General features: G+C 39.6%; 2 protein-coding genes and 2 pseudogenes across 2 annotated transcripts; all 4 read right to left on the bottom strand.

The window, feature by feature from the left end:
- Window positions 1-11,140: 11,140 nt before the first annotated feature.
- LOC131255217 (cellulose synthase-like protein E6) lies at window positions 11,141-13,677 on the bottom strand (annotated as a pseudogene).
- Window positions 13,678-25,615: 11,938 nt separating this feature from the next.
- Window positions 25,616-42,018, bottom strand: LOC131255818 (cellulose synthase-like protein E6; annotated as a pseudogene).
- A 5,720-nt stretch (window positions 42,019-47,738) lies between these two features.
- On the bottom strand, window positions 47,739-51,167 carry LOC131255820 (cellulose synthase-like protein E1). The gene is made up of 4 exons (XM_058256696.1): window positions 50,752-51,167; window positions 50,304-50,653; window positions 48,464-48,928; window positions 47,739-47,905 (listed from the first exon to the last, which is right to left on the bottom strand). The coding sequence occupies exons 1-4, from the start codon at window positions 50,972-50,974 to the stop codon at window positions 47,825-47,827; spliced, it is 1,119 nt and encodes a 372-aa protein (XP_058112679.1). The 5' UTR covers window positions 50,975-51,167; the 3' UTR covers window positions 47,739-47,824.
- Window positions 51,168-55,584: 4,417 nt separating this feature from the next.
- On the bottom strand, window positions 55,585-56,818 carry LOC131255821 (uncharacterized). The gene has a single exon (XM_058256697.1). It carries the CDS (start codon window positions 56,793-56,795, stop codon window positions 55,830-55,832), a length of 966 nt encoding a protein of 321 aa, XP_058112680.1. The 5' UTR covers window positions 56,796-56,818; the 3' UTR covers window positions 55,585-55,829.
- Window positions 56,819-71,755: the final 14,937 nt, after the last annotated feature.

The following is a 71,755-nucleotide window of genomic DNA, read 5'->3' as shown; positions in this document are numbered from 1 at the left end:
CGTCCAGCTTGATGGATGGCTTGGATATAACACATACCTCATGATCAGACCCTCAGAACTTATTGATGTCAATACAGCAGCTATACAGCTGCTGTAAGGTACCTAGCCAATACGCTTCCATGGTAGGTGGGTCCCACATTGTGTGGGCCACACGTGCCATCAAGGTGGGCCCACATTTTGCATCAAGCTGATATTTGTATTTTTCCTTCATCCAAGTTCGTCCGGGTAGTCTGTTAGACGCCATAGACGGGACGACGTAGATCATACATCACGGTGGGGTCCACAACACATGGGGGGGGGGGGAGAGAGAGAGAGAGAGAGAGATGGCAACAGAGGGCCGAGGAGGGTTTCCGCCACTATGAGCCCTCCCTAGGTGGGCCATATAAATACAATACATACATCAAAATGAGTCCCAAATCATGTGGGCCCTAAATCAACGGTGGAGATCCCTTTCCACCAAAAGATGCAAGGTCTAGATGACCTTTCCATAAATAGAAAAATAAACATCATGATGGGGTCCGTGGAGAATGGCCCCATCATGGGATGATCATATGAATCATGGTGGCCCAACAGCCACACCTTGGGTCCAAAGTGAGATCCATACCATCAATCGGTAGGCCCCACTTGGCCCATCATCAAAACATAAATCTATTCCTACAAAACACCCACCGATTGCTAATCTTCTAGGCTCCTTAGAATGCTAAGCTTCTCGGTTACAACTTTGATGGAGGATGATGAAGATTGAAAGGGTAAGATAAGAGATGAGGGGGTAGGAAGTGGGCCACACTTGGCTCTCTTGGAAGAGCTTGGATGTCCTTTGCTTGGGATGGTAGAGAGAATGAAAGGGAGAGAGGTTGTGATAGGATAAAAAGGGTGGTGTGTTGTAAGAAAGTGATGGGTTGTTGTAAGAAGGGGATGGGTGAAGAGAGAGAGAGAGAGAGAGAGAGAGAGAGTTGACTTTGGGGATGGTTTATGTAAGAGAGGGATGGGTAGAGTGATGGGTTGTACTTGACTAGTACTTGATTAATTGATGTGATGAATGGTAGAGATTCTCTCAGAATTCGCAACGCGCGGCATTTTCTTGAGATATGCGCAGGCCCACATCTCTTAGACTGGATATCGCGTCGGTGTGCAAGACGCGACGTTGGAACCGCGGTGACGACACGGTCGCTAGGATATAGGTTTCAAGTTGAGTCGACTCAGATCTATAGGATGTGACTTAAGGTCACGGGTAAATGCTGGCTACAGGTTGCAGGTCTCCGAAATTCGACGGGAAAGATCATGAGAGTCTAAGGAACGGTACAGACTAGGATACGGGCCTTATACCGCGTCGTATGAGTCATTCAATGATACAATGTGCACCACAAATAAAACCTTACGTGTCAACACTGTTATCTCAGCCCTTCAAGGGAAGGCTATGAGAAAGCTTAATTGCGATATGGGGATTTATTCTGATGCATTGTTTACAGGGGGTAGGAATTCTGAATAAGGTATGGGTTCTTTAAGCTCTAGATCCAAATCAAATAGCAAGGGCAAAGGAAAGGTAAAGTACTGGAATTATGGGATGGAAGGACATGTGAAGCAGGATTGTACTAATCCTAAATCTAAGAGAAGATTCTGAGACTTTGTACAGGGAAGCCAATGCTGCCACGTCCGATGGATCAAGTGGATGTAATGGTGATGTTTTATTTGTGTCTATGATCAGACAGTCATACGATGATTGTAAGGATGAGTGGATTCTAGATACATGAGTGTCTTTTCACATGACTCCTTATTGGAGTTGGTTCACCAGTTAAAGAGAGTGCGATAGTAGATAGGTGTTTATGGGTAATAGAATTGCCTGTAATGTTGTGGTTGTTGGTTTGGTGCGCATCAAGATGTTTGATGGGGTGGAGCGTACCTTGACTGATGTAAGACACATTCCTGATTTGAAGAAGAATCTGATTTCTCTTGGTGTACTTAAGGCAATGGGCTATAAGGTCACAGGTATTGATGGTGCTCTTAAGGTATCTAAGGAGGAACGAGTAATCATGAAAGTACAATGACTCGGTAATATGAACAGGTTGTTTGGGAGCACTTCAAAAGGTTGAGCTGCAATGGTCGTAGCGGATTTCACCTCTGCACATGTTTGGCATGCTGGGCATGGCCATATGAGTGCAGGAAGGGCAGAAAAGTTGAGACGCGCGGACAAGGATACAGAGCAGGTGGAGCAGCCACTTGTGAGAAGAATCACATGGTATAATCGCAGGATATTAGCAAGGTACATGGACGACTCCAATATCGTAGGGGATTCATCTTTATTAAGATGGCTCTAGGTGAGCCTGGTGCTGAGAAGTGGAAGGTGACTATGAGCGATGTGATGGACTCATTGTATGAGATCGACATATGGGAACTGGTGGAGCTTTCAGTAAGTCAGGAAGCAGTTGGATGCAGGTGAATCTTCAAGAGGATACAACATAGATATAGAGTGAGGTTGATAATGAAGGGTTATGCTCAAAGAGAAGGTATCGGCTTCTCAGAGATATTCGCGCCGACGGTATAGCACGTGGCTATTAGATCCGTGATTGACGTCGGTTGGCTAATGTGATCTTGAGCTAGAAGAATGGATGTGGAGTCTGCACTTCCCCAAGGGAAATTAGAAGAGCAGATCTACATGAAGCAACCAGAGCGGTTAGAAGTTTAAAGAGGTTGAGAAAAAGACTTTGTAAGAGGTCGTGATATGACCTGTCGCTTAGGCAAGTGGTTTGATTCCTTCGTGGTGAGTCAGGAACTGTATATTGATGACATATAGATTGTCAATTATGACATGTCTGAAATCAATGAACTGAAGACTCAGTTAAGTGGGACATTCAGAATGAAGGATCAGGGGCTGCAAAGATGGTTCTCAGCATTGAGACTGGAAGAGGAGTTGGCTTTGGTTATCTCAGGAAGAATACCTTGGGTAGGTATTAATCAAGTATATGATGGACCAGGCAAAGCCAGAGATCGTTCTCTACGCGTCTCTCCTCAAAGTTTTCCTAAGGACATATCCCAAAACATATGAGGAAAAATAGGATATATCTTATGAGCCATATTCGAATGCGGTTGGCAGTATATGTCATGTTCTATATTAGACCGGTTATTTCACAGGCTATCAATGTTGTGAGCAAATACCTCGACAAACAATATTAGGTAGCGGTGAGATGGTAAGAAAACTACTTCTTTACTTTTGAGAAGATAAGAACAAAGTTGGTTAAGTATGTGGATTCAGATTACGCAGGCAGTGTGGATTCTAGAAGGTTGACTTTAGGTTACTCGTTTGTACTAGCGGGTGGAGATATTAGTTGGATGTTCATGTTATCCGACGGGTGCTTGAGGAAGGAGGTGTAACACTGGAGAAGATTTACACCGGCGAGAATCTGGAAGACGTGATCACCAAGGTTGTTCCTGTAGAGAAGTTCAAGTTCTGTGCAACCTCTCTGGGCTTGACGATGGCGTAAAAGAAGGACGGTGTATACACAAGAAGCTATGATGTGATGCAAAGATTAGAGAAGAGGTCAAGAAGCTACACAGTTGAAGATTGAAGACATGGTGGAGATTGTTGTCGGATGTCTTAAATTTTGGATTGCTCGACCAATCAAGGGCAGCTCGACTCGAAGTCTAGCGTATTTTTTCTTTTAGCTGTCTGGGCCACTCGACTAGTCGAGGGTCAGGCTTGACCAGTCGAGGGTGCCCTTCGACCAGTTGAGGCCCTGACTCGACTAGTCAAGGGTTACGCAGATTCTCCGCAGATTCTGTGCGGACTGTGTAAATTTGAGGCGGTTTCGCAGAGGTGCGGAAGGGGAGTTTCCTAAATTATAAATAAGAGTCCCTAGGGCTATTCTAGGGCATGTTAAGGCTTTCTAAAGGGGTTTCAAGGGTTCCTAAAATGGTTTTAGTGTATCTAAAGGGTGTAGCAAGGGTGAGATTCAAGGTTGATCGAATCGGGTAAGTCTTCTCTCTTTGTAATTTCTATTTTCATAGTGGAATTTTGTCACTTTGTGCCGTGATTTTTTTCCGCAAGGGTTTTCCACGTTAAATCTTTGTATTCTCTTGTATTTGCTTTGTGCTCTTGGATTGCTATCCTAAATCTAGATTTGTGTGATTCTGCAGCACAAATCCCAACACTGTTGGAAATCTTGGGATACATTTAATGGGTGGAACCGGAAAGAACTCTGACATTGAACGAATATAACCATCAAAATCTAAGTCTGCAAGTTGCAGATAACATTGGTAAATGGAACACAAGCATGTAAGAATCACATATTTGAAACATTTTGCGAAGAGTGACGAAACTAGCCATCAGCCCACTACTAGTTTCTCCCTTTCGGATAAGGCCCCACAGAATTTTGGAAAAGATAGGATCTGACAGTGTACCAAGTTTTAGGTTAAAAATAAGGCATCACATATTTCATGCATGTTCGATACGTTTGGGTTGTGTGGAACGAGAGAATACATTCATGGCTTGTAAATGCCTAGATTCCAGGACACTCTGGATGACTATTATGGAATTCTTTCTAGAGCATTCTAAAATGAGTAGTATACATAGTCAATGGGATCGCATGACATGACACGCTCCTCAATCTGAAAGCTTCAGAGATTAATCCTTTAACATTGCAAGAAGATCCATAGCAAAATCGCAATGAATGTAAATTCCCGTCCGTCCCATCCATTGAATCGGTGGGCATAAAACTGATAATTTATAAAGAACTAGTGACTGAGATGAAATTTGATTAATTAATTTCCATACACTGGGCACACATGAGATCAGCCAATCAATGTGATCTCTGGGCTAATATTGCGTGATTTCTATCTAGCGGGGGGTCCATGATGTGAGCCGTTTTACATGTATAGCTGACATCGTTGCATGGCAAGCTCTTGACAAAGGCACACTTCCTCTAAAAATGTACATGAACAAACGTCTAAGGTACTTATGGCCGTAAGATGCCCACCAACCAATAAGGATAACTCAACTGCATTCTCTAAGCTGTTACACTGCAAGCATCCATGGTAACGGCACATTTGGGTGCTTGCCCTCCAAAAGGGCTTTTGAGGCTTAAACCACCTTTAAGCCAAACTGGGGTGGGTGGTTTTGCATGCACTTTGTAAACCCCCATTTTCACTACTACCATTCCATAATTCCCTTGCGTGTTAGAGAAAACCATGCCAATTCAACCACTGCTGAATTGCTGCTTTTAAAATAATAATAATAATAATAATAAAATTAATAAAAGGGGTTTTTAACCACCACCGTTAGTCAGCCCACCAATGACAATGACAATCTCACTGCTCCATGCCATTGGCTTAATACCATTCAACGCCTGGGGAGGCATAGCAGAGCCCTATGCTCATCAATTTGCTTGAACCAAGCATCGACTTTCAAATCCAGATTGAAGGGGGTGAGGGTGGGGCGTATAGGAGTCGGCCATGGCCTCAAAAATGACACAACACAATGAAAGAGAAGCTCACCTATTTAAAAATTGTGCTTTGATGGAAGATGACACTGGATGGAAAATGACGTTCAATGGAAGATTGTGCATCAATGGAAGATGATGCTCGATGAAAGAGGGAAAAGAGGCAATGCGCTTGACGGAAATGACGCTCGAAGATGATTTCTCGATGGAAGATGAAGCCCGATAAGAAGAAATGATGCTCGATGGAAATCCTCTCTTAGATATGATAATAACTTGAAATCTGAATTCTTTGAGTTTTCCATTATTTATATCACAATCTATATTAACAGTCATACATGCATGGGACCATTTTTTGGATGGTTAAAATTGTATTATATAATAAAATGTATTAATATTTACCATTTACAACGAGACCGATTATTTGGATGGTCTAGATAACTCTAAATCTTTATCACTATTGTTATGAATGAGTCACCATTATTTTAAATCAAATACAAAACTCACATTCTTTCACTGTAAATTAAAAATGTTAAATTGAGCTTTGGAACTAGTATGGCTCTATGGGTCCCACCATGATCGATTTGTTTCATCCATGTCATCCATCCATTTCTCAACATCATTTTATCATCGATCCCAAAAAAGAGCCTAAACTAAATCTTGGGTGGACCACACAATGAGAAAACAATAGTGATTGGACATCCACTAATAAAAACCCTGGCTTCACCAATGGATTATTGGGTTTCAATTATGGCTAAAATCCGTAGCTGTAGCCGACGGCTAAAATCCGTCAGGAAAACCTTCTAAGGGCCATCGGCTTTGCCCTTTTTATTTTGTAGTGGTTTTTATGACCTAATCAAGCCCTAAATGATATGTAAAAAGGGATGAATAGAATGGATGAAACACATACATCATGGTGAGGCCCACATAGCACCGACCACCAGCCACTGAGATGGTGGTAAGGAGAACAACAAATCTGTTTCCCTCCCTGCTACCATCCCAGTGGCTGGTGGTCATTGCTCAGGACCCTACCCATGACTCATACACTAAATGTACATAAATCCACCCATCATATAGTTATTAAGAGGAACAATTACATGTATTATAGATAATAATCATATTAACATTCATACACTTGAATATTTCCACTTTACTTATTAACACTTTATCCTAATAGTATCATTCATAAAATAAACTATCAAAACTATTATAAGTCCACCCATTTAATACTTTATTAAACTAAAATAACCAACCTCCATCTAACAAGATTATGCCTATAAACATAATTCAAATCAAACCACTAGCAGTTATCATAAATGGAAACTAAAACTCCCAGAATCAATTGCATAATCAGTTCATCCGTTTAATGTACCAAGCTCGTCTTCCGCCAAATAAAACCAATATTGGTCTTAAGTTTTATTCACCAACTCGGCCTCATTTTCTAACACCTGATTAGATCGTCCTGCATTGTCCGTCTCTATACGATTTTTAGTCCACAACTTTAACTGGCTAGGCTAGTGAGTGAACCCAACGTAGTTCATACGTAGCACAATATAACTAAAATATATAGTATGTATGTAGTGTGAGGATGAACGCAGAAATGTCATGAGGTGTATGTCAAGTGGGATGATCATCCACATGCTTAGGTTGGATATAACCCAAAAACTGCACCCTTCAGACATCCATCGTAGGTAGGCATGAGTAACCTATACCTATTAGACATCCACCTAAGTAGGCATGTGTAATCATATATCTACTTTTCCACTATTGTGGGCATCTGGTAATGAATCTACCAGGTGTAACCATCTATGGAGATCCTCTAGGAACCCAATCATAAAGTGTGCATGCAGTCATAATCAATGCATGTAATGCATGCTCAATGACTATACATCAGCATGTATAGTTCATCGATATAACTCTCTCTCTCTCTCTCTCTCTCTCTCTCTCTCTCTTTCTCTCTCTCTGAGAGGGAACAACAAATTTCAGAACATCAATTATTTATATGTTTGCATGTTCAATATCATAAATCATTATAAGGATTATACTAACATAAGTGATATAACATGGTAACCATATCAATTTAAACAATCACAACCATCAATTCATCTATCTTCATCATACAAATATAAGACACATTGGGATTCACTCACCTATTTATGGTAGGATTGAATCCTTCAAATAATTGAACGTATTGGAAACTATACTCTAAGTCCCAATTAGGATAATTTAACATACCACAATTTAATCATATTATTCCAACAAGTGGGGTCTACCTTTAATCCAAGCAATATGACCTAACATTAATTTTTAAATTTAAATTTGAAAAATAATAGGGACTATCGATCAATACAGTCGATCGATTGAGATAGTCTGAGAGCCCGCAATCGATCTTTTGATCGCTTTACCATGGATCAATAAAATTCAATTTTAATTCTCAAAGTCTATAAACACTTTTGGCCATTCTCGATAGATCGAACCTTACTTGTCGATTGATTAAACTTGGTTAGATTAAATCAATTTGCTCCCTGGACAAAAATAGTCAACTTCGATCGATTGAACTTGACCGATCGAGATCACTCAAGACCATCCTCGATTAATCAAACCTTGATTTCGATCAATCAATATGGGTTATGATTTATTGCTCAAAGTCTCTAAACAAAAATTAGTCCCCTCGATTGATCAAACCCTCTGATCGATCGTTCAAAGCTGAACAATTTCATTATGTTATATGACTCATTTTTCAATAAATTTTAAGGTTTTTCTACTTTTTCTTTAGTTGTAACACCCATTTTTTTGTTAAAATTAAATTTAAAATTTTTAAATTGAATTTAAAGTGAGAGAGAGAGATCCGTCAATCTCATCTCATCTCTCCTCTTGTCTCTCCTTATCTCAACTCTTCCCCTTATCCTGTAATCTCCCAAAAAGTCTTCTCTCTTAAAGATGGAACGTATGTGAGACTGAGGTTTCTACTAAGACTTAAAGAACCAAAGAAAGAAAATCGTAGAAAAAAAAAAGAAACGAGAGAGAAAGTGCGAGAGGATTTTGGAATTCGCATATTCAGGTTAGTACAATGATCTTCTATTTGTTTTCTTTCTGCAATAGTTTAATTGATGGATTAGATCAATCAGGTATCTATTATGTACGTCTAACTCATCCATGTGGAAAGATACACTGATATATATGGCTTTAGGACTGATGTGCGAAAGGTAGGATTTTTTCTTAATGAACAATGATTGATACGATCTGTATAGTTCACGGATTTTCTAAGACTTAATTACGAAATGATTTCGACAATCAGACCTATTCGATACCTCAATGGACGGTGTTGATCATATAATTATCAAGGTTCTTCATTAATTTAAGGAAATTGAATTAATACCGAATGTATAATTCTCTGCACAAGCTACAACTTGGCATAGAGAATTATATGACGTAATTTGAAACATGTGATTAAATCATCGTAGTTCATCAAATTCCTAAGAACAAAATTAATTAAAATTTTAAATTTTAAACTGATCGGACGATTGGATGGGCCACATCAATCTGAAGTAATGGTAGATAATGATGTGGCTTGTATAATCCCCATTTTAGACGATCACTACTATTGTATATTGTACTTCAACTATTAGCCCTATATTTATGAATTTTTGTTCTCTATCTTGCTTTGGATCCGATAAGTTGAATTGCACTACTCTGATTATTCGTGTGTGGAATGAATGTGAATCTAAATGAGGTCATATGTACATTTTCATTTGCCTCACACCTAGGAACTCGGGACTAGAGTCTCTGTACTCGAGCGCCGATTTTTGGGGCGACAAATTGTACACAGGATTGGGGAGGAAGATGAGAAGGGGATCGAATCTCAAGACGAGACTGCACTTGCAACAAGATGAATGTAAAGGATGTTTTAAATTATTTATAATATGTTGGAAGTTGTGTATACACATATGAAGAAATGCAATGAGTTTTATTCCAATTTTTTTGTATTATTCTTTTGTTAAAACATATTTCATTATTGTGTTTCTTTATATTCCATTTTGTAATTTTTATTTGATTCTTAACTGTGCCACCATACTATTATTTTATTTTTCAAAAAATGGTGTGTATGTATGTCATCATCTGAGCCATTGGTCGATGTTTGAGACTACGGTTCCATAGTTCACTGCCCTACGTCCAACAAAATGAAGAAACAATGTCATTTGTGTGGGCAAATTTTTTATTACAAAAGGAGGTCCAACTTCTTTTTAAGGCACTTCTCTATTTAAATAAGAAAATTTTCACCCCATCCAAACCTTTAAAAACTACTAAGGAAGAAGAAGTGAAATTAGAAGCATTGGACGAAGCGAATTTAAAGCTAGCCATAAAATGTAATCTAAAAGAGGCTACTAAATAACAACAATATCCTCTAAGATAATATGATGCCAAAGTTGGATCGAGCACGAGCAAGAAGAAGTGTCACAAACTATCTAAGTTTATCTACAATCTTGGTGCATTCTATAGAGATTTAGGTACTGAGTATAAATTTGCTCACAAATAAAGTTTAAAAAATCTAATTCAATCTATACAAGATTACAATGAAAAACTCCATCCACCTTCTTATTTAAAAGTGGTGAACCGGTACCTGTACGAAGATTTAGATAGTAGCTCAAGTGAAAGTGATGGATATTAGGTTGATGTTGTGACTTGAACACAGTAAAGTTTGCAATATTATCAATGTTTCATTTTTAAGTCATCTTTTATTTTCAATTCTACATACATGATGTTGATCAATTGATGAATTGAGTTTTATCTTTTATGCATTAATTGGATTTTATGTACAAACTCAAAAGCTCCGTCTTGAACTGGGCTCGAGCTTGCTGGATTTGTGACCAAACGGAGCTGAGCTGGCCTACTCGGCTCGAGTACCAAGTCAAGCCGGACTCCAGTTCAGGTATTCTGCTAGTCGAGCTGAGCCAAGTTGTCCCAGGCTCGATTTGATTCAGCTCAGCGTCCAACTCTATCTGTTACCTTCAGTTGGGACTCAGATTGTGTAGTGTAGCACATAAAAATGATATGGGTATTATGTGCTACTAAAAAAGCTTTTGTGGGCCTCACTATGATGGCTGTATTTTATCCACGCATTTTTACGGCTCATATTAAGGCATGAGCCCAAAAGCGAGGCCTATGAAGTAGCAACTGAACACCTACCAATAAAAACTTCCTAGGGCCCCCCATAATGTTTATTTTCCATCCAACCTACTGATAAGATCACGGAGACATGGATGAAGAGAAAATACAGATATCAGTTTCATTCAAAACTTTTATAGCTCCTAAGAAGGTTTTTTTAATGGTGGGCATCCAATCACCACTGTTTCCTGTGGTGTGATCCATCTGAGATATGGTTCTGCCTCAATTTGGCCATAGTGGATCTAAAACAAGAGTCCCTTCCATTACATTTTTTTCCTATATAAACAGTCTGATCATCTTCCCCCCGATATTTCTGGGGCATAGTACTCCATAAGCAGCGGGATTCAATATATATGCCAATGACCTGGATTCCAGGAGCATGAGCTGCACTTCCAATAATTGAAAATTTGCTACCATATGAATGTGCTACACGATGAGATATTTGAATAATGGGCACACGACATGAAAGCCATGGCTTTGGTGTCTGCATCATAACATTGCTGAATGTTATATACGTACGTGACGCATGGTGTCTGCATCAAAATATTGCTGAATGTTATATATGTGACCCGGCCATGCTCGAATGCATTGGTATTAGACAAGCCAGCACAACCAAACAAGTAGATGTAAATGCAACTGAGGTGGGCAGGCGGCCGATGTCCTTGCGCAAGAGCCCTTGATGGATGGGCCAGTTGATGATAACCAACACCCCACATAGAACAAACTGGAACACCAATGCCTCCACATCTCCAACTTCATCACCCATGGCTACTCTCTTGATTGCACCAACTAGACACAAGAAGTTCAACATTGCCAATGTGGCTAGGACAGTGAACATGGGAGAAGTGGACCCAAACTCCATGATCTCCTGATCATACCTCTTGGCCACCTCATCGTCGGTTGCCTTGGCCGTGATCGCGAATGCTGACTTAGCAAGCCCTGATAACTGGAGTGCTGCGTCGATGTTGGTGAACAGGTACGATGCCATCCTTTTGTAGAGCCAAATCCGTTGTCGGTTCCACCATGACTCGACTGCCTCTCCCAACCATAGCCCCTCACCTAGGCTGTATGTGTGCTTTGCAACGGTCACATATGCAAAGGGTACGAACCATGGGCTTGAGATCTGAAGGGATATGGAAAATTTCAACATGAACATCACATTCAATCATTGTTTAACTCGACCTGATGTCTAGCTGGGTCGGGCTCACTTGACAACTTGGACGACTCTCTACTTGACTCAACTTGATATTAATAATTAAATTAATTAATATTATTTATAAATAATTTATATATCAATCAGATATAAAAATAACGGAAGGATATGCAAACACATGATGCTTGGCTTCTTGATTAGAGCTGTTTCTCCTTCGCCTGAGGTCTTGGATTCGAAATCCTTCTCTTGAGTTAAGTCAGTGAGTTGACTCGATGAGTAACACCGTGTCAAGGTAGACTCAGGCTTACAACTGAGTTTCACGATGATTAGGCTTGAAAAGTACCAATGCTAGCCCATATCTATATTCGAGTATATTTCGCTTGAAGAACCTTAAAAGGAACATTTCCCATATGTGCATATATGTAATGGAGACAAGCCAAATGGGTATTAAAAAATAATAATAATAATAAATAAATAAATAAATAAATAAATAAAAAGAAGAAGTAAAAAAACTGGAAATGCTAGAACTTCAGAAAACGAGAAGTTCAGGTTTAATATGGCTTGGAGTCAAAAGATAGAAAAAAAATGGCTCTATGATGCATGCATGTGTATTATGTATGAATAAGTTTCAAATAGATAATTTCAATTAAAAATTAAAATCTCTATGTGCATAATATATAATGTATATAAAAAGTCGAATGTTGCTCTGTTTAAAATAGAATTTCTTTTCCCTATCTTTTGAAATATATGGAGTTTTAAATGTTTGATCAATTGAGAGAGAGAGAGAGAGAGAGAGAGAGAGAGAGAGAGAGAGAGCCATACCCTTGGGAACAAGGAAAGGGCAAGGGATGGTATTGCAACATAACATAATGTTGGGAAGGCATTGAGAGCCCATGCATTGTAAATAGCATAGCTCATTTAAAGTCCTAGCTTTATCTTGCCATTTCCTTTTATGAAGGAACAATGCTTGGTGAATATTTGAAGGTGTCCTTCTGCCCATCTCTTGTGTTGCACCAACGATTGTAATAAGGTTGTAGGAGCAACCCCCGAGAATGCTTTCCTTGTTGGGTTGAGATACATCGATTTCCACCCCCTACATTGAATTGCCATGCCTGTTATCACATCTTCTGCTGGACACCCATACATCACTCCCATCTGCATATTTCAGGTACATGAAAGTTCATATGAGAGAGAGAGAGAGAGAGAGAGAGAGAGAGACCTCTTTTCCCCACTGAGTATTCTCTTCACAGGTGCAACTTGCATGATCTTTTGCTCTCTCCTCCAACTCCATTCCACTTCCCTTTGCTCGCCCTTCCATTCCTTTTTTCCAGTCCTTTATTCCTCACCATACTTCTTCCCACATAGACTCTCCCTCCTAAAAAAGCATCCGGTCCCAATGTACGGTGACCCTTCATAACCATCCATACCATGAAATTCCGCCTACATTAATTGCCATGCACATTGAAAGATCCATTATTTTGAAGGTCATGACCATGTATTTGGTGGGCCATTACCCAAATGCAAGATGATCTAATTATTGGTCCACAAAATAGATTGTTTACTCAATGTCCGATCACTTCGATTTTGGTCATGGCAAACCTACATTGGCCCACCATAGAACTTTAATGGGCAATCTGTGACACTTACCCCTTGAACTACCTTGTAGGAATTAGCATAAATATCATTCTTGGAGAAATTATCGAAGCTCTGAGGAAATTGTACGTAGGGAATTTCATGACCCTTCTCTTCATCCATGAAAAAACACATTGCATCTCTCACCGATTCTGCATTGTTTGAGTACATGTCGCAGTCTACGGTGAGGATGATTGGCCTGTTGCTTATGACTGATGACACCCGAATCTGCAATTTCAATCATGATCTTCTGCATGCGAACACTCATGCTCGCGTGAGGTTTACATTCACTTCCATACACACATGAATGTTTCTTCAGGTGGGCCCCACAGCATGGATGGCCTTCAATAAAATTAGGTTGATTAATTCATCAGGTAGGCCAACTATATTGTAAAATAACCATGAGTGGTTTAAGAAATCTTTGCCCATGATACATTGACGGGCGTGCTTTGTCTGCTTGATGAATGAACCAGATTGGTCTCTAGGCCAAGCAATTTACACGGTGAGCCCCACATTATGCATGGATCTGTTGTCCTGAATATGATACAGTCCGTCCAGCAGAGTACAATTGTCTGGCGATTCAGCAAAACTCTCATGTATGTATGCCCAAGATGCCTAATGTCTATCTGCACAATAGGTGGCAACGGGCTAGGTAGGACGGTAGCTTGGCCCTTGTCCATTAATCATTGAGCTTGGGCTTCTAAATGGGCCTTTAAAACCCAATTGATTGGTGGATGATACCCGAGCCCTGGTTTTGCAATGATTTCTATTCAGATCCAACCCATGCCAGAGAAAATACCCATTTGGGCTTGTACCAAAGGTCCAACTACTAAATGGGCTGGGCCCAGATCTGCTTTCAACCCAACTCTTAATCGGGTGTGGCTCACGCTGACGTTTGACCCGGCCTGTTTGCACCCTTCGTCTGCACGTGTCTCTACATACGTGTCTCTACATACTACCCGGCCTGTCGCATGATTTATGTATTTTGGCGGGCCCACCACATGATTCGTGCAAGGAAAACATGAAAACTCAGCGCGACTTAAAACTCAGGCTAGTTTTCTCGATAACCCGCAAGGATGGTGCATGATTGGTGTATTTCTGCAGGCCCAGATGAGAAATGATAAGGCGATCCGTACAAGGAAACATGAAAACTCAACTAGACTCAAAACCCAGTCCGAGTCCAGTCGAAAACTAGGAAATTTTTCTTCATAGGACCATATATAGCTCAAAAGGATGGCACATGATTGGTGTATTTGGTGGGCCCATTGCTTGAGATGAGAAATTGCTGAGGTGATTTGTACAAGGAAAACATTTCTGAATCGAGTAAAAATACTCAGGCAAGTTTTCTTGATTTTCCTGGTGTGTGTGTGTGTGTGTGTAAAATCTAAGTTTTTTTTCTTGTATTATTTAATATTTAAAGAGAACGTCTTGGGTCCAACGGTTGGACCACAATTTACTGTCCTTCGGGCCAACTTTCAACCAATTAAGTGCAATGCAGCATCCAACCCATCCAATAGGTTAGTCTCACAACGGGAATTACCTTGTGGAAAACTTAGCCATATCCGCTCATCCAGTAGACCATAATTGTATTTTTGTATTTATCAATGGGTAGTCATAGTGTTGTGAGGTATGGCCCACCTGATTAGTAGATAGGCCTATTTCTTTCACTAGGTTATCCACATGGTGGGGCCTACCTATTGGAAAGGTTGGATTTCTCTTGCACTTAACATGTTGGAAGTTATGTTGTGATTTTTATTTTTGAATAAAAAATAAATTTCAAAATAAAAGTTATTTTTAGAAAGTAAATAAATATATTAATTATTTAAACTTTCCATAAATAGTGTGGATAGCTAGTCGGTAAGAGAAGGGGTTTTTGCTTATGCAACCAGGGTTCAAATCTCCTTCGCACCGTCCGCGCACGCACGCGCGTGGCATGGGCTGTAGGGCTGCTTGGGCGCTTTTTGGCGCTTTATTAGGCCCACGTTCGCATCATCGCAAGGAGCAATAAGAGCCTTAGTCTTTTTGGCACATGGTTCAATTTTTTGGGCCATAGTACCCTGATGTTTTATTACCTTTTTAGCTAATTGAGAGTAATTATTACATGATTGTACATGTGGCACCTACGCCATGTGTCGCTTATGTGGATACAGTTTTTCCTGTTGGAATAACTGCTCCTGTCTGAATGGGTACAGAAATAACTGCCATATGACATAGAGTCATATTCTTTCATGGAAAGACAATAATTTGCTGTGGATGGGTATGGATTTCTTGAAGAGGCTCTTAAGCACCTCTTCAGGAAGAAATCCATGACCCTTCAGTTGATATAAATCCTGGATACTATAATTCAGAAAAATAGACACTCTTAATCCTTGATATTATACCATCTTTTGTGCAATTACTCTCGATCTAATCTCTTGCTGAATATTTTCTGGACGTCTTAAGGCATATCGGTGTCAAAACTAGAGACCTGTTCAACACTTAAATGTGCAAATTTTCGTGTTGAAAAACGGATTAAGAGTTCATTGTATCCTGAAGATAATTTGCAGATTTCCTTCGTTTGCACTTACTGGAATTTTCAGAAAAAGGGCAGCAAATCTGTCTTGAGAAATCAACTATTCAAGTCGAGCCTTGAACCCGATAGATCTGATCGTTTTCTTCTATCCTCATCCTCCGTTGTGTATTGAATTTTCTAACATTCAAGACAGATTTAACTCTAGTCACAATGGAGGCAATTCATTCCATTCAAGTTATGAACCAAGACTTTGTACGACTGGATCGTTTCGACGGTCAATTCTTCTCAAGATGGCAGCAGAAGATGCTTTTCTTTCTGACAACTCTGAAGTTATCTTACATCCTAGATGATAATCTGCCTTCTCTGATCGAGCCAAAAGACGATGACTCAGAACAAGTGAAGGCAGAACGAAAGAAAAGGAAGGAAGACGATTTTCTATGCAAATGTCATATCTTAAACGCCCTCTCTAATTCCATCTATAACTCATACCGTAAAATATCCTCTGCTAAAGATCTGTGGACAAAATTAGATGAAAAATATAAAACTGAAGAGATCAGTACTCAAAAATTTCTGATCGACAATTATGTCCACTTCAAGTTTAAAAATGATCAGCCAATTCTCTCCCAAGTAACCGAACTACAGAACTTGGTTGATGAATTGAAGATTGGTGGTATAGATCTTCCTGAAGAATTCATCGGTGTAGTAATTGCAAAATTACCCTCATCATGGTTTGATTGTAAAAAGAAACTAAAACATGATGAGAGGAAATATAATCTTGAAGGGCTTCAATGACATCTTCGTATAGAAGAAGAGTCCAGAAACCGAGACAAGAAAGAAAGTGCTTCGGAAAATCATTCCAAAGCAAATATAGTAGAAGATGACAAGCCAAAATCTCAAAACTCCAAATCTATTCCCCCAAAGAAAGATACAGAGTTTAAGAAAAAGGACAAGTGTCACTTCTGCAATAAGCCTGGACACTATATAAAGGAATGTCGACACAGGAAGAAACAACTGAAAGCTCAGGCTAACATGGCAGAAGACCAACTTGTAGCGATGGTTACTGAAGTTAACACAGTAATATCCGATGGTGGATGGTGGCTAGATACTGGTGCAACCATTCATATATCGAAGGACCGAAACATCTTCAAGACCTATGAAGGTATAACAACTGGACAAGGAGTGAAGATGGGTAATAACATTCGTGCGAACGTTGTTAGAAAAGGAACAGTAGAGCTTCAGTTTACATCAGGCAAAAGACTGACACTAACAAATGTATTGCATGTACCTGACATGTCTAAAAATCTAGTGTCAGGCGATCTTCTCAATAAGAGAGGATTCAAAATAGTGATTGAGTCTGATAAGTTGGTTATTACCAAGAATGGTATATTTGTTGGCAAAGGATATTCATGTAATAGTATGATTAAACTAAATATTAATAATAATAATGATGTTTTCGTTTATATAGTGGATTCAGTATCTTTATGGCATGCTAGACTAGGTCATGTTAATTATCATTCAATGAAAAGAATGATGATCCTGGGACTTATACCAAAATATGAAATACAACAAGAAGGGAAATGTGATGTATGTGCCCATTCTAAAATAACCAGAAAACCATTTAGAATTGGCATGAGAAAATCACAACCCTTAAAGTTAATTCATTCCAATATCTGTGATTTAAATAATACCTTAACTCGTGGAGGAAAAAGGTATTTTATCATATTTATCAATGACTTCACTAGATTTTTCTATGTATACTTGATAAAATCTAAAGATGAAGCCTTTGAAAAGTTTAAGTTTTATAAGGCCGAAGTGAAAAATCAGTTGAATATAAAGATTAAAGCCCTCAGAAGTGATAGAGGGGGTGAATACTCTTCTAATGAATTCAACGAATTCTGTGAATCAAATGGTATAATCCATGAATTTACGGCACCTTACACACCTTAGCAAAATGGCCTAGCGGAACGCAAAAATAGGACATTAGTTGAGATGATCAACTGTATGATATTAAATTCTGGATTACCACTGAATTTGTGGGGGGAAGCATTGTTAACAGCAAACCGTATTCTAAATGTTATCCCACACAAGAAATTAGATATCTCCCCATATGAATTATGGAAAAAGAAGAAACCATATCTTCATTACTTCAAAGTATGGGGAAGTATAACAGAAGTTAGGATTATTGATTCTAAGAGAGTAAAGTTAGGTCCTAGAGGAATCAGGTGTGCTTTTGTGGGTTATGGGATTCATAGTCCCGTATATAGATTCCTAGTTCTAGAACAAACTTCTTTTGCTGATAAAAACATGATTATAGAGTCTAGGGATGCTATATTTTTTGAAAATACAGTATACAAAGACTATATGAATAATCATACAAAAAGGCATGTTGATGAAAATATAATAGAACCAATGAACGAAGAGCCTAACAACTTTCATGATAAATCTAATGCTCATCCAGAAGGAAATGAACCAAGGAGATCGAAAAGGGCAAGAAAAGAAACATCTTTTGTCCCAGATTTCTATATGTTCGTTATAGAAGGCGATAGAAATGAAATACGCAAGGAAATTACTCTACCACTAAGTATTGAAAGTGATTCATCAATGCTTAGTGAAGCTCTCTCATCTCCTGATGCACAGTTTTGAAGGGAAGCCATAGACGATGAAATGGATTCCATAGTCTCAAATAACACTTGGTGTTTGGCCGATCTTCCACCAGGTTCAAAGCCTATAGGATGTAAGTGGATTTTTAAAAGAAAGTTCAATCCTGATGGAACCATAAATAAGTTTAAAGCTCAATTCGTAACTAAAGGATTTAGACAAAAGGAAGATATCGATTTTTTCGATACATATGCTCTTGTTACTCGAATATCTACCATTAGAACTTTAATTGCTCTTGTAGCAATTCACCACCTAGTAATCCATCAAATGGATGTCAAAACGGCATTCTTAAATGGTGATCTAGATAACGAAGTTTATATAGAACAATCTGAAGGGTTTGTTCAACTCGGGCAAGAGAAGAAAGTGTATAAACTAGTCAAATCTCTCTATGGGCTCAAGCAAGCTCCTAAGCAATGGCATGAGAAGTTTGATCAAGTAGTACAATCTAATGGTTTTAGAGTAAACCAAGTAGATAACTGCATATATATTAAAGGTCAAATCATTATCTGCCTATACGTAGATGATATGCTAATATTTGGACAAAATGAGGACAGTGTGAAAGAAACTAAAAAGTTTCTAAGTACCAACTTCGATATGAAGGATATGGGCAAAGCCAATATAATATTAGGTATTAAGATTTATAATCTTAATGATGGAATAGCCTTAACACAATCTCATTACCTAGAGAAAGTGTTAAAGAAGTTTAATCATTATGATAGTAAACCGGTTTCTACCTCATTTGATCCAAGTATTAAATTGGTTAAAAATACTGGTAGATGTAAAGCACAACAAGAATATGCAAGTGTTATTGGGAGTTTAATATATGCAATGAATTGCACTAGACCCAATATAGCATTCACAGTAGGAATGCTAAGCAGGTATACCAGCAATCCAGGACAAGTACACTGGAATGCGATTTCGAGAGTTTTAAAGTATCTAAGAGGAACCATAGACTATGGACTACATTATAAATCATATCCCGCTGTACTTGAAGGCTACAGCGATGTAAGCTGGAATGCAGATAGCATAAAATCTAAATCTACAAGTGGCTGGATATTCACTCTTGGAGGAGGAGCAATATCATGGGCATCTAAGAAACAAACGTGCATATTTCACTCTACAATGGAAAGTGAGTTTATTGCACTTAGTGCTACTTGTAAAGAAGGTGAATGGCTAAGATACCTACTGTTAGAAATCCCGTATTGGCCAAAACCTACTTCTGTCATTTCTATCTTTTGTGATAGTTAGGCTACTCTTTGTCGTGCAATGAGTAAGACTTATAATGGTAAGTCCAGAAATGTAGGTCTAAGGTATAACTTTGTTAAAGAATTGCTCAGAGATGGAGTAATCACAGTGGAATATGTTAAATTCATCCTAAACTTAGCAAATCCCTTAACAAAAGGTTTATCAAGAGATCAAATAAGAAGAACCGCTAAATGAATGAGACTAAGATCCATAAAAATATAACTTTCACTCTTGATGACAACCCTATCTATGTTTTGAAATATAGGCTAGGTTCAAAGGGACAAACAAGTCAAGTATGTGACTGAAATATACACTAGAAAAAGAAAATTTGAGCCTCATTCCTAAAAGTCTAGTGTTTGGTTTCTGCATTTCATTAGAGGCTGAGTACTAACTCTTAATAGATCTATAAGCAGACTTTGCTGAGATGAAGCAGAATCATCTTTGATAGATCTACCTATATGAGTAGAGAAGTGAGGCCGCTTTTGAAGAGATTGGGATCGTCTCTAGAATACTCATGAAATAAGGATACGCACAAGGCCAGAAATGTGCGAACTTTTAGATCTCCAGTTATATATGAATAGATGTGTGTTATGTGTCCAGTGAGTCATATAAGGTCCTTAGTTCAAGACTAATGGGTCACTAAGTACCTGGCATAACTTTGATACATATACACTAAAGTAAAGGTTCAAATCCAAAAGATACCTTTACTTATGCACCTATTTATACTGATATGTCATTCGTTCTAGAATCTGATTTTATTTTTGAAATTGTGGGGGATTGTTGTGATTTTTATTTTTGAATAAAAAATAAATTTCAAAATAAAAGTTATTTTTAGAAAGTAAATAAATATATTAATTATTTAAACTTTCCATAAATAGTGTGTATAGCCAGTCGGTAAGAGAAGGGGTTTTTGCTTATGCAACCAGGGTTCAAATCTCCTCGAGGACGGTGCGAAGCACCATCCGCGCACGCGCGTGGCGTGGGCTGTAGGGCTACTTGGGCACTTTTTGGCGCTTTATTAGGCGCACGTTCGCATCGTCGCAAGGAGCAATAAGAGCCTTAGTCTTTTTGGCACACGGTTCAATTTTTTGGGCTATGATACCCTGATATTTTATTACCTTTTTTGCTAATTGAGAGTAATTGTCACATGATTGTACATGTGGCACCTATGCCATGTGTCGCTTATGTGGATACAGTTTTTCCTGTTGGAATAACTGCTCCTGTCTGAATGGGTACAGAAATAACTGCCACATGACATAAAGTCATATCTTTTCATGGAAAGGCAATAATTTGCTGTGAATGGGTATGGATTTCTTGAAGAGGCTCTTAAGCACCTCTTCAGGAAGAAATCCATGACCCTTCAGTTGATATAAATCCTGGATACTATAATCCAGAAAAATAGACACTCTTAATCCTTGATATTATACCCTCTTCTGTGCAATTACTCTCGATCTAATCTCTTGCTGAATATTTTCTGAACGTCTTAAGGCATATCAGTGTCAAAACTAAAGACCTGTTTTACACTTAAATATGCAAATTTTCGTGTTGAAAAACGGATTGAGAGTTCATTGTATCCTAAAGACAATTTGCAGATTTTCTTCATTTGCACTTGCTGGAATTTCCAGAAAAAGGGCAGCAAATCTGTCTTGAGAAATCGACTATTCAAGTCGAGCCTTGAATCCGATAGATCTAATCGTTTTCTTCTATCCTCATCCTCCGTTGTGTATTGAATTTTCTAAAAAGTTATGTGTTGGGTGGACCCAAACTTGTGGTCCAGGCGGTTGGATTTGATTTGAGAACTTCTCATATTTAAAAAAGAATAATACATAAATAATTCTAGCTGTACTGAGTCAAGTTGATTTTTTTCATGTCCAGTCTAGTTTTCTCAATTAAAGTTTTGAACTGTAGGTAAAGGAAGTCATTCTTTGTACATTTGTGAATGTGCCTCATTATATGAGATCCAGACCATTCATCAGGAGACGAGGCCTATTATGAACAAACCTGCACCTAAAAATCAGACCCGTCCATTCATCAAGCTGGCTGAGCGTGAATAAGAAAAACAGGCAGCAAGAGGAAGGACTCGGATTCAGTGGCGATCCCTCCACTAAAGAGTTCTCGTTATTGGTCAGTTAGGCCATGATGTTTTATCCACGCTATCGGTCCATTTTTTCAGTTTATATTAGGGCATGAGTCTAAAAATGAGACTGATTCAAATCTTAGGTGAACCATGAAGCCCCGTCCTTAAAAACCTCCTAGGGCCCTCAAATATCAGCTTGATCTAAAGCTTTTGTGCCCCAAAAAGTTTTAAAGGGTAGACGTTTAATTACCATGGTTCCTGTGATGTGGTCCACCTGAGATTTGAATCTGCCTTATTTTTGCACTAATGCCCAAAACAAGCTGTTAAAAAAAATGTATAAATGTCATGGATAAAATACATACATGATTGTGGGGCCCACAACACCCACCACTAAAGGGGTCACTATCGAACCAACTAATAATCTATATTCAATGCAAAAAAAAAGAAAAGTGACCCACTCCGGGAGTGGAATGGCATGATTGTTGTTAGGCAGATCAAAGAAAAGGAACTCCAAATAAAAGATCCAAAAGAAAGAGGATTAAAAGGTACGATGCGCATACTATCACACTTTATATTATATGTGTATTGTGCATACAAATGCTTTAGTACCTGCTTACCACTTTTGGGTTGGCTTGTGATGATTAGGTTTCCTCAACTGAGTCAAATGATCTCTCCTTCCCTCTCTCTTCGAGTAAAAAAGAGAAACCATTTTCTACAGTAAAAGGTATTGATTGGACCCGTCAAAAACCAAACAATCATCACTACCACAGTGCACACATACCCTTTTCAAAAGGAGATCAGACCCACCAACAAAATCTTGAAAATAACGGATCATTATCATGGATGCATGTGGGTTAATCATTGTATTAGGGATTGGGTGCATTGAGAGGCTCTCTCTCTCTCTCTCTCTCTCTCTCTCTCTCTCTCTCTCTCTCTGCATTGAATTTTTTAAAAAAAAAAGGAAAAGAAAAATCCAAAATCATGATCCAGTTATTGACGTATTGTATTGCAATTCAGAACACATGGCATTTATTGTGATTAAAAAAAATTCAGCATTTCTTGACATTATTCTAATGAAATTGCAATGCAGAAACCCTTGAAATATCTTGCTAATTAAATCTGATCAGTCAAAAATGAATTACTCTAAACACATCTGTCTAATTCTCCTCCAATTCAAGGAAACCACATGGCATGCTTATAGCTGTATGGCCATGGAGCAACATGCCTCTCTCTCTCTCTCTCTCTCTCTCTCTCTCTCTCTCTCTCTCTCTCTCTCTCTCTCCCCATGTGCGGCTGTGTATATCTGTATTTTGTGGTTTAATGGAGGTATATTTGTATGAATCTCCAGAAAAAATGGTTTTGCTGCATTCAACCCAGTTCTGCTGAGTCTTGATAATGCGGCTTTCCCGGATTGCAAAAGCTTGTAGCAGGGTTGAGCGATGTTGCCAGAAGTCTGAAGCATGGTTATAGAAAGCCATGGCGGGTTCCGTCATTTGGTGTGCTGAAACTGCATTTTATGAAAAGATAAAAAGTGGGGAGGGGTGTGATTTTCTGATGTATATTTTATATATACTTGGTGTCATTACAAGATGAGGTCTGTTTCCCCTTTTCCCATCGTTTTCTCTCGACATACTTATCTATTTGTATTACTGTTGCAATGTATTTGTTCTGTACCATACTTTAAGGCTGCGTTTGGATGCTTGGTTGAACATAATTGTGATAATTCAAGAGGTTTGCCTGCCCTGCACGCGCCCTCCACACAGCATCCGATGCAAAACCTGTCAAGTGTGCTGAATATCCAAGTGGTGTTTAAGATGTTCTCCATCATGATATGACCTAGCTAAGAATCGGGTGGGTCCACCAGCAGTTTGCATTTGATGTACGTGTGGCTCACCTGATCGAGTGTATCTACCCCAATTTTTTTTGTCGTCTTTATGCACATTTTGAATGTCCAACACCTGAGCCAGGCTTGCCCTTGTTCTGCACATAGAGGTGCGAGTGGGCCCAGTGGATCTTCCATTTTTGTTCCTCTTGATAACCACCCCTAAATTGCAGTTCCACCCGATCTAAATTGGATTTGAAACGATTGAGATTGCTTCTCTGGGGGCTATTCTTTGATCGAATGGAGTGGCGCCTAAACACATTCACACTGACTTTGAATTGAATTATTGCAATTAGATTGAACATCCAAGTGCAACCCGTTTTGTTTTCCTCACGTGTTAGTTTCAGGGCCTTTCTTTCATGACTCCGTTAGGTACCTAATGTGCCGGAAGTTGATGAGTGTATGCAGGGAGCATTTAGCTATTTAGTGTTTAAATTCCATGCTCTACGTCTGGCTAATCTGACTATTCTTGCCCCTATTAATAATGGTCCATGGTTAACCATGTACCACCTGAGGTTTGAGATTATTACTATTATTATTTTTTTCTTTGGCACTTCATTTATGTGTATTTCGGTTTGGAAGACCATGCAAAAGACAGTTTTCTAGTATGGATCTGAATCCATATGTGAGCCCACATGTAGAGAATATGTGGATGTAGATTAGGTACTGCCCCTGCCTGGATTGATCCCTCTTGCTTTCGGGTGTCGGGAATTGATTGGGCAGTATACTGCTGTTAAAGATGAGCCCACAACATGTTTGAAAGTTGACAACATTCTGCCAACCAATCAAATCCATCCATGTGAGGGGCGGAGGAGGTTCCGTCCAGACAGGGCAGTACCCAATCTGGGTCCACTCTATAGTGTACCGAGTGTGAGATCAAAGTTGAACAGATGGTGAAAATAAGAATCATATTCTCATAAGCTATGAAGCAGTGTGGGGACTAAAGGTGAATCTGAGGAAAAAAATTATTATCATTGGTGTCGGGGCTGAAGGTGAATCTGAGGAAAAGTGTGATGGTTGGGGTTGGGGTTGATGGAAATCTGTTGGATATTTAGCATCCTTGCTGGGGTTTAAGCAGGGAAATTTAGAGGCTTGAGAAGCTACAGTGGGGGATTCTTTGGCAAAGCTGCAATGGGCAGAAGAAGTTTCATTTGGTTAATTGGACGGAAGTCCTGCCCTCTTTGCAAGTGATGATGGAGCTTCCATTTGGAGAGGCTCTTTGGAACATGAATCGTTGCTGAAAAATATGGCCTGGAAAATGGATGATGGGAATCCAAACTTCAACAGAAGAGGCAACAAGTTAGAAATATGGTGGGCCATTTGCAAGATGGGGACGATAATCAGGTAAGGGTTGTTGTGCTCAGGGTACAGACCGGATTCAAGCTTTAATGTAGTGTATATACATAAATGGGTAGGCAGTGTCGAGCTTTCATACGGGCCTTTTTTAGAGTGACTTTGCAGTGTGAAGCGCTGGTGAAAGAAATTCTCAAAGAAGAAGAAATTCCAATTCTCATTAATCTTTCTGATTCTTAAGGTCTGGAGACCAAATCCTAAGCTGTGTCATGTTCGCGCTTGTCCGCACTCTATCTTTCATTTGGCGCATATGCCAACCCCTACCTCTTATGTTTGGAAAAATCCTCACAGTTAACTAGAGAGGTGTTATTTGATTGATTCGGAACCAGTTCCCGCAATCGCAGATCAAGATTGAAGACCTTAGTTGCAAGTTAATGCACTGGATTAGAGGCTAGTGTTTTCATTTAATTTTCAGGAAATCAGGGCGTTAGCTGTTGGGCTAAACTTTTCACTTGCCTACTCAATTGCGGTTTGCTGATTCTGCTCTCTACAATTTAGCCGAGGGCCCGCACCTTCAAAACCAGTTTGAGGCCTAAACCTGTTTTGTGCCAAACCAGTGTGGTGCGTTGGATGCACTTTGCAGATCCTGTCTGATCCCCCACTCGATGAAATAAGCATTTAGAAACCCCCTTTCGGAAAACCAATGAATGAAAAAAGCAAGCTTGAAAATCCCTTTTCCAGAACCTCTTTTGGCGAAATTGCCTCTAAACGGCCCCTAAGGTGCACTTCACCACGTCTTTTGCTTAGGGGATTCCATTCCTCTTCTTGAAAGTTCGCATCCCATCCCCATTGTTCCCAGTGGCATGGTCCACCTGAGTTGTGGAGCTGGATATATTTTCCCTCATTGCCTGGAATCAAGGATAGATCTCAATGGTTAAGAGTGGGTTTTACATATACAAATGGCAGGTCTCATAGAGCTTCAGTGTTTTAAGTGCATAAAACAAGTCGTGTAGACGATTCCGGTCCATAAAAATGAAATATTTGATTAATGGGTTCAACTTGAAAACTATGGTTTTGATGTCTGCATCAAAATAATCCTGAATGTTATATATGTGACCCATGCTCTAATGCATGGGTGTTAGACAAGCCAGCATAGCTAAACCAATAGATGTAAATGCAACTGAGGTAGGCAGGCGGCCCATGTCCTTGCGCAAGAAGAGCCCTTGATAGATAGGCCAGTTGATGATGACCAACACCCCGCATAGAACAAACTGAAACACCAATGCCTCTGTATCTCCCACTTCATCACCCATGGCTACCCTCTTGATTCCACCAATTAGACAGAAGAGGTTCAACATCGCCAACGTCGCTAGGATAGTGAATATGGGAGAAGTGGACCCAAACTCCATGATCTCCTGTTCATACCTCTCGGCCACCTCGTCGTCGGTTGACTTCGCTGTGATCGAAAATGCTGATTTGGCAAGCCCGGATAACCGGAGTGCGACATCGATGTTGGCAAAGAAGTATGCCGACGTCCTTCTGTAGAGCCAAATTCGTTGTTGGTTCCACCATGACTCGACTATATCTCCCAACCATAGTCCCTCACCTAGGCTGTATGCGTGCTTTGCGATGGTCACATATGCAAAGGCTATGAACCATGGGCTTGAGATCTGAAGGGGGAAGCAAAATTTCAACATGAACATCACATTCAATAGTAGTTTAACTCGACTTAATGTGTAGTCGAGTTGGGTTACCTTGAAGACTGGGATGAGTCTTTACTTGACTCGACTCTATATTAATAATTAAATTAATATTGTTTTTAAACATTTCTAAATAGTTATATATAAATCAAATGTAAAATAACGGAAGGACGTGAAAATACATGGTCTTGGGTTTGAAACCCATCCCCTTTAGAGTCGACTTAGTGAGTTAACTCAATGAATCACACAGAGTCAAGGTCGAGTCAGGCTTAAAATTGTCCATGGTAGGACCTACTACATGGACAGTTTGGATAATATATAGATACTGAAACCAAGTGGGTTCCAGAAAAATATAATTGGAAAAAAGAACCATTCATCATGTTGATTGCACCTTTGTTCTTTCAATCTCTTTTAAAAATTCCCTTTTGATCAGATGATACCATCCTGTCAATGGCCATGGAAATCTACGGGCTGTATTGATTATATGGTGTAAAACGGGTTGTGGATTCGTTCATGGCTAAAATGGATTGAAGAAAAGAAGACAAGAAGGATCGACATCATCACGTCTTTTCCTGTGTTAGTTGGTATTAAAGTAAGGGTTTTTCTTACGGATTAGTGGCTTCTAACAATAGATCGGGCACAATTCTATAGATAGTACTCTAGAAAATTATCCTTTAATAGTGATAGCTTTCAAAACGGTGTAGTGAGACAATCGACAAGTCACATAAAAGGGTTTTTTTTTGGATTACTTTGTTAGTACACACCCATGTCAGTACACACACTCCATGTTAGCCACCCCCACTAGGGATCGATACCAAGACCTTAAGTGTTGAAATGAGGTATCTCCACTCAGTCTGCTAGTTGAGCTATGGATTTGGGTGTAAGTCACGTAAGGGTTGCAGGCTGCCATCAATCGCATGACGGATGCCCTATGGCAATTGCGTGTTCGTGGCGATGATCCACTTTCGGTAGGCGCTCAAATTCACAATCGTGCTTATCACATGATGATGCCTCAACTGAAATGGTATGTGGGAAAAGCAGTGTAGCGGTGTCCCATGTGTTAGACATCCAAGGGGCGATCACAAAACACTGGACTATACACTCCATTGCCGATCCTCAACGACCCTTATACACTTGGAAACCTTATACGATGCATTTCGGGTGATAAACCCAAGCAGTGGAACTTGACCTTGGCTCAGGTGGAATTCACATTCAATAACATGCTGAATTGTCCCACCCTGACAAGTCCTCATTTGAAATTGCATGTGGACGAGTGCCTCGACATACTCTTGATTTGGTTCGTTTGCCGAAACTTTCGGGCATGAGTGTTACCGCAAAACATATGGCGGACCGAATCATAAGTGTACACACTAATGTTCAGGCCCAGTTGAAGGCATCCAACGAGAAGTATAAAAAAGGACTAACACACATTGATGTTTGAAGGTATTCAATGTGAGTGACAACGTGATGTTTCATCTGTGCAAAGAAAGATTTCCAATTGGGACATACAATAAGTTGAAGTATAAGAAGTTTAGATCGGTACCTATCCTCCTAAGATCAATGAAAATGCTTATGTTGTTGATCTTCTCGAAGACATGAATAACTCACACATGTTCAACATAGTGGACCATACGATTATTATTCACCAAATATAAAAAATAATTCAAGGATAAGTTATTTTGAAATGGAGGGAACTAATGTAGAACAGGTCATAGATTTGTTCATGGCTAAAATAGACCGAAAAAAAGAAGCGAAGAAAGATCCACCTCATCACGTCCTTCCCTGCCTCATTATACCACAAAAGTACCCACTTATGCGTTAGTAATGCTGGCCTATTTCTTATATTCGAGTAAATATACTAGAAGAAACCAATGGTCCAGACACATTAAGGATTGAACATTGGTTTCGTGTACTATATCGGTCCTAGAACCTATAGCCTATGTATGCGTGCGTGTATGAAAAATTGTTTGAGAGAGAGAGAGAGAGAGAGAGAGAGAGAGAGAGAGAGTCATACCTTTGGGAATAAGGAAATGCCATTGAGAAGGGCAAGGGATGGGACCACAACATAACATAGTGTTGGGACGGCATTGAGAGCCCATGCATTGTAAGTAGCATAGCTCATTTGAAGTCCTAGCTTTATCTTGCCATGCCCTTGTATGAATGGACAATGCTTTGTGAGTAATATTTGAAGGTGTCCTTCTCCCCATCTCTTATTTTGCACCAATGATTGTAATAAGGTTGTAGGTGCAACACCCAAGAATGCTTTCCTTGTTGGGTTGAGATATATAGATTTCCACCCCCTACATTGAATTGCCAAGCCTGTTATCACATCCTCCACTGGACACCCATATTTCAATCCCATCTACACATTTCAAGTACACGAAAGCTCATGAGAGAGAGAGAGAGAGAGAGAGAGAGAGAGAGAGAGACCTCTTTTCCCCACTGAGTATTCTCTTCACAAGTGCAGCTTGCAAGACCTTTGGCTCTATCTTCCAACTCCATTGCACTTCCCTTTCCTCCCCCTTCCATTCCTTCTTTCCATTCCTCCTTGTATTCCTCACTATACTTCTTCCCACATAGACTCTCCCTCCTAAAAAAACATCCTGTCCCAATGTACAATGGCCCTCCATATCCATCAACACCGTGGTATTCCACCTACATAGCCAAGCCCATTTAATGATCCATCATTTTGATCATCATAACCATTGATTTAGTGGACCATTACCCATATGCAAAATGATCAGACTATGGTAATTAACCATCTGATCATAACCCCACAAAATGAATGGTTTACTCAATGATTGAACGACCGGATGGCCGAGATTGTCTGATCACTTTGATTTTGGATGTGGCCCACCAGAGAACTTTAATGATCAAATTTGTAATACTTACCCCGAAAAGTATCTTGTGGGAATTACTATAAATATCATTCTTAGTGAGATTATCAAAGCACTGAGGGAATTGTACGTAAGCGATTTCATGACCCTTCTCTTCATCCATGAAAAAACACAATATATCTCTCACCGTTCCCGCATTGTTTGAGTACATGTCGCAGTCTACAGTCAGGATGATTGGCCCGTTGCTTATTATCGACGACACCCGTATCTGCAAATTCAATCACGGTGATCATGATCAATGGTGAGGATCATTGCGATATGTGGGCCCTACATGAGTTTCTATATGCGGACGCTCATGTGCACGAGAGCTTACATGCACTTGCATACACACATGGATGTTTCTACAGGTGGGCCCCACCGCATAGATGGCCTCCATGTAAAATAACGATGGCTGGTTTTAGAAATTGCTGCGAATGATAGATGTTTGGCCTGCTTGATGAATGAACTAGCATGGTCTCTAGCTAGGCCAAATAATTAACTAGGTGGGCCCACCTTATGCATAGATCTGTTGTCCTGAATATGATACAGGCCGTCCAGCCGAGTACAATTGCCCAGGGATTCTGCAAAACTCTCATGTATGTATGCCCAAAATGCCTAATGTCTGTCTGCACTATGGATGGAAATGGGCTGGGTCGTCCGGCAGCTTTAGACCCAAAGGGATCGATATGGGCCTATAAAGCCCAATCAATTAGAGCATGAGCCCTGGGCCTAGGTCTGCAACATTTTCTATGAAGATTTAAACAAACACCAGATAAAAGACCCATTTACTATGTTGTTTGATGAGCTTGGACCTGTGGCCAAAGGCCTAATTATTAAATGGGCCGGACCCATGTCTTCTTTTCGGCCCAACTATTAATCGGGTCTGGATCACGCTGACCTTTGACCTTGCCTGTTTTCACCCTTAGTCTGCACGTGTTTCCACAAACAAGCATGTAAAGATTACCAATGCATTCAAAGCACCAGCTTTGAAGTTGTGGGGATGTTGAGGTCTCTTCTCACGTGCCATGTACACGAGTGTTGGCAATGTCGATCCTTCAGTATCCACAGCATTCGGGTCCCTCCCATCAATTAATATCTGTATATATTATTAGAAAGATCAATAAATAATTAGATGGTGGTGACTCACTCACTCATACTACGGTACATATGTACGTCCATCCAGACCGTTCAAATTGTACGATCCATTGTGGATGGAGCATACCCTGAAAATCATACAGCTGATCCAAATTGTACCATCCAACAGGTAGCTATAAAATGTGACGGTTAGAATTAATATTCTCAACTTTGGAAATTCAATGCCCAAAAGGCAAATATTTTAGCTCGTTTGCTTGTATATTTCATTCAAACCCGTGATCTCATGCTCTGGATCACTATAGTGGGTTGAGTCACCATTATTTTAGAAATGCTGAAAAACGATTACTTACAGTGTTAATGCCAAAGGAAGGTCTTTTTATTTTATTTTTTATTTTTTATTTTTTACATCTTAACCCCCACTTTGGGTTATGCACGAAAATAACTTCAAACTATTTTCATAAAACTGCCTCTCTTTTTAATATACTTACACTTAATCACCTGTGTCAACTTTGGTGGATGGACGGTTTAAAAAAGTGATTGATAGGTGTAAAAATTATATTTTTACACTTGATTTTACATTTACCTCCTCACTATTTCCTTTTCCGTATCCAACTTAGTTTTACATTTGCCTTACTTTTGGGCCCACTCCTTGGTACAAGCTATCATATATGAGACTAATCGCAGGTGGCCCAAAAGGTGGGCATTCAATGAAAATAGTTTAAAAGTATAATGTTTCTCATCTATGGTCTAAAAGATAAGTGGTTATTTGAAAAAGTTCTTTGAAAAAAAAGAAGATGAAAGAAGTAGGAAAATGAGAAGTGATCTAGATGCTTTTTGTAGTACTTAAAAGTTATAGTGCCCTAGCTGGATCGGGACACTTGAACTCCTTGATTGATGGATTTGGACTGTTTATCATAGAGGCCGGATCCTCAGTTTGCGTCAAAGTAAGAAAATCATGGTTGTTGCAATTTAATTGGACTGTATTATTATACACTGCATTTAATACTGTATTGATGATTGTCACGGACCAATGACAATATAGGAAAGCAAGAAAGTTATGTTTGACACAAATAAAGGATCCTTACTCTTTATCGTGACCATCACATAATTCATGAGTTGTCGCTGAAAAATGTTGCCATAACAGTAACTTATGGTACTCTATGGGAACTGGATCACTTTCCTTTCAAAAAGAGAAGTTGATACTCTGCCAGCAGATAATGCTTGATACTCAGGCAGTTTAAAGTTGTATGCTGGCATTAGATGAGTTGAAGAAATGATTACATACAGCCAGTCAACATGTCACATTTGTAGAGTATCCAATTCCAATTTGAGGAGATGGCTCAGACCATGATGTTCAGGCGATGTGAAAATTAGGCCAATCCACTCATACAGTGGAACACAACATTAAAAAAAAATGGATTGTATGATCAGTGCGCTTTTGTGGCCCACCAAATGACTGGCTCTGCCTGATTTTCATATGAAGTAAATATCATGTTGTGGCCCATCTTTTGCATGGACTAAGTGCTCTACACTGGAAGCATATTGACAAGAAAGAATAGTTGCATCCCTTGCTTGCTGGCCGCTTCAAAGACATTGTGCGCTAGCTTTCGTTTTTTCAGTATGGCTTCCAAGTTTATTAATAAAATTTCTTCTAATAAAAGGATCATATGTAATGATTTCTGTTTCAAGCTTAGAGTGAAAACAATGGCATTTTTCCTATTTTAATGAAATGGAATTAAAGATTTACCTGAACAATGGCTTGATGGTTGCGAGAATTTTCTACCGATTACCACTCAGCAAAACCTTTGTGCTCGGCTCGGATTTCTCCTGGGATGCGGCCCAACCTAGCTGCAGCGTCGATCCGATTCGTCATTTCTTCGTACAATTTCTATGAAAAACAAACAAACGTATTTTGAAATTTTTATAGAGCATGGATTTGAGAAGAATTAGAGTTTCATGCTCCGTGATAAGTCGGTCCAATGTCTTATTGATGGCATTACTTCAATGACAAATGCCCAAAAATTCTCCTAAATTGAAAAGATCAACATATTTAAAATACAAAACTGTTTACAAGGATTGGTTATCTTTGGAAAGAGAAATACTTTAATACTTTTAATACTTTGATAGAGTGTGATGATGGATGATATAGGCAATTCATAATTTATGAGAAATTGCATACATGCCATGAATAAATTCAAAATAATCATTCAAATTATGCCCACGGTTTAGATGTATCATGAAAAAAGATATTATTGTTATATGGTAATCCATTTATTAGATTGCTAGACATTTATTGGACAGTTAAAAATAAAAGCCATCCAATGGTCTTATTTCAAATGGTAAGTGTACATAAATAGGAGGTTCCGATAGTTTAACCAGTCCAATTTTCAAACTGTAACTTAGGGATTAATTGTTTCACAATTTACTCACTTTAATTTGAATTAATACATGTCATTATATCATTTCCATACACAACTAGGGTATCAAATAACTCCCATTCTACAAAAAGGTAGAACTTACTCCTAGCAAATAAATAAAATAATTTCTAAACATGCTTTATATGTGCTAAATGTTAGAAAAATGTTGGATATATCAAAAAATAATTAAAAAAAGTTTAATTACATTGTTTCACTAGGCTGAATCATGTAAAAATATACGTTGTCTTTATTAAAGCGTGATTTGCCTCTTTATCAATTGTTGATGGGTTACATGCGAATTACTTCTAAGATAAGACAAGCCTGTAGCAGATCTTCTGGTAGAATCAAACAGTGGATATGATTACAATATTCTATGAAGGAAATGCTATCTGGAGAATCTGATGGAAATTGAAAGATTTGTGTTTGAGATAATTGAATTTGGACTGGAATGGTCCAGTTTATATAGGCACCAGGGAGTGGACCGTTGCTAGGTGGCCATCAATGGTTCAAAACGTTTGAAAAATGTTTCTCACCGTTGATCATTAATTTCAGTCGTTTCTGGTCATTGGATTGGAAGATCTGACCATTGGATCATCATGACTCGTCCGTTTTTGGATCATTGTGGCTTTCAAGACATCTATCCGTTTTCATAAATGGTTGGCCATTTCAGAAGTGTAAGGTGTGCCAACCAGTGCCACTACAGCCATACTGCCCACATCCATGCCCGTACATGCGTGTGTTTCAGTGCGTACATGCAATTAGGGCATCTCAATATCCAAAACTCCAAGTAAGAATACTATACACACATTCACATATATACCCCAAAACTCTTCATATCATTTCCAATGTGGGACAGAAGTACACACCGCACTTTTCCTATTTGAAATTCCCGAAAATCGTTTTAGAGGCAAAATTCTAAAAATTTTAAATTTTGAATTATTTTTTCAAAAACCACAAATTTCAACACTAAATGTTTTACATGTTTGACCATTAATTACATTCAAACACCCCACATATGCCACCATCAATATTCAAGAGTCCAATATACGTCGCATGTGACAATGCATGCATATACTATATGTGTTGCATACTGTTGGGTTTCAATTTGAACACAATCACAAGTGTACTATATGGCTAAGATTTGATTATACGTATGCGAGTATGTGTGTGTCGAACATGCTAGAGTCATAAACTACTCAGGTTAAACCAAATGTTGTGTGACCTCGAGTGTCGAAATAGTCAGATTAATACCAGATTTGTAGAGATTGGCCTCACTGCTCAGCCATCAATAGACAAATAATTATGCAATTTGTAAAAGAGAGTTAATCATTCAAATGGGTTCCTTTTTCATTGAGAGTAAAGACTTTTTATTACAATGGTGATAATTTTGCGACATTTATCAACAAAATAAACTATTAAAGAAAAGTAGGAAATATAATGCCTAGTGCTAATTTTATTGAACAACATAATAGTACATTATAATCAACAAAAAATAAATAAAGCAGAAAAAATTATTGACGACAATTTGAGTGGGCAAAGTGGTCATGGGTGGTTGACAATCTTATAGACCTAGGACGATCATATAACTTGAACGATCATGATATGATCGTGGTTTACCCAGCAAGTAGTGGCTCTGGAATTACTAAGAACTTAGGGGCGTTTGGCACATGGGATTAGGTGGGATGGAATTGCATTTGGTCCCGTGCCAATTCCACTCAATGTTTAGGAAGACTGGAAAAGATTGGAATTAGATCAGATGGAATTGCATTGGGTCCCGTGCCGATTCCACTCAATGTTAGCACGTTGTGTAGGTCCCACTATGATGTATGGGCTATATCCACATCGTCCACCCATTTTTTGAGATCATTTTAGAGCATGGGCCAAAAAATCAAATAGATCTAAAGCTCAAGTAGACCCCATCATAGAAAGCAGCGTAGATTGAATATCTACTGTTGAAAACTACTTTGGGGCCACATAAGTTTTGGATCTGCCTCATTTTTAGCCCATGCTATAAAATGAGGTTACAAAGCAGATGAACGGTTTGGATATAACACATGTGTTATTCTCAATAGTTTCAAATGATGGTGGTACCACCATATTACAAACATAGCATGAAATTAAACTTATCCCACGGTAGGGGGACAATCCCTACCCTACCTAATAATTATGTTTTTTGAATCCCATCCCACCTAATCCTTCCCAATACCATGCGCCAAACACCCCCTTAGGGATGTAGGATCTAATGACGAGGTCATGAATGGAGCTAGTTAAACGAATTCCGACTGGGTGCAGTAATGCTGGCTAGACAGAAGTGGAGAGTCTAAACTAAGTTATATTAATTAATCTGAATTTGTTGCCACATTGTATTGGATAAAAGTGGAGATGTTAAATTAGGTTAAGCTAAGCTAAGATAAATATTCATGTTAAACGAAAATTTTGATAAACAACATTAACCTATATATTAAAATTATTTGATTGGATTTATGAGTACATATAGCTTTTATTCTTGATTGCTTAGGCATAGCCTCATGTATGATCCCTTAGCCTTCGGGATCGATGGGTCAAATATCGTTAGTATTGCCGTATTTACTAAAACTGTTGTATGATCCCTTAGCCTTGGCTTAATACACTTTTATTTTAAGATAAGGCTAGTTAACCATTATATTGTCGTATTTACCCATATTTTTATTTTTTTACGATTTTCTTTTATCAGTGCATCACTTGGCTACTTGTGAATATATGTGGCAAATTAAATCTTAACACGTGTCACTGGGTATCTTATGTTGGATTAGCGTGATATTTAGAAACTGTTACAGCTTGTATCTTTTAGCCACCTGTCACTGGAAGGATGACAGCTTATACGGTTTTAGTCATGCGTCCATTTCTAGATGATATAGCATTCTATTAGATGACACGTGTCTTTAGTAGAGGTGACCTTCACATCCATATAATATTTTTACTATGTTTCATGATTATTATTTTTTACCTCGATATAAAGGTATGCTTGATTTCCCACATTCAGGGTAAATGCCCGATGACCATTGTTACAATTTCGTATTTCTGCTTTGAAAAACACTCTAAAACAACTGTCGTAGAGAAAACCGTGGAAGCAGTCACACTCGCCGTTGTAACATTTATAGGGTCCACCGTGATGTATTTTTCAGATCCAACCTATTCATAAGTTAACAAAGAGATAGGTGAAGTGAAAACAAAAATACCATCTTGATTGGAAACATCTATGCCCTAAAGAAGTTTTGAACGGTGGATGTCACTGTACCCATTGTTTTCTATGGTGGGGTCAACTTGAACTTTAGATCTATTTTATTCTTTAAGTGTGTACACATAGCTTGGTGATGGTACTTTAGTAGCAATTTGACTATTGACCTTGTCAGTATCTAATCAACATCCTATATATTTGGCGAGTCCGGATCCTCTGTTATCAGGTCAACAGAGAACTCCTAATACCCAAATTCTCATTGGTCCACGTCACCCCTCACTAAAAAAATAAAAATAATAAAAAAATAAATAAATAACAGCTTCGGACGCCAAACCATTAGGGTAACAGGAATTCTCTGTTGACCTGATAACAAAGGATCCCGACTCATATTTGACAGCATCCTTGATTTTAGTGTTTGTTAGTATCTATCCTACATCTCATGTATTTGATAGCATCCTTGATTTTAGTGCTTGTTAATATCTTTGATTTTAGTATTGAAAAATATAGGAGTCACGACACATTACTCACCAAAGAAAATAATCATTGCTCATTTCCCCTGCATTTACATTTATTTAAGAAAATCAAACATGCCTTTAAGTGTGTAGCATATTATTTACCGGGGCTGGCAGTTACTGATCGTGTCTGACATACGAGAAATAAAATAATTTTATGAATTAACTAGCTTACACGGACAAGACAGCCCCCCAGGTGCAACTTTGCTTGATTTAAAACACTAGATGCCAGACAGTTCAATTAACTCATCAAAACCGTTCATAAGGTCTATCACACATCCATTGCCTACCATTAAAAGAAAAGGACATACATTGGACAATTCTAACCTTTTGACATAGGGCGACCCAGTGAGGATGCATGATGTATGTGATGACATGTTGGGGAATGGATGTATGTGTGACAATTTGGATGGTCTGGATTGATCTACGTTTGCGGTTAATAAACAATGTGGAATATATATTACCTTGGTTAACAGCCATTCGTTGGCGTGCTCAGGATCATGCGGCTCAGATGTTGTGCCAAAATAGACGGCCGGTGATGTTGAGTCCACCTTGAATTTCCTGCAAAATGGGATCCAATGCTTCGCAAAGCGGGACGCCTCTAGTAGAGCGTAGAATGTCAGATCTGACCCACCATCATCGGAGAGGTAGACGCTCAGCTTCTCCGGCGGGTAATCGTAGGCCATGACTGAAAGAACGGTGTTGATCACGAGTGTGGGTGGTTCTATTATAGGGTCCGCGGTGCACACGAAAATATCCACCCTCGGCAATTCATCTTCGTATCTGCACCGTTAAAATTTTTTATTTTTAAAAGAAAGAGATAAATTAAGAGGACAAAAATGGAATCTTATACCATCTACGTGAAAGGCCTCTTTAAAGCCGTCTGATCACAAGAATCACGGTTTTGATCGGACGGCTGTATGAAGTGGCCTTGTATGGCATCATTCTCCTTGTAGAGTCGTCTGATCACAAGAATCACGGTTCCTTAGAAGGATGTGACTCATGATCAATGTACGCGGCACAAGTTTAAAGCAATCGAGACCGTCCAAAACATATCGATCAGACGATCTCAACTGAGGCCAATCGTTCAGTAATCCAAAACATTGATACGGTGGGATCCACTGTTAATTGCCCATTACTAAAAAATATACTATCTTGGAAGATCCTAGCCGCGTATTTGTCACCTGGTTGCACGAATGCATAATCCAGACCATCCACATTTCGTACCTTACTCAAAAGAATGATGTAATATATATCAATCACATGGGGGGCCACCAACATTGTGAATTCTGGCCATTGGCGCTTCATTAAAAAAAAAAAAAAAACTTGGGACTGGGGTTACTTTGTCTAATGTGAGAGAAAAAGACTTCACGCGCATGAAATCTGTGCCGTCCATCAGGTAGACCACCACTTGTTCGGTCCTGATCCAATAAATCAGGTTGATTTAACACTCAGGTAGGCCACCTAACTGGTGAGATGATCTGGGCCCTATATTTAGGCCCATAGGCCGATCAGTCTCATTTTTGTCATACGAATATTGGTTTCCAATTTTGCCCTTGATGAAACGACGTTCGTTAAGCCACACGTGTGTAGAGCAGTGGGGATCTTCGCAGAAGCATACGTGTCAGTATGGCATTTATGTGGAAGATCTGAGCTTTTCACCATTTGTGGGTTAGATCTTCTGGCCGAAAATTTGGATGTTCCAGTCCTCACGTGGGCCACACGGTACAAGACAAATAGACGGCCAGGAAAAAAAATGTTTTACCATCCCATTTTATACGCTGTTGCCCACCCGAGGAATCAACGGGCCTGATTTTTGGGTGAGAATAGGAAGTACGCACACGTGTGGTTGCGTGAGGGCGGGTAGGGTTCTACACGCGTGTGAGCTTAGAAAACCTTTCATAGGAAATGGGACCCATGATTTTGTAATCCAGACCCTTGATGTAGTGTCTCCATGGTGGATTCTGTAATCTTAAGGCTTGGATGAGAGAGAGACAGACGGTTAGGATCAACGGTCTGGATAACTGAACCATGGGCCTACCTTCTGGGATGGATGGGGGGTAGTCCTTTGACTTGGGGGATGAGGATCGTCCAACTATTATGATTTTGACCAATGAACTGTCTAGATCAATTTAAAGATATGGCCCATATTCTGCGACGGTTGTTCACTGATAAGATGGCTATGATTGTATTAATATAGCCCAATTTTCGGTTAGTGGTCAATCAATGTCGGAGGGTATAGGATGAGCGGTCTGGATCTCGTCCAGGTACGTCCGGTGGACAGCAAACCAAGTGCAAGTACCGATGTCATTTTGGTCATTTACTCACAAGGGTCAGGGATGAGCGGTCTGGATCTTCATGTTATATTAGCCAGCGGCCAGTACCGGAGGTCTGTGGGGCCCTATGTATTGTATGTATGACATCTATTCTGTCCATCAGGTGCATCCCATCATGTTTGCCTTGTGAGCTAAACAACAGCCCAATACAAAATTTAAGTGGGCCACATTTTATGGAAGAATGAAAAATCTGTTCTAAAATATCTAAATTGATGCGTTGTGGCCCACTGGAATTTTGGATGCCGCTCATTCTTATATTGTTTATTTATCCTTGTGAGGTACACTAGATGAACGGTTGGATTACCCTAAACAGCATCTGAATATTTCTAACGTGTGTGTCCTTGTCAACATTTTTCCTTTCAGACGGGCCCATATGAGGTGCAGAGCAGGTTGAATCCTGTCCTCATGACCTAACATCAATGGAAGGACCTGATGGACGGAGTGGATGTAACACTCAGAATGTATCTCGGCCAGAGAGGATGTGTGGCCTCTCCGCCAAAAACGAGGATCCCCCATGTGGGAGCGGATTAGGTGAGACCCCGGGCCCACCCAAGACGGTGCAACCGTCACCGTGGGGCACACTTTGATGGATGTATTCTGCATCCATGCCGTCCATCCGTTTTTCCAGATCATTTTAGGGCATTATTACAAAAATGAAGAAGATTCAATTATCATCTGGACCATGCGGTAGGAAAGAGTGGTGATTGACCATTAACAGGCCATAAAAGTTTTGAATCAAATTGATATATGTCTTTTCCCTTGGTCTAGGCTTACGTGATCTTATCAACAGATTGGATGGAAAATAAACACTACTGAAACATTAAGGTGCACCTTAATGGTAGGGTTTTCAATCACCATTGTTTCCTATGGTATGTTGCACTAGATAATTAAATACTCAAGCAGAGTTAGCTCGGTGACTCGCTTGGCTCTGCTCGAAAAAGCTTGACTCAACTCGGCTCGAAATGAGTTCAAGCCGAGCACAAGTTGATTTTTGGTGCTCGAAATGAGTTCGAGGCTTCGAGCTGAGCACGAGCTTGACCCAGGTTGAATCGGCTCGACTTGAATACTACTCGAACTCGGCTCGACTCAGTACAAGGTATATATACTATTCCAAGTACAAAAAACTCTATCCCTTTTCAAATCTACCTAGCCCAGGCCTCACCTAATTCGCTCCCGTTCTTTAAATGGTGCGAAACTAACACAGGAGTATCAAGCCAGTGGCATGGTTGTAAATACAACTTTTTAAATAATTTCGATTGCGAGACCTTCTCTCCCAAGCAAAATCCCAAATTCATTGTAATCCCCAACTCCTTCCAGAAGCATCCTCTTTCCCAATCTCGGTTCTTCACTGCTCCAAGAACCATTCATCATAGTTCTTGAGGTTTGCATCTTTCTCTCCCTCTCTTTCTGACTAGGGTTTTTCATGTAATCACTGATTGTTTGTGTTTTGATCAGGCGACCATGATCTACATTGACAATTCGGAATGGATAAGGAACGACGACTACTCCCCAACTCGATTCCAAGCGCAAGCTGATGCTGTTAATCTCATCTGCGGCGCTAAAACACAGGCAATGGAGATCTCCCCTTCCTTTTTCATCATCTCTCCATGTTTTTGTCGAATCAGGTTTTGAATCATTTTCCTTTCTAGGGTTTCTTTGAAGACTTGAACTCAAACTTGACTCGAAAACTCTGCTCGAACTCAGCTCGAAATTTGCTCGAACTCAGACAAGCCGAGCACAAGCTAGCCAATACTCAGTTCGGCTCGACTCGTGTACACCTCTACTGATAATTGGATCTGCTTAATTTTTTGTGTAATGCCATAAAATAATATGTAAAAACGGAAACAGTATGGATACAAAATACATACATCAAAGTGGGCCCCACGGTAAGGGTTGCACTGTCTTGCATTAATCCAGGGTCTCGCCTAACCCGCTCCCCTCCCATGTGGCCCACATGTAGAGATGATACGAAGATCGCATCCATCCATCTTTTAGCAATCCAAGATACCATCCTTTTTCCATCTTCGATGATACAATCAATATATATATATATATATATATATATATATATATATATATATATATATATATATATATATATATATATATTGATTGTCAGATGGTAGGAGTTCTGATTGAGTGGATAAACTTTTATAGTAATCCTTTTCTAATCTATATATGGCTGGGATGATCAAATCAGTCCTTGATTTACATGATCAGATCGGATGACGATTGTGACCAATTCATTTATCCACTCAATCTTGACCATCCATTTTCCATGCTACTGGTCAAATCCTTAAGAGAATAGGTGGTTCAAGTTGATTGGGCATCATTTAAAAGGTTTAGAGCCGTCGATCATGTCCCATGAGTGTATGTATACATGTGTTATATATACATATATATTTTGCATATATACCGATATAAATACATACACACATACATGTATGTATGTGTAAGATTCATGTATCCATGATAGGTGTTTGTTGAGCATGAGTAGAACGGTACATACCTGTTGGAGAGCCTTTCTTTGAAGGTAGAACGATAGATAGGCCTCAAACGTACTGATTGAGTGAAAATCCAATAGATTCCAAACCAAATCTCAACTCCAAGCATGCCAAACCATGCCCACCTCAACCCTTCTTTTGGAACATGAGTTGCTCTGTACATCCAAATCATACAAACGCCTACAAATACCGAAATTGCATAAATCTTAAATGCAATCCTACCTTTTGCTTCCTTAGTTTCAAAGAGAGATGCATATCCTTCTTTTCCCATCCTCTCTCTCTCTCTCTCTCTCTCTCTCTCTCAGGGGTATGTCTAGATACTCATTCCATCACATATGGAGAGAGTAGATGGGAAATGATCAGGTGGGGCCAGGGAATTTGGTAGATTCATCTTACAACATGACACGTGGAAAATAATACACCAAGTAAGTCTACTGTAGCATGGATGGGTTGTTTCTCAGAAGTCGCATCCGCCGTCTGATTTCTAGCCATTGGATTGATGGTGAAAGTAGGAATAGTAATTGAATATTCAACGGGAAATATTGAAGAAAAGTGAGTTTAAATAGGAATTATCTAATGGGTTTCAATTTTAAATAGATAAATCTACCAAAAAAAAAACAAATCTAATTAATATAAATTTTACATTGGATACATTTTTAAAAACATTCTCAATAAGCTACCTCATTAATTTAATTAATTATCAATCCAATAATTTCCTTACCATTTCTGTTAAATTTCGTAATGGCCGCTATACAGCCAAATAAGTCAATTGCATGGGTAGTCCCCATGGTTGATGTTCATGTGAAATCCATTCTAACGACCAGTACTGCTTCACCCCATGTTAGGCTTAGGACTCAAAAACTCAGCGAAAATGATTAGGAACAGTGTATATATGCAATGCTTACCTTCTCTCGTTTGAATCACAAATGGGCCTGAGTTTTAAACAGCATGCCTAAGTTTTGGCATGGCATCTAATAACTGGAATGGATTTTATATGATTATTACGGTGGACCTTACAAAAATTAATAGTGGACATCTCTTGCCCAACCATTTCCTAGTGTGGCTCACTTGAATTACTAGTTAGCTAATTTATTTATTTATTTATTTATCTTTTTAACTTTGTGCAAGTGTTGATCTCTGACTATGAAACCGACTGTGATGTATTTGTCTTATATCATGTCATCCATCCGTTTCACTGGCTCATTCCAAGGCAAGAGTCTAAATATACGGCGGATCCAAATCTCAAGTAAACCACGCCATAGAAAACTAGTGATTGAATACCTACCATTAAAATCTTATTAGGGACCAAGCTGATATTTAAGTGGTTCATTAGAAGTTTTAATTGGTCATTCACCACTGTTTCCTATCATATGGTCCACCTTTGGATCTATTAGGTTGCATTTTCGAACCTGTACCCTAAAATGAGCTGACAAAATAGATCAACGGTGTAGATATAAGACATTTACCTCAAGTGGGGCCCAACATCAGGATCCAACGACCTTGGTGGTTATGGGAATCCACCGAAGCCTCATCCTCTGTTGGGGACCGGTCCTTGTCAGATTGCTACTGATTAGGTAATGATGTGCTCACCACCCTTTACCATAAAACGGTGGGCCCCACAGTCTTCACACTATGGTAAAAAATGAGATATATCCAAGTCTCAAGTGAACAACATTACATGAAACAGTGTTGAATGAGTCTAGACCATTAAAAACCATTTGGGGGCCATAAAAGTTTTGGATCAAGCTGATCTTTGTTTTTTTTCATTCATCTGGGCCTGTATGACCTGATCAACAGATTGGATGTCAAATAAACAGTACGGTGGGCCTTAGGAGGATTTTAATGGTGGATATCCAATTACTATTGTTTTTCTGTGGTGTGGTCCACCTGAGATTTCTATCCCTCTTATTTTTGGAATCAAGCCCTAAAATAATCTATAAAAATGGATGAACGGAATGAATGAAACACATACATCAAGGTGGGCCCCACAGAGCACCGACCACCAGCACGGGGCTGGTGGCAGGGGGAGTAGCCAATCCGTTTCCACTGCCCATGGTAAAAGGCGGTGAGCGCCTCACTACAACGTCCGTGTCTGAATGGGAAGGGGAGCATCCAGCAGGAAGTAGTGATGTCAATGGCATCAAGCATTTTATATCTGTACACGTGGGATCCTCACTCTTACTCAGGTGGTAGACTCTTGGGAGATTGTGGTTCGAGTACCATAGGTGGTGAAATCCCACCATGGCGTGAGTGTGTGGTGGTGTGTGTGCGTGTGTAGAAAAAATAATAATAATAATAATAATAATAATAAATCTATACACTTGCCATACAGGCTAAGTATCCAGAACGTCCATCTGTTGCACCCTACGTAGATAGGATGGATGAGAAAAATCGCATCACGGATATGACTCTAGGCAGAAAACCAATGATTTTATCACATAAAAGTTAAACTTTTGACTGGATTTTGTTTTCTAACCATTCGTTTGTATTAATCAGGGGTCTTAAAATAAGTGGATAAGGTGATCTCTCTTATGTGATTTTCAGGCTACGGTCCATCCAGCATAGGACCCGGTAGATGAAAGGTTTGGATTTTGTTCATGGGAAAGATATATATGGGCTTTGAATGCTTGATCACTAACTTCAGATAATACCAACAGCACCGGATCATCTTACATTGGCTGGTGCGTGGGATGACGAGAGAGGTACAATGATTGCTGCTGTATTGGCTGACGATGGAACGAAAGCCACGGATAAGATTCCATGGCAGTATAAAAATCTCCTGGCTGGCATGGGTGGAAACGGATTGGCTACTCCCCCCAACCAGCCAATGGCTGATGGTCGGTGCTCTGTGGTCCCAAAAATGAAGCCGATACAAGTTTCAGGTAGACCACACCACAGGAAATAGTGGTAATTGAACCGTCAATCATGCTGACTTGGCCGAGTTCTGAGTCTGAGTTAGAGTTTTAAAATCATGGTAAGGATTTGCTTGATAGATGCATCAGAATCACCAAACACCCAGACATCTTTCTACCAAAAGGAGTCAATATGGGTTCACAACAGATCACTTTGAATAAAATCCACTCATCAAGTGGGCCTCACCGTCAGAATAGATGATCAGTAAATAGGTTGAGTACTACATGTACACATGTAGACTACCTAATGAGTGGCCAATGTGTTTGTGGCTTATGAGAGAGAGTGAGAGCAACTTACATCCCTCCCAAAAAAAAAAGATTTTTATTCACAATTGACCACTCAAGTCATTGGTAGAGAGAGAGAGAGAGCAACTGACATCCCTCCCACAAAAAATATAATCCACGCATATATATTATTTTTAGACACGGACACACACCTAGTGGGATTTCACCACCTTTGGGTATTCGAACGCTCGACAGGTGTTGAAACTCTTGAGAGTCTACCACCGGAGCAAGAGTAAGAGCAAAGACCCAACCACATATTTATATTTATTATTGACTACTCAAGTCATTGGTCTTTACTTGGAAAGGCGGTCATATGCATGATACAAAAGGACTAACCTTAATAATAAATAATAATAATAATAATAATAGTAAAAAATAATTAATAAATAAATAAAGAAAGGAGGAAATGAGCTCTACATTTGAATGGATGGGCATTAGTTGTGTTTCCCCTGTCCAGGTTTGCTAGAATATACTCACCCTGACATATTACAATATGGTATATCAGGAGTTTAGAGTTTGTGATATATAACGTGGCATAGGTACATTAAGTCCTAGCATGGTCACGTCAAATATGGACTTGAGCCTAATTCTATGTAAGGCATGATGTAATTGAGCCTTAAGTGAGTTAAGTTCAAAGAAATTCAATTTCAATGGGGAGGAATTATCATTTGAAGTATGAATAGTAAATCGGTCATAAGTTTTGATCTAGGCATCTTTATATATTACATATTGCATCTATTCTATATGTCTATGAAAGAAAAAAGAACCTTTCAAAATTTAAATATACTCTTGTTGTATTGTATTTTATTTGATTTGAAAAAGGAAAAAAATAGTAGATTATGTTGATTAAATATATTTGAATTTATGCTTTTTCTTTTGCTAGACGTGTCTTCAAGTTTCAGGTTGTCATCTTGAAGATGGTTATATTTTATTTTGATAGTGTATGTGCAGTTGATGACGTTGGTCATCTTTTGCTAGTGGAACAGATGGCAATATATAATGCTTAGCATTCTTTCCTTCACTAGAAGATTGTCGACATCTTCTACCATAAATCCACCATTGCCATCAACTGTAATGGGCTTTAAATCAATAGTTGAAAAGTCTGAAGGCACGACTGGGAAAAGAGAAAGATAAACTACAGTTACTTGATCTTATCACGATGATAAGTATGTAGGCAGCTTTTTCGTTGGTTATAAAGAATTTGATAAAAAATAAAATTCAACTTAAATTCTCATACGAATTAGTTACAATGTTAGCTTATATCTTTCAGTATTTAGATACTTAATGCATTGTGCTACAAGCAATCATTGGCCAATACTTGATCAAATGTTCTTTTAAAGTTAAATGCCAGAGTGAGCAGATGCGGAGATCAGAAAGGAATTCTATATTCTTTCATATCTTGTACTTATCATAATACGAATTTATTTGTTTTAATTGTTTTGTTGGACCATTTATATTTAATGTATGATTTTGTACTATCATTGAATTTTCGTGGAAGAAAAAGAACCTTTCAAAATTTGGATATTATATTGTTATATTTGATTATGGTGATTTTATATTAATAAATGTGTTTATCAGGTATTCGGTGGATTATGATGATTTTAGATAATATCAAATTAGTTCATCAGGTGTATGGTTATAGCCATAATCCCAAGGCTCCAAATTCACCAAACTTCGTTATTTTAAAATTTGTTAGTTGTTTCATTGAATTCTTTACTTCATATTTAATGTATGAGTTTGTTCCATCTTTGAATGTCTAAGGATGAAAAAGAACCATTCAAAATTTGAATATTATAATGTATTTTATTTGATTATGGTGATTTTAGATTAATAAATGTATTTATTAGGTGTACGGTGGATTATGATAATTTTAGATAATATCAAATGCTTTTATAAGGTGTACAGGTATAGCCATAGTCTCGTTGCTCCAAATTCACTAAATTCTGTTGTTGTTGTTGTTGTTTTTTTTTTTTCAATAGCTAACCAAGATTCGATGACTCCAAGCCGTCGAATGCTAAAAGTTTTCACCCAGAATGATGGCTCAGAATTGTTGAATTATGAGAAAATTTTGGCCCAAAACTGTGGCCCCGAGTCATCAAATTCTTAGCACAAAACGATGGCTTCAAACCGTTGAATTTTCTCTTTACCGAGATTCTTACTTGACCGTTCCTTCGGAGCAACGAAAATAGTCAGATGGTTTGACGGTTCCGACGAAAATAGTCAGATTGGTTAATTTTCCAAAAATCCGACAGTTTTGGCCTGTCGAATTTGAACGATTTTCAAGTACTCAATAACACGTTTTACAAAGCACGCCTAAAACAGGCTCTTTTGGGTCCACCCTTTTTTACATGTCAAACCTACTTCAATCAGATGATAGCATTTGTGTTCACCGTACATAGAAAAGGTCAGCTCATAACTCTAATGGTCCGCACTAAAAACTTCAAAGCTCACATGTTGTGGTCTTCCTGTGTTTCAGATCAGGCAGATCTGTGTATCACCACTAAGTCTTGGTCATGAGTCAAAACTGATGAATGGATTTGATGAGTGACACAATCCATGGTGGGGCCACACACAAACTTATGGTTAATATCCCATTCCCACAATTCCGTGGTGCATGTGGCCTACCTGAATTGTTGATCTCGCTGATTTATTATTATTATTATTTTTTTTAATTTTTTTATTTTTAACTCCCGGATTGCGTAAAACAAGTGTTGCAGAGGATTCTGTCCGACCCAAACCATTAGCAGTGATAGATATGTGATTGGCCTGGATTGCTGGAGCATGAACTGAACTTACCATAATCGAAAATCTGCGACTTGCACTACACAAAGTTGAGATACTTGAACAATGGGTTCGACTTGAAAACTATGGTTTTGGTGTCTGCATCAAAATAATCCAAAATGTTATATATGTGACACATGCTCTAATGCATGGGATTTAGACAAGCCAGCACAGCTAAACCAATAGATGCAAATGCAACTGTAGTGGGCAGGCGTCCCATATCCTTGCGCAATTACGCAGGGATGAACGTGATGAGGATAACTGCTCCGAATCCACGGAGCTTCTCTGGACTCCTCACAGAGACTTCTCGAATCCACGAGGAAAGAAAGCGATGGGAAAGAAATTAGAATCCAACTACGACTAAAACTCCTACAATTTAACGGTTTCCGCCAAAAATAGTAAGTGTCCTATTTGGCTTCACCAAACCGTTCTCCTAATTATTCTAAGCTCTTTTCACGTTGGGCGCAACTCCTAAAGCCCGACGGATGAAGAGTTATAATCAAACTAAAACTTACTATTTATAGTAAAAACGAAATTAAAATAGGGAAACGACCGTCAATCCAGGGGTTTTTCGCAATTCCAGGCTGCGCAACCCGGCGTAGCAGGGTTGGTTGGCTTCAGTAGCTCGTTCTACCCCAAAATCATATATTTTACGTCAGATAACTCATTCCGGATTGCAAGATACGCCCGATTTAAGGTTCGATGGTTTGGATCACTTCTGTCGTCGACCGGGCCTTTTCTGATCCATCTTGGCCATGTAATTGTCCGCAACCCGCTCTACATCACGCAAGAAGAGCCCTTGATAGATAGGCCAGTTGATGATGACCAACACCCCACATAGAACAAACTGCAACACCAATGCCTCCACATCTCCCATTTCATCACCCATGGCTACCCTCTTGATTGCACCAAATAGACAGAAGAGGTTCAACATCGCCAGCGTCACTAGGATGGTGAACATGGGAGAATTGGACCCAAACTCCATGATCTCCAGTTCATACCTCTTGGCCACCTCTTCGTCGGTTTCCTTGGCTGTTATTGCGAATGCTGACTTGGCAAGCCCTGATAACTTGAGTGCCACATCGATGTTGGCGAAGAAGTATGCCGATGTCCTTCTGTAGAGCCAAATTCGTTGTTGGTTCGACCATGACTGGACTGTATCTCCCAACCATAGCCCCTCGACTAGGCTGTATGTGTGCTTTGCGACGGTCACATATGCAAAGGGAATGAACCATGGGCTTGAGATCTGAAGGACACGAAAATTTTCAATTTGAACATCACATTCAGTAGCAGTTTAACTCCGATGAGTCTTTAGTGCTTGATTTGACTCATTATTACTAATTAAATTAATATTGTTTATAAACATTTTAGAATAGGTATATATAAATCAAATATAAAAATAACAGAAGGACACAAAATACATGATGGCTTGCTAATTAGAGGTGTTGCTCTTTCTCCTTGAGATCTTGGGTTCGAAACCAATCTTTTAGAGTCGAGTTAACGAGTTGACTCAATGAACCACATCGAGTCAGGCTTAAAATCGTCTATGTTATGACCTACTAGATGGACAGGATAATCAGATAATGAAACCAAGTGAGCTCTTCCAGGAAAAAAAAAGAAGAAAAAAGAACATGCCTATTGTGTCTGATCTAGACCATTCATCATGTGGATTGCACATAAGAAACCAATGGTTCAGACACACTGAGGATATGAAATTAGTTTCGCATGCCATATCGGTCACCGCATATGGCAAAAGGCAGGGAAATGTTCGTCTTTAGTTTGGTTTCGATGGTTAAAAAGACAGTAAAACATTCAGTTAAAGACAGGTAAATGCAAAAGACAGTAAAACATTCAGTTAAAGAACGGTAAATGCGAAAAGTTTGGAAAATGAAAAATTTAGGCTTAACACATATTGGACTCAAAAAACAGATTGAAACCAGCCACACGGGAATGCCTTCCCAACACTACACACACACACAAGGGAAATGGTACTATATATGAGGTCGACCTTATTGGAATTTCCCACAAAGTCGAGCGGCCTGTGTCCCTCCGTGATGTGTGTCGAACATCAACACTGTGCATTTGATGGGTCCTGATGGGTCCCTTTAGGGTATAGGATATCCCAAAAGCAGTCATATACAGAACTCAAGTGGGCCATACTTTCTAAAACAATGTGAAGACATGCCTAAAATATATAAAAGCACTTGGCGGGGCCCACCTGAGTTTTTGATGCGGCTGAAACTTGGTCTAACACCTCATCCAAGTGGGGCATACACAATGGATGGGCTGGATTTATAAACCACATTTCGGTGGGCCCAATAAACAACCATGAAAATTTAATGGGTAGGTAACCCCTCTCAACTGTTGTATGTGGTGTGGCCCACTAAGTCATGGATTGACCTGATTTTTATGCCCATAGCCTACCATGGAATATCGCATCTGATTGATGGTGTTGATGACTGACACACATCACGGTGGGACCCACACTGCTCGACCTCATGGGAAACTACCATGAGGTCGATCTCATAGTACCATTTCCATATATATATATATATATATATATATATATATAGAGAGAGAGAGAGAGAGAGAGAGAGAGAGAGAGAGAGAGAGAGAGAGACCTTTGGGAATAAGGAAATGCCATTGAGAAGGCTGAGGGATGGGACCACAACATAACATAGTGTTGGGAAGGCATTGACAGCCCATGCATTGAGAATAGCATTGCCCATTTGAAGTTGTAGCTTTATCTTGCCATGCCCTTGTATGAAGGAACAGTGCTTGGTGAGGAATAGTTGAAGGTGACCTTCTCCCCATCTCTTATGTTGCACCAATGATTGTAATAAGGTTGTAGGTGCAATACCCAAGAATGCTTTCCTAGTTGGGTTGAGATATATGGATTTCCACCCCCTACATTGAATTGCCAAACCTGTTGTTACATCCTCCACTGGAGTCCCATACTTCAATCCCATCTACACATTTCAAGTATATGAAAGCTCGTGAGAGAGAGAGAGAGAGAGAGAGAGAGAGAGAGAGAGAGAGAGAGAGAGAGAGAGAGAGAGAGAGAGAGCTCTTTTCCCCACTGAGTATTCTCTTCACAAGTGCAACTTGCAAGACCTTTGGCTCTATCCTCCAACGCCATAGCATTTCCCTTTGCTCGCCCTTCCTTTCCTTTTTTCCATTCCTCTTTGTATTCCTCACTATACTTCTTCCCACATAGACTCTCCCTCCTGAAAAAGCACCCGGTCCCAACGTACATTGGCCCTCCATATCCATCCATACCGTGGAATTCCATCTACATAGCCACAAATTGAAAGATCCATCGTTTTGATGATCATGACCATTGATTTGGTGGGCCAATGCCAAATGCAAGATGATCAGACTATGGTAGCCATCTGATCATTAATCCACAAAATGGATGGTTTACTCAATGGTTGAATCACCAGACGGCCGAGATTGTCCAATCACTTTGATTTTGATATGGCCCACCAGAGAACTTTAATAGTCGTGCTTGTGATACTTACCCCATTAATTGCCTTGTAGGAATTACCATAAATATCATTCTTACTGAGATTATGGAAGCTCTTAGGGAATTGAACATAAGCGATTTCACGACCCTTCTCTTCATCCATGAAAAAACACAATGCATCTCTCACCGATTCTGCATTGTTTGAGTACATGTCGCAATCTACGGTCAGGATGATTGGCCCGTTGCTTATAACTGATGACACCCGAATCTGTGAATTCCATCATGAGATCATGATCAAGACGTCAATAATGTGAGGACGTGGCAATATGTGTGCTGTACATGAGCTTTTATACGTGGTCGACGCTCACACGCACGAGAGTTTCCATGCACTTGCATACACACATGAATGTTTCTTCACGTGGGCCCCACTGCATAAATGGCCTCCAACAAGATTAGTTTGATCAATTCATCAGGTGGGCCACACATGTAAAATAACGATGACTGGTTTAAGAAATTGTTGCCAGTGATAGATGTCTGGACTGCTTGATGAATGAACTAGCACGGTCTCTAGGCCAAATAATTTACTAGGTGGGCCCACCTTATGCATAGATCTGTTGTCCTGAATATGATACAGGCCGTCCAGCCGAGTACAATTGCCCAGGGATTTTGCAAAACTTTCATGTATGTATACCCAAAATGCCTAATGTCTGCCTGCACCGTGAGGCAATGGGCCTAGGGTTTATATGGGCCGGTAAAGCCCAATTAATTAACACATGAGACCTAGGCTTAGGTCTGAAATATTTTCAACTAAGATCTGACCCACGCAAGAGAAAAGCCCCCTTTACTATTTTGTTTGATGGGCTTGGGTCTGTGAGAAAAGGCCCAATAACTAAATGGACGGGTCCAACTATTAATCGGGTCCGGCTCATGCTGATTTTTGACCTGGCCTGTTTGCACCCCTACACGTGTTCCACATAGAAGCATGTAAAGATTACCAATGCATTCAAAGCACCAGCTTTGAAGTTGTGGGGATGTTGAGGTCTCTTCTCACGTGCCATGTACACAAGTGTTGGCAATGCCGATCCTTCTGTGTCCACAGCATTCGGGTCCCTCCCATCAATTAATATCTGGAATTTTTTATTATTTTAGGCTATGCTTGGACCCTCCGATTATATATCAAAGAATGAGAAGCAATACAGTGCTCTGGGTAGTATTGCAAGTCATAGTTCTCCTAGTTGGATCGGGCCACTTGGACCCTCCGATTAATCCAGCTGGACTGTTTATCACGACCATCACAGGATTCATACGTTGTTGCTGAAAACTCATACTAAATCCATGGAGCTATATGGACATCTTATAGAGATTCCTCAAATTCACGAGCGATAAAAAAATAAAAATAATTTCTAATAAATTAGTTGATGAATAAAAACAAAATTACAATCCTTTAAATAATAAGCACAAACTTAGGATGAAGTTTTAGACTCAAATTCTCTAAAAAACATGACTTACTATAAATAGTAAACTCCAATTTTGGCATAACCACGTTATTCTCATAATTTTTCTATGCCCCTTTCATGTCGGGCACGACTCCTACAACTCAAAGAATAAAAAATTACGATCAAACTAAAGCTTATTATTTATAATAAAACAGGTTTTTGACTGCCGATCTGATGAAATCTCTCAAATCCGGCATGGCCAACCCGATGTAGTGGGTTGGTTGACTAAAGTAGCTTCTCCTACGGCAAAATCATATATGATGTCCAAAAACATATTCCGGTTTGCGATATATGACTGTTTTAAGGTTCTGATAGTCCTGATTATTTCCGGCTCATATCGGGCCTTCTCTGGTCCATCTTTGCATGAAAGTGCCCGCATCCCATCCTACATCAGGCCCTCATGGTGGATATAACTTTTAACCTATTAAATAAATGCGACATCCAACCCTTCGATAAGTTGGCCCCAACACTAGGATCACCTTCTTCTCTCTCTCTCTCTCTCTCTCTCTCTCTCTCTCTCTCTCTCTCTCTCTCTAACACAGCACGAAATAGAAAAAGGATTAGACCAACGTCAAAATCCTACAAACCAGAGAGAAGATTCTCAAAAGGACAAGAGATTAATTTTATTAAAATGAAAGATATCTCTACTATTCAGATTACATCTTTATTTATAGAGGAACTGCTAGAATACTAAAATAGGATTAATTGAGAAAGGAATGGAAACGGGCAGTAATCAAGCCTACAATCAAGGCATAAATTGATTCTGACTTATTTATTAACAAATAATACTTTTCTAAAAATAGAGACCTGACTGTCTTTATCCAAGAATGGAACCTCCACACAATAAGGGCTCTTAATTTTTGTTAGTGCTTTCGTGCCTTTCGATTGGACTGTTGGCGTTCCAATAGTTCCATGAAGTCTTCTGCGATTTGTCCTACATCAGTCCCCTCCACTGGGAGAGAACTCGACCTCGAGTTAAGTTCCAGATAAAGTGGCTCCTCAGCATGATATTCAAATAAGTTCGCAACATTGAAAGTCTTCGAAATCCCCATATCATCTGGCAGATCGATCTCATATGCATTGTTATTTATCTTCTTCAAAACCTTATATGGACCATATTTTTTTTTGGTTTTAGCTTATTGTAAGTTCCGACTGGGAATCTCTCTTTATGTAGAAAAACCATAATTGAGTCACCCTCTTTGAACAACTTGAGACGCCTGTGCTAATTTGCAACTGCTTTGTACTTAGCATTAGTCTGCTCTAGTTTTTGTTTCACCTCTGCTTGCACAGTTTGGGCTTGCTCGACCATGTTTTCTGCTGCCATGCTAAACCCTGGTCCTTTTGGCAGGTGCACCAAGTCCACAACATGCCTCGGGGGCTTCATATACACCATCGCAAATGGCAACTTTCCTGTGGCACTGTGCACTGCATTGTTATAGGCAAATTCTGCTTGAGCCAATGCATGGTCCCACTGTTTCGGCCGATCTTTGCAGATACTACAAATTAAATTTCCCAAGGTCCTATTTGTTACCTCCGTTTGGCCATTTGTTTGTGGGTGTGCAATAGTGCTTCGGTTCAACAAAGTATCAAACATCTTCCACAAAGTTATCTAGAAATGACTAAGGAACCTTGAGTCACGATCAGAAGTAATGGACTGGGGCACTTCATGTAGCCGAACTACCTCCTGGTAGAATAGTCACACTATGTGAGAGGCGTCTGACGTCTTTCGACAAGGAATGAAGTGAGACATTTTGGAAAATCTGTCCACAATGACAAACACAGAGTCCACCCCTCGTTGGGTTCAAGGTAGTCCTAAAACGAAATCCATGGACAAATCTTCCCAAATAGCATTAGGAACTGGTAAAGGCATATAAAGACCAGTATTTTGTGATTGACCCTTAGAAGTTTGGCATGTATAACATCTCCTCACAAAATTTCCCACATCTCGCTTCAGTTGAGGCCAGAAGTACCGCTCTTCCAAGCTTGCCATAGTTTTGTCTCTGCCCAAGTGTCCGCATCACCCTCCACCATGTAGGTCACGAATAAGTTTCTCCCGCAGAGAAGTCCTAGGAATACATAAGCGATTCCCTTGAAACAAATATCCATCATGCACACAAAAATCATTGATAGGTTGATGCTCAATGCACTTCGCCCAAAGCTCCTGAAAATCATCATCCTCTTCATACATTTCCTTCAAGCACTCAAGCCCAACAATCTCATGAGCCATCGTCACGAGCAAAGTAGCACGACGACTCAATGCATCAGCAACTCGATTCAGTGCTCCTGATTTGTGCTGAATAGAGAAAGAGAATTTTTGAAGAAAAGTGGACCACCTAACGTGCATGTTGTCTATGTGCTTCTGGCTATTGATGAATTTCAAGGCCTGATGGTTTGAATATAATACAAATTCCCTCTGTATAAGATAATGCTCCCAGTGCTTGAGAACTCGGTCTACTGCATCAAATTCTTGATCATACGTGCTCCATTTTTTTCAGGCGTCGCTTAACTTCTCACTGAAGAATGCTAGCGATCGTCCTTCCTGTGACAGAACAGCTCCGATCCCCACACCGCTAGCATCACACTCCACTTCAAACACCTTCTCAAAGCTAGGCAGAGCTAGCACGGGCGTTGTGCACAATTTTTCTTTAATTAAGCCAAAGCTCTTTTCAGTTTCTTCACCCCAATTAAAACGGCCCGTCTTCATGCACTCCATGATTGGAGCGATTATGGTACTAAAATTTAGAATAAAGCGGCGGTAGAAAGTGGCTAAGCCATGGAAGCTTCGAATGTCACCCACTCCCGGATAGCTTGGACCTTTCCTTTGTCGACATGAATGCCTTCTAGACTAATCCAAAAACAACAAATTGTTGGTCATGAAGCTGCACTTTTTGAGGTTGATGAATAATTGGTTATCCTATAACATGGTTAACACTTGTCGTAGATGTTCAACGTGCTCCTCTTCAGTCCTGCTATAAATTAGAATATTGTTGAAGTAGACAACGACAACATTTCTAAAAAAATGCTTAAATACCTAGTTCATAAGCCGCATGAAGGTGCTTAGCGCATTGGATAGGCCAAATGGCATAACTAGCCACTCATACAGGCCATCCCTAGTTTTGAATGCCGTTTTCCACTCGTCCCCAGGCCTGATTCAAATTTGGTGGTAACCACTCTGTAGATCAATTTTAGAGAATAACTTTGAGCCCTCCAACATGTCCAACATGTCGTCTAAGCGGGGAATAGAGAATCGGTACGTTCTTAATAGTAATCTTGTTTATAGCTCGGTTGTCGACGCACATACGCCAACTACCATCTTTCTTTGGTGTTAGTAGGGCAGAAAGTGCACATGGGCTCATGCTCTCACGTATAAAACCTTTTTGTAGTAAGTCTTCCACCTTTTCTTGCAAAATCTTATCCTCCTTCGGGCTCATTCGGTAGTGGGGTAGGTTAGGCAAACTCGCTCCAGGAACCAGATCTATGTGGTGCTGAATGTTCCTCATTGGTGGTAGAGTGTTTGGCAGGTCATCAGAAGTCAGCTCCTTAAAATTTTCCAATAGTCGTCGAACTCTGTTCGGAATTGTTATTGGCAGTGCTTCATTCTCATCTACCACAAGAGCTTTAACTACCAAAGCATAAACCTTCCGTGCGTCCTTGGCATCTGTCATGAAATTAGTTTCAGACTTTGCCACAGTAAAAAGGGCTTCCCTTTCCACTTTTGAAGGTCTGTTAGTTACAAATTGCTCTTTCAAAGGAACCATGGCGATTTTATGTAGCCCCCAGGTAAACAAATAAATATTGTCCCATCCCCTATAAATGATATCAACATCATACTGCCATGGCCTACCTAGCAACACATGGCTAGCATCCATATCAACAACATCACAGAATACCTTATCATGATAATTTTTGCCAATAGAAATAGGAACTTGACACATTTCAGTTACCTTTACTGTTGGTCCCTTTTTTATCCGGCCAATAGTATAACGAGATAGATGCTTTGTAGTTGGCAAATTCAGGTGCTCCACCAGCCTTTTTGCAACGAAATTCTCGCAGCTCCCACTATCCACGATCAGGTTACAAACCTTCTGACTGATGGTATAATAAGACCGAAAGATATTATGGTGCTGGTCGGGATCCTCCTGTTGTGGCATATATAGCACCCGCTACACTACACAATTGATCCGCTCATCATCTTCTTCCGTGAACTCAACTCCATCGTATAGATCATCCTCATTGCCTGCTCCGTCGTTGGCCAATTCTGCACCTTCTTGATTTTACACAAGGTTTACAGGCTTGCGGTCTGGGCATGAATCTGAACGGTGGCCCAACTTTCCACACCTGTAACACTTCCCCAGTGTAGGTCTAGCATAATGGTTTGGGTTCCTTGGTAGATTTCTATTATGTGGTCCCGATGCTTGATTGGAAGCACTGTTTTCCCCACCTGTGGTGCTCTTGAACGACACCCCTTGCGACCTTGGTTGGTCTGATTGAACTGCCGATTGAGCACCCTTTCCTTTATCACTAGTATGATATGAGGAGTCGGTGGTCAGCCTTTGAAAATACCCTGAACTCCCCACCTTCTTTTCCATCATTTAGGCCTTTAAAGCTATGTTATGGGCTTCATCAACAGTCCATAGGACCTGCAGCCCAATCTTGTCGCGAAGTGATGGCTTCAAACCATTGAGGTATCTGGCTAGCGTTGGTTGTCCGACTCGTTCAAGTTATTACCGTCCGCAAGTCGATTGAATTCAGAAGTATATTCAAATACTGATTTTGTTCCCTGTTTGCAATTCTGATAATATTGAAATAGGTGTTGTTCATAATCTGGTGGTAGGAATCTCTCCATGAGGAGTTGTTTCATCCTACAGCAAGTCTTCACAAGCGCCTTTCCTTGCTATTGTCGGTTTCACTGTAGTTGATCCCACCATACCGCAGCTCCACTTTTCAATCAGAATGCGACAAGTCTCACCATCTTTTCTTCCGGAACTTCCATCATCTCAAAGAATCGTTCGACCTCTAAGATCCAATCTAGGAAGTCCTCTATATGCATATTGCCATTAAAGTAAGGAAGATCTGATTTTAACCAATAGTTTTCATATCCTCTTTGCCGCCTCATTGGTCGATGTGCGCCATACCCTTCCTCCCCTCCATCCTCGGACTCATCCTCGCTTTTAGGTTCTCGGCGGGGAAGACATCCAGGAATGTTCCTATTAACAAGTTGGCCTCGAGCAATTCCTTTGGCGCGGATCCTGTCAACTGCTGGTGGTTGCCTGTGAGTGTTGAGACCAAGTCCGACAAGCAGATCACGAATCTCATTTAGCTGCCGCTGCTCCTCAAATGCTATCCACAAGGCTTCAACCCCACGATCACCGCCATTAGGGTTAGGATTTGGGTTTCTTGCTCCGTTATCTGCCATCATGCCAGACAAAACCTCGCTTTGATACCAACTAACATAGCATGAAACAGAAAAAGGATTAGACCAACGTCAAAATCCTACAAACCAGAGAGAAGATTCTCAAAAGGACGAGATGAATTTTATTAAAATGAAAGATATCTCTGCTATTCAGATTACATCTTTCTTTATAGAGGAATTGCTAGAATACTAAAATAGGATTAATTGATAAGGGAATGGAAACAGGCAGTAATCAAGCCTACAATCAAGGCATAAATTGATTCTGACTTATTTATTAACAAATAATACTTTTCTAAAAATAGAGACTCGGCTGTCTTCATCCGAGAATGGAACCTCCACACAATCAGGGCTCTTAATTTCTGCTAGTGCTTCCGTGCCTTTCGATTGGACTGTTGGCGTTCCAATAGTTCCATGAAGACTTCTACCATTTGTCCTCTCTCTCTCTCTCTCTCTCTCTCTCTCTCTCTCTCTCTCTCTCCCCCCTTCGTTTTTAAAGATAGTATATTCATGTAAGAGACAACTTTTCAGAGGAATACCAAAAGGAGGTTGGACCTCCGCAACAAAGGAGTGGAGGAAGCAACCAAACTCAACGATATCTATAAATCCAGAGTAAGAGAGGATCACCTGATGCAATAATCAATCCATCTAATCATAAATAGAAAAATACAAGTATGGTCCACTCAATGAGTACAAGTGGCTGAATTTTGGATAAAGTAATTCTAGTGGCAGCCAACCAATTGGACGGATTCAGCATCACACGCACATGAATGGTTGGAAGTTATTTGTTAGGTGAAATGTTGTGGTCCAACCGATTCGACTTGAGACCCTATCATTTCTAAATGCTTGTGTATCATCTATCATACTCTGGTAAAGAATACAAATTTTCTTTATTTATAGTAACAAATCTCTGCTCTTCAATTCCTTAATATGGAATTTCTTTGGAGATTTTCAGATTTTAATGTTTTTCTCATGATAATATCTAGAAATTCTAATTGAAAATAATATATTAAAATATATTCATAATTAAGTCACGAGAAATTAAAACTGCAGGGATTTTTTGAAAAATCTTGCGATGTTTTTATTGTTCAATGATTTCTACGTTCAATGATTTTTACAAAAAATATCACAAAATCTCCACAGTATTCTCCTTAAAAAATTAATGATTCACTTTGGTTGCTAAAAAATATTTGATAAACACGCCCTTTCTTTTGGTATTGGTTACCAAAAAATACAAGACCGATGCATCTATCAAACATGGGGAGGGATGTGTAAATACCAGTTCACTTATTAAGAGGCCAAACGACTACATATAGCCCGTCAACATGTCACAAGTAAAATATCCAATCCAATCTGTTGAGAAGGTGGGCAGACCATGATGATCAGGAGATTTTAAAATCACGCCATTCCACTTATCTAGTGGAACACAACATCAAATGAATGGATTATATCATTCAGTGCATTGTTGTGGCCCACCAAATGAGTGGACGACCATCGTGGTTTGGCCTATCTTTTGCATGGACTGGATATTCTAGACATGAAACATATTGGCAGGAAGGAATAGTTGCATCGTTACTTCTTGCATAAGCACCTTATCTAATGATCTCTCTTTCAAGCTCACACTGAAGGCAATGTCATTTTCTCTATTTTATTCTCTATTTTAATAAAATGTACCTGAAGATTTACCTGAAGAATGGTATGATGGTTGCCCGAATTTACAACCGAATGCCACTCTGCAAAACCTTTGTGATCGGCTCGGATTTCACTGGGGATATGGCCCAACTTAACGGCAGTGTCGATCCGATTTGCCATTTCTTCATACAATTTCTATGAAAAAACAAACAAACATAATTAATTTGCAAATTTTATAGAGCATAGTTTTGAGAGGAATTAGAGTTTCATGCTCATCAGCAAATGTAAAGTTCAATCATGGTCGTTCATTGATCCAAAAGTGTCTTATTGATGGAACCATTGGAAAAGGGGATGCCCCAAAAATCTTCCAGATTGGAAAATTAGGACAACGTGTCCAAAATGCATATAACAATAGGCAACAATTGCTTGTATTTGCATGGAGAAATACTTTAACACTGTGGCTGAGTGTGATGGATAATTCATCGGCGGTTCAAAATTACTGAAAAATTACATGTGGCATTGAATTAATTCAAAATAATAATCCAAATTATGGGCACCAAGTTAGATGTATCATGAAAAAAAATATATATATTACCTTTATATGTTTATCCATCTATTAGATTGAGACTTATTGGAAGGTTGAAAATGAAAACTATTCAAGGGTTTTATTCCTATACCAAGTGTCCAAGAATTAGAGCCCGCAATGGTTTAACTAGTCTATTTTTTAAATTGTAACTTTGAAAAAAATTGTTTCCTAATTCGTAACACTCCTATTAGATGAATAATACATTATCATAGGTTTTGATTTGATTATTGGATTATTCAGTTTGAGCAATCTGGTGGCTCCAATATAGTTGTGATCATTACAATAGGTTTGAAATGAAACACTCGAACCATGGTTGCTCAGATGGATAAAAAAAACATATGGCATGGATATTCTAGAGGGAAGAAGTTTGATAGGTAAGCATATACTGAATGTTTTGCTTGTGTGACTATTTACATTCAAGCACTCCATGCATATGCATGTGCCATCATCAATATTCAAATACCCAACATATATTATATATGTGATAATGTGTATAGGTATATATACAATGATTTATATCAAACCCAAATTAAGTAAGAAGCTCGTATATAGCTAGCCGCTTTATGTGATCATTTCTCTGTCAAAAAAGCTTACCAGAATCACAAAGCATTCTCTGTCAAAAAAGCGTACCAGAGTCACAAAGCCACATGGATGGTCTGATTAATGGCTACATATTTCATTTGAACCATCCAGTTGAAGGCCACCAATGGAACGCTAACGAAGGCCTGTTCCATTTAATTCTTGGGCTATACTCCATCCACAATGGTACGTAGAATTTGGATGGTCTCAATTCACCCACGTTGCAGTTAATAAACAATGTAGAAGATATTTTACCTTGGTGGACAGCCATTCATTGGCGTGCTCAGTATCATGTGGCTCAGATGTTGTGCCAAAATAGACTGCTGGTGATCTTGGGTCCACCTTGAATTTCCCGCAAAATGGGATCCAATGCTTTGCAAAGTGGGAAGCCTCTAGTAGAACGTAGAATGTTAGGTCTAACCCACCATCATCGGAGAGGTAGATGCTCAGTTTCTCCGGTGGGTAATCGTAGGCCATGACTGAAAGAACGGTGTTGATCACTATAAAGATGAAAGAGAGAAAGAAATATTTGATTGAATTGTTGTATATTTCGTATTGAACTTTACAAATAAATAGATGTACAATGAGCTATGTATGAAAAAATATATTTGATTGAGTTCTAAAAATAATCTAATTATAGATTTTGTGCAAGTCTTGATTTTGTGCATGTATGGTAAGAAATCTGTCAATACATGGTATCAAAGCCTAAAAAGATCAACCCATTCTGTCATGGCCGACAACAACACCCCATCCATCCCCTCCTCTTATCTTCTTCACCCCTCAGATTCTCCTAGTTTAATTCTCGTCAATAGCCTTCTCACAGGCGACAACTATCCCAAATGGCAAAAAGCCATGACAAGAGCCCTTAATGCTAAGAACAAACTTGGTTTTATCGATGGCACCTTCACACCCCCTGAACCGACCAAACCAGAATACACTTAGTGGAACCAAACGAAGGATATGGTCCTTACCTATATCCTCAACTCCATCAGTCCTTCTCTCACCAATTCCCTTTAATATCATACAGATCCCCGCGATGTCTGGCTCGACCTCTTCTCCCCATCTGATTTCTCCTTCAATCGGCGCCTCCATGGGGTGGTGGACAGTAGTGCGAGCCACTACATCTGCCACTAACGCGATGCTTTTGCCGATTTGAAGCCTCTTGCCTCCCCTCACCATATTCGGCTTCTAACAGGACAAGATATCCCAGCCGAAGGGCTGGGTTCTTGCATTCTCTCCCCTTCTCTCAAATTAAAACACGTTTTCTATGTTCCACTTCTGTCCTTCAATTTACTCTCAGTTTTTCAAATTGCCCTTCATAATTCTTGTGTTATCTCCTTTTTCCTCTAACACTTGTTTATATCAGGACCCTTAATCGATGAAGCCAATTGGAGCAGGTAATCTATGCAACAGGCTCTACGTGTACCACCCCGACCCTCGTGTCATTTTTGCTGCTCAATATACTGCCAATAAGACCCTATGACATCAACGTTTAGAATATCCTTCCAGTTTTACTATTCTCAGTATTTTTAATTCTCCTTGTACTCTTTCTGAATGTGATGTTTGTGCTCGTTCTAAGCATACAAGATTACCTTTTTCCAATTATGCTAATAAAAGTAATTCTCATTTTAATCGTATCTTTTGTGATATTTTGGGTGATTATCACACCGCATCTTTATGTGGCGTTCATTATTTTCTCACAATTATTGATGATTTTTCTCGCACCACATGGGTATATCTTATACATTTTAAATCTAAGGCTTACATCCATTTAATGCACTTCTTCATTCTTGTCTACAATCAGTTTAATACTATAGTCAAAATTATTAGAACTGATAATGGACAAGAATTTCTTTCCCATCAATTTCAAACATACCTATACAATCACGGCATCATTCATGAACGTACCTGTGTCGAAACTCCTCAACAAAATGTCGTTGCGGAGCATAAACACTGGCACCTTCTAAATGTTGCCTGCAGCCTTCGTTTTCAAGCATACTTACCTCTACCTTTTTGGGGTGATTGTATCCTCACCGCAGCCTACCTCATCAATCGCACCCCTAGTCACACTCTCCAAAATAAATCACATTTTGAAATTCTGCTCAATAAACCTCCAAACTCTGACATCTTTGGGTATTCGGATGTCTTTGTTATACACAAACCCTCAGCACTCACCGCGACAAATTTTCTCCCCGTGCCACTAAATGTGTCTTTCTTGGCTACCCAAGCACACATAAAGCTTACAAGCTCTACAACCTCAATACTCAATTCGTCTTCTACTCTCGAGATGTCACATTTAACAAACAAACATTCTCTTTCCAAGATCTTCTTGACACTCCATCCCTTCCCGCTCCTATCATTCCTCTTCCCGTCACTGAATCTATTATGTCTCCTTCTCCTGATTCCCTGACCTCTCCTAACTCTCCTGACTCCCCTAACTCTCTTGATTCCTCGACCCCCACGACCTTATCAAACACATCTCCACTAGCTCCTCGCCCTCGCCGCACCATTATTCGACCTGCCTACCTTCATGACTATATCTGTCCCACCTTACAGGCGGAGCCTACGGCATCTACACCTGCTTCACCGGCTTCAGGTACTACTCACCCTTTGTCTGCTTTTTTTTTATATTCTCATTTTTCCCCCTCACATATTACTTATTTGACTACTCTTACCTCCTGTACTAACCCCCCATGCTATTCTGATGCTATCCACCACTCTCACAGGCGCGAGGCTATGTTTGCTGAACTTCGTGCTTTAGAGGATAATTCTACCTGGACTCTTGAGCCTCTTCCTCTTGGTAAGAAACTCATTGGATGCAAATGGGTTTTCAAAACCAAATTCAAAGCCGACGGATCCATCGAGAGATACAAAGCTTGGCTCGTTGCCAAAGGATAGACTCAGGTTGAAGGACTTGATTACCATGAGACTTTTGATCCGGTCGCTAAAATGACCACGGTCCACTGCTTACTAGCAGTTGCAGCTACCAAAAATTGGATTATTCATCAGCTTGACGTCAACAATACCTTCTTGCACGGCGATCTTGATGAAGAAGTTTATATGACACCACCACCTGGATATTGTCCTCCAGGGGAGACCCGTTTCTGTCGCCTTAGAAAATCCCTCTATGGCTTCAAATAAGCCTCCCGAAACTGATATTTTAAACTAACCTCTGTGCTTCTTGATGTTAGTTTTCATCAGTCTCAGGCGGATCATTCTTTGTTCACTCTCATCACTTCCACTATCATCACTCTTGTCCTTGTTTACGTTGATGACATCCTAGTTGCTCGTATCGACATCTCTCAAATCGAGCTTTTTAAGAAAATTCTCTCCACTCACTTCAAGACAAAGGACCTTGGTTCCTTGAAGTACTTTCTTGGACTCGAAGTTGCGCACTTTCCTAAAGGCATCTTTCTTAACCAGCGCAAATATGCTCTCAACATTCTCTCTGACAGTGAACAACTTGGTGCACGAACTACTCTTTTTCCTATGGAGCAACATTTGAAGCTTAATACTCGAGATGGTGACCTTCTCCCTGATCCTAGCCTTTACTGTCGCCTTGTTGGCCATCTCATCTATCTGACCATCACCAGACCAGACATTGTTTATGCAGTCAACACACTCAGTCAATTCATGCATGCTCCTTAGATGCCCCACATGACTGCATCTACCAGAGTTCTCCGCTACATCAAAGGTTGCCCCGGCCAAGGCATCTTCTTTCCTTCATCCAACAGTACACATGTTACAGCTTATACAGATTCTGATTGGGCCAGTTGTCTCACCACCCGCCACTCCACCACCGGCTGCTTTATTTAGTTAGGCACCAATTCGATCTCATGGCGCACCAAGAAGCAGAATACAGTTGTTCGCTCTTCCGCTGAAGCTGAATATCGAGCCGGATAAGAACACCAGAATACCAGAATTCCTTTAGAGCTTAGGATCTTCCTCTCCTTCACACCCTTTCTGCAAATCAGTAGATGGGACTCGAATTTCTGCTGTGGTGTAGGATTGGGGACCCAGCTCTCTTTTATAGAATATGTAGAGAGAGAGTTTGAAACCCATCACAACTCTCTCTCCCGCGCTCCACATTGTAGCATCCTAATACAACTCAAATTGCTATCTGCGTAAGACAGTTATAGCATTCCAGCCCTAGTACGCAAAGCTGCGCAGATAGACTGCGCAGCGCATCACCTGAAGTGGGGCCCACTGTTCTACTCAATCATCCAGTCCAACTGAATGACAATCCAAACCGTTGATCAGTAAGGCCCACTAAACAGAGTTCTTACATTCTCCCACTTGGGCCTCATTGAGCAACGTCAATGATGGTCATATAGAATAATTTTGAAAACAAGTTTTGATCATTTAAGAAAATATCTAAATGGAAACAGTTGGACAGTATGAGTAATGCTATTCAATCTGGTCCATTAAGATAGTCAGTATCGAAACGCGGTAGTCATCACAACATTTAATTTAGGCGAAGTGAGTCTAAGCGCGATCACAAATACTTTTAATCTTAACGACATAGATCACGAACTAGAAAATGTAGTATAAGGATTACACACTTTAGTGTGATAATATGTGCCTATCCTCAAGAGGTCCTGAAGCTTTTTCATGTCTCCAACGAGACACAACTGTAGTTCCACTTATTCAAAATTTGCGCATATATATAAATAAGCAGAAATAAATCTTTATATCAAAATCATCCAAACAAACTGTATAAAATGAGATCTCTAAGTGTCTGTGAAAATCAAAATACGCTCAACTCCCACTAACTGAAAACATCTGTAGGATCAATGACTCCCATGGATGTTACATGCTCCTGAAATGGCGTGATAGGGAGCCCTTTAGTGAGCGGATCTGCAATCATCTGCTTAATGTCGATGAATTCCACGGACACTTGATGATTCTGAACCCTTTCCTTTACAACAAGATACTTGATGTCGATATGCCTCGACCTTGACGAATGCTTGTTGTTACTAGAGAAGGAAATAGCAGCCGAATTATCGCAAAATATTCTCAATGGTTTCGGGATATGCTCCAGTACCCGCAAACCTGAAAAGAAACTCTGTAACCATAGTGCCTGATTAGATGCCTCATGGCAGGCAATAAATTCAGCTTCCATAGTAGATGAGGCTATGGTAGATTGTTTCACGCTTTTCTACGACACAGCTCCTCCCACCATCATGAAGATGTATCCTGAAGTAGACTTCTTAGTATCGACGCAGCCTGCGAAGTCTGCATCTGAATATCTGATTAACTCCAACTGTCAGACCTTCTGTATGTGAGTCCGAAGTCTTTTGTTCTCTGAAGATACCGTAATACTTTCTTTGCAGCTATCCAATGTTGCATTCCTGGATTAGATAGATATCTTCCCAACATTCCAGTGACAAAGGCAATGTCCGGTCGCGTACAGACTTGAGCATACATGATGCTCCCTACTACTGATGCGTACGGAAATTCTTTCATTCGATTCTTTTCTAAATCATTCTTTGGACACTGAAATAAACCAAATTTGTCGCCCTTCACAATGGGCGACTTTTCTGAAGAACAATTTTGCATGCCATACCTTTCGAGTACCCTAGTAATATAGGCCTTCTGTGACAGGCTGAGCAGTCCAAGTGTTCTGTCACGGTGAATCTCAATGCCGATGATGTAAGAAGCTTCACCAAGGTCTTTCATTTCAAACCTTTGAGATAAGAATTTCTTGGTGTCGCTTAACATCCTGGTATCACTGCTAGCTAATAGAATGTCATCAACATACAAAATCATCATAACGAACTTACTTCCACTGGTTTTAATGTAGATGCATTCATCTGCAGTGTTTTTTACAAAGCCATATGAAGAAATTACTTCATGAAACTTAAGGTACCACTGCCGCAATGCCTGTTTCAACCCATAGATGGACTTCTTAAGTTTACAAACCAAATGTTCTGAGCCAGTATCTATAAAACCTTCGGGCTGCAACATGTACACATTCTTATTTAGATCCCCATTGAGAAATGCAGTCTTTACATCCATCTGATGTAACTCTAAATCCATATGAGCTACAAGAGCCATTATGATCCTGAACGAGTCTTTCTTGGATACTGGTGAGAAAGTCTCCTTAAAGTCAATGCCTTCACGTTGGTTAAAACCCTTAGCAATAAGTCTGGCTTTATATCGTTCGACATTACCTTTGGAGTCCCGTTTGGTTTTAAATATCCATTTACAGCCAATCGACCTTATTCCAGTGGGTAAATCTACAAGATCCCATACTTTATTGTCCTGCATGGATTTCAACTCATCTTTCATGACATTAAACCAACGAGAAGGATCAACACTTTGTTTGACTTGTGTAAAAGATTCAGGATCCTTTTCCACCCCTATGTCAAAGTCGTGTTCCTGTAAGTATACGATGTAATCGTCTCGATTTACAGGCTTTCTCTCTCTTTCAGATCTTCTTAATGGTTCAGCTTATTGGGTCTGATCTTGATTTTCCTCATCAGTGGTTTGTATATGAGGTTCTACGTGGTGCTCTGCAGTGACTGCAGAATCGACTGCATTATTAATGTCCACGTGATCTGGATTGACTATGACAGGAGTCACAGTCCTTTGTTCCTCAAATACAAAATTTCTTATATTCGTGCTCCCACTGTTTTCAGTGTCCTCAATAAATCTGGCATTCCCAGTCTCAACAATCCTGATGGAGTGGGAAGGACAGTAGAATCGATAGCCTTTTGATCTTTCTGGGTATCCAATGAAGAAACAACTTATGGTTCTAGGATCAAGCTTCTTTTCATGCGGGTTATAAATTTTGGCCTCAGCAGAACAACCCCAAACATGTAGATATCGGAGACTTGGTTTTCTCCCATTCCACAACTCAAAAGGAGTTTTGCTTACTGCTTTGCTGGGAACCCTGTTTAATATATGAACTGCAGTTTTAATCGCATCACCCCACAGAGATTCTGGCAATGTTGAATTGCTAACCATACTTCGCACTATATTCATAAGGGTGAGATTACGTCTCTCAGCAACTCCATTCTGCTCTGGAGTACCAGGCATAGTATACTGAGCAACAATGCCACAATCCTGCAGGTATTTAGCGAATGACCCTGGATTGCATCCTGATTCGTCATATCTGCCATAGTATTCACCACCACGGTTAGATCTGATAACTTTAATTTTCTTATCGAGTTGATTTTCAACCTCGGCCTAATAGATTTTAAAAGCATCCAGGGCATCTGATTTCTCACTAATAAGGTATAGGTACCCAAAGCGAGAGTAGTCATCTATAAAGGTAATGAAATATTTGTGGCCACTCCATGAGGCTGTAGGGAATGGTCCACAGATATCTGTATGTATAACCTCTAATAGATCTACACTCCTGGTTGCACCTTTCTTTCTCGTTCTAGTCTGTTTCCCTTTTATGCAATCAATGCATACTTTATAGTCAGAGAAGTCTAGAGAATGTAAAATTCCTTCTCGCACAAGCCTGTCTAATCTCTCACGAGATATATGGCATAGCCGCCTATGCCACAACATGGAGGAATTCTCATAGTCTAGTCTTCACTTGGATCCCACTACATTTCTATGCAAGGTATTAATATTATAGACGTGAGAGGCAATCAAGTCTAACTGGTATAAGTTGTTTACTAAAGAGCCGGTTTCAACTTTAATCGAATTAAAGTAAATACTAAAACTTTTATTTCCAAAGTGGAACGAATATCCCAACTTATCCAAACAGGAAATTGAAACTAAATTGCGCCTTATAGACGGCACACAGAATGTATTTACTAAATTCAAAAAATGGCCAGTCTTCAACTTAAGCCTATAGATTCTTATTGCCTCCACGTCAACTTTGACACCATTGCCTACGTATACTGAGCGCTCCGCATTAGTTGGTGGCCTGACCTGTAGTAATTCCTGCATAGAAGTGCATATGTGAATAGTAGTTCCTGAATCTATCCACCAGGAATCCACTGACACATCGGTCAGATTAGATTCAAAACAGACAAGAACAGAATGATTACCTTTCTTTATGAGCCAATCCTTAAAACCTTCGCAGTCTTTCTTTAGATGACCCGTCTTTTTACAAAAGTAGCATGGTTTGCCTTTAACCCGTTTGCGTTTAGATCCATTTCCAGATTGATTCTCATGGTTTCCAGATGGAGGACCAGAGAATCCATTATTAGAACCTTGTTTCCTCTTCCTTCTACCTTTATTCCCTTGCCCATGCCCTTGTCCTGAAGTCACCATATTAACATTTTGAACTTTTATCATCTGTCTGATCCTGTCTTCTTCTTGGACGCAATGAGTGATGAGTTCATCCAATGTTCACATGTCCTTCAGAGTATTATAGTTTACCAGGAACGTGCCGAATTGGGGAGGTAGGTTGTTCATGATCAAATGAACCAGTTGATCATCAGTGAGTACAAGCCCTAGAGCACGGATCTTAAAAACAACTTCGATCTGCTCTACAATGTATTCACGGATGTTGCCTTTTCCATCGTAGGACAAGCGAGTCAATTTATTCAGAAGAATGCCTACTTCAGATTTATCAGATTTCTTGAATCGTTTTCCCATTTCAGTCAGGAAAACTTTGGCCTTATCTGTTTCAGGCATGGCACCCTTCATCGGTTCAGAAATTGAATATTTAATGACTTTCAGGCATGTATCATTTGATCTAAACCATGCAACCCATCTATTATATTCAGCTTCAGTGACATTATCAGATGGCTTTGGCGGTTCCGGTGTTATCAGGGCAAGATCTAATTGAAGACAGCCCAGTACAACTTCAATGACGTTCTTCCATTGAGTATAATTAGACCCATTTAAGGCAAGGACTTGATGTGTGTTAGTTGGAATTGAGACTGAAATATAAGAGATACACATATACTCACATTAGTTCATTATTTCACAAAACAGTTTACTAAACAAAAAAATTATCAGGCAAAGATAACTGATTCAGTTGCTAAGGGAGGCATTAACTGAATCATCCAGGATGACGATGGGCCCAATCATCTCATCCTGGTGAGGATCTGTTTACATCATTATCATTCCTCCTGTGGGCGGTAATAACAATATGTTAGTGATCCTCCTGAATATGAAGCTAAGTGATGTAAGTCATGTAAATCTGAAACACTCAACACCTGTGGGTGAGATGAGTCTTTCAACTTTACATTACCAGAACCATTTACTTCACCCGTTCACTTGACTGCCAAACGGTAATCGTTTGTGTTTTCGTTACCGTACGCATGAAAAAGTGAACGCAACTGTATGCAATCCTCGTTATCCCAATGTTACAAGTCTGTACTTGTAAAGTTTTCATCGATTGAGGTCACTATGGTGGCTAACACAACCGAATCCAAAACTACAAATATAGACTTTAGGATTATTATTATAATCTGGCCTCTATATGGATTATATCTTAATTAGTCTGATGCGGTCCATAAATTAGTTGATTTTGACCTTTTTGAAAATCCTTAAAGTGAAACATATAAATAGGTTTCATACCTTATATTCCAACGGTCCATATCAATACTTAAAGATGGGTGATGGGCCAACTATAGGGCCGAATCAAAACTATTATTTGATTTGGATTTATTAATGAGTATCATGGACCAGTCCAGTCTTCATCATTCACACGATCAATAAATAATATGGACTGAATATTTTGACGGACAGAACCATGTACGGCCGTCCATAATTTGAACGGATTAATAAAAGAAAAATCTTAATATCATATGAAAAACATGATCAAGTTAATAGACTGGCAAGATCATAACATATGGTCCATATTAATCTGAATGAGTTGGATTGTACTCTTATGATTAAATCCATAGACGGTCCATACCAAAATTATAAAACAGAACGAGATCGCGTGGCGTGGACCAGATTATTGGATCAATGGGTCTAGAAAAATATCAGGGCACACCAATCGAAATCTGGATCGGATCCTGAATTGTAGACCCGACTAATCAACATTCGGCTCTACAAAACCCGATATCATCTACCAAGCGAATTAGACATATAATATGTCCATAAGTCAGCCCAGATTATGAATATGAAATGATATTTGATGATCAATATTTAGAAATCTTAATAGATCAGATTGAACTCAGGCCCACCATCAAAACAGTATATTGGGCCATTACCAGTGATAAGCCCGCGAGAGAATGGGAATACATCCCGTTCGCGGGTACAGGAGTCGGACCCAAATACTCGTAATCGGGTCCGAAGGCCCGATTACATATAAGGTCGTTCTCGACCTAGCGCTTGTGGCGTCTGAAAGCAGGTCGTTTTCGACCTAGCGTAAGCGGCGTCTGAAAGACGCTGGTATGAAGCCGCCCCCTCTTTCGACAGGAGCTGCCGCTGCCAAGAAGGAAGATCGCCGCCGCGACCTCCTACATGATTCAGGAACCCTTGACATCCATGGAAGTATGGTCGGAATCCATGGCTGCAGCGGAGGAGAAGCACGGCAGGCGACTGGCTGAGGATACTAGCGAAGATGGACAGTGAATCCATGTCCATTATCACCGATTATGAAGGTAGGGTACAAAATACCCAATTCCAATTTGGGAATCACAATCCCTATTTTCCTGATTTTAGGGTTTCGTGATATGCATGCCCAATACTTAGAATTAGGGATCGAAATCCCTAATTCGTTGTCTGGATTCGGGGCTAATCTGGAATTCCCCTAATTAACGAATTTGGGAATTCGAAAAATCCCTAATTTTCTGGATTTAGGGTTTCATATCTGAAATCCTTAGTAGGCAATTTGGGGATTCTGAATCCGAAATCCCTAATCGGTATGACTGTATTAGGGTTTATCGAATTCAAATCCCTAATCAATATTTAGGTTTAAATAATCCCTAACTACAACTGTTTCAGGAATTCGAAAATCCCTGATGCAGATCTGTTTCAGG

Source organism: Magnolia sinica, chromosome 9 (assembly GCF_029962835.1).
Source record: "Magnolia sinica isolate HGM2019 chromosome 9, MsV1, whole genome shotgun sequence".
NCBI lineage: Eukaryota > Viridiplantae > Streptophyta > Magnoliopsida > Magnoliales > Magnoliaceae > Magnolia > Magnolia sinica.
The sequence above is the reverse complement of the archived record's forward strand: the minus strand, read 5'-3'. Positions and strand labels throughout refer to the sequence as shown.

What these genes read in the sequence shown, in the direction of transcription:
- LOC131255820 (XM_058256696.1), bottom strand. Translation starts at nt 50,974, where the DNA reads ATGGAATTCCACGGTATGGATGGATATGGAGGGCCAATGTACGTTGGG. An exon ending in GAATACTCAGTGGGGAAAAG is followed by an intron (nt 50,654 to 50,751) that starts AGCTCTCTCTCT and finishes CTTGAAATGTGT; the next exon opens with AGATGGGATTGAAGTATGGG. An exon ending in AAGGGCTCTTCTTGCGTGAT is followed by an intron (nt 47,906 to 48,463) that starts GTAGAGCGGGTT and finishes TAATTGCGCAAG; the next exon opens with GATATGGGACGCCTGCCCAC.
- LOC131255821 (XM_058256697.1), bottom strand. Translation starts at nt 56,795, where the DNA reads ATGCCACAACAGGAGGATCCCGACCAGCACCATAATATCTTTCGGTCT.